The following is a 72,089-nucleotide window of genomic DNA, read 5'->3' on the forward strand; positions in this document are numbered from 1 at the left end:
AGGAGCCCTCAGGGGATGTCCGACTGACAGGTTAGGCCTGCTCCTTATCACTGTGTTCACCAGCCATGAGCCTGGCTCAAGGCTTCTTCTGGCTGAGTGGCACTCCCCTTGTGGAAGCACACTGACCACTAGGGGACAGCTCCTGCATTGAGCATCTGCTCCCTGGTAGTCAGCATGCAATATAGTGACCAGTTGTTCCATTGTTTGGTCGATTTGCATAGAGGATTCTTCTAGACACCAGTGCTACAGAAATAATAAAATAGTTCTCATGGGTTTGCATTCTAGCATAGAAAACATAAAATAAAAAATGATTATAGAGTTAGTAATGTGGTGTTGGCAGGAGTACAGAGTACCAAGATGATGTAACACTAGAGAACCTTACCCAATTGGCTGGGCGGTGGGGGGAGAAAGGGGATTGGAGGAACTGTTGAAGAAGACTTATTTGAGAAAGTGAGGTTTAAGTTGAGACCTATAAGTAGAAGAAACACCTTTCAGTAAAATGGATAGCCATTTGGATGAAAATGAAATGGAATTCCTGCTTTACATCTTATTATACAAAAATAACTTTCATGTGAATCAACAATGTTGATAGAAATAGTTTAAAGGAAAAGCCTAAATGATGAATTTTTATAATCTTAGGGTATAGAGAACTTTTAAAGTTTGATTATGAAATCCAGAAATCACAATGGATTGCAAGATAATTTGCTTACATGAAGATTAGAAGTGTCAATTAAACATCATTAAACAAGTTTGGAAGATAAGTTAGAAACTGAGGTATGAAAGCAATCCATGAGACAGAGGCTTACTCCTATTTACATACTGAACTCATAAAATGATAGGAAGACCTTCACAGAAAACCTTGTTCAGCCTTATCAATTAAAAAAAATGCAAGTTTAGATATATTTTCTTCAAACAGATGGACCAAGATGTTAATCTAGGATTGTTTATATATGGAACAATTGAATGTCCCTCAGTGTAAGGTTGCTTAAATAAATTATACATACTTACTAATTTGAGTACTGAAGCTACCTGTGTAGAACTATTCCCTTATAACTTTCTCAGTGCCTTTAATATTATCTAACAGTCTCAACGAATTAGAGCTGAAAATCATGACTGGATATTTGCAGTGTAAAATGTGCTTGCACTTGTGACTAATGATAGCAACCTACTATTTATTCCTTCATTCAACACGAAAGGCACTATTCTAAGTGTTAGGAACATATCTATACTAATAAAAGGGTAATATGCTAATTAGACCAGATAGAACAGACATCTTCCAGATGTCCTTCCTTACAAAGCCAGAGCCCAGGCCAGCCCAGGCAGTGCTGCCTGGGTCCTGGGTGCCAGCAGCCGGCCAAAGGAAGGGAAGCCTGGGTTCAGGTTGCCTGCAGCTGGCCAGAGGAGGGAAGCCTAGGTCTCAGGTGTGAGGGCCAAGGCAGAATCATCAAGCAGGAATGTGAGCAGTTAGGAGTGATCAGGCAGGCAGGAGAGTGGTCAGGGGCGATCAGGCAGGTAGGTGAGTGGTTAGGGGTGATTAGGCAGGCAGAGGGATTAGGAGTAATCAGGTAGGCAGGCAGGTGAGCGGTTAGGAACCAGCAGTTCTAGATTACAAAAGGAGTGTCAGAATGACAGTTTAGGCCCGATGCGGGATTGGGCCTAAACTGGAGTCAGACATCCCCCGAGGGGTCCCAGATTATAAGAGAGTGTAGGCTGGGCTGTGGGACACACTGTGCCCCCCCCCCCCCCACCTCCCGGGCATAAATTTGTCTCCCGAGCTTCTAGTTGGAGAATAAAGGTATAAATGCCTGTGTCAGAAAATATACAGGTTAGCTGAGCAGATAAGTAAAATGCCATTTTAGAAAGAATGGTAAGCCTTTGCCAGTATGGCTCAGTTGCTTGAGTGTTGACCTATGCACCTTAGAGGTCACAAGTTCCATTCTCCATTATGGCTCATGTCCAGGTTATAGGCTCAATCCCCACCAGAGGTTCTTCAGGAGGCAGGTGATTGATGTTACTCTCTCTCCTTCATCTCTTCCCCTTCTCTAAAATCAATAAAAACATATATTTTTTAAAATGAATGATAAGAACTTTAATAGGGAATGATACTGTAGAGACAGGTTGGAGAGACACCTATCCTCTTTTTGGATTGGGGAAGACTTCACACAGAAATTGACATTTGAACTAAGCCCTATAGGGGTGGTAGTTTAGAAAGGGGGCTACACTCAGCACTACACCACCAATGCTGTTGGTGGTTTGGAAAATGTCACAATACAGAAGTCAAAGGAAGACACTATACTCCCAAGAGAATAGCAAACAGTACTCAAAGCTTTAGTGAAAATAATTGAAAATTGTAATTCACACCAAGTTTACTGATGATTTGGGATGTTATTTTTAGTAGTGTGATAATAGTGTGATAAGATGTAAAACATAGTGCATTTACTTGAAGGTGGGAATATTAGTGGAGGCAGTAAATATAAACAAGTAACTCTTTCAAAGAAAGATTGGCTAAGTGGCAGGACAAGAAAGCATACAGAACAGCATGAATTGAAAGAAAGTTAGAGTTATGGAAACTACCAAGCATTTTGAAAAATATAATAATGATGAAAACTAGGACTTATTTTCTCATAGCTTTTAGACTACTGAAGAAGGATAATTTTAACCTCTTCAGTTTTGGAACAAAATGTCACCTGCGATTCTTCATGGGACCTTTATTAATTAGACTAAAGGCCCTGTGCATAAATTTATGAATGGGTGTGGTCTCACTGCTTGGCCTGTGGGTATTGGGCCGAAACTAGGTAATGCTGCCTACAGCTCCTGCCTGCCACTCCTCAATATCCAGGCCCTGCTGCTCCTGCCACAAGCTTGTGCCCAGTCAGTCCTGACCAGGAGAGCCTTGTGCCACCATGATGGCACTCATCAGTCATGATCCCTGTGTCTGGTGCCCATCCTGAGGAGGGTGGGGAGTCAGGATACGATTGGCTCTCTGGACAAGTGGGGGGACACCGTTGCTGGCCCAGGATCCAGATCCATCCCACTGACATTCTCACCAGTTGTTGGGAGCCACCTAGCAGCTGTGGAGCATCTAGGAAGGAGAAGCAGCCATGGTGTTTGAGGCTGACTTTTAGGCTGGCGGTGCTGTCAGGATCATGCCAGTGGTACATTGAACAGATGTCCCCTAGTGGTTAGTGCATCACAGCAGCCAATCATTCAGTCTTTTGGTCATTCAGTTGTTTAGTCATTTGGTTGCTTAGACTTTTATATATATAGATGGGTGATTTCTTTATTTGTATTCCTATGTTTCTATTTCGACTTCTCTCTTCAAGCATTGATACCTGTGCTTTGTTAATGTATATCTACAATACCTTTATCCTTCTAGAAAGCTACTTTAGCTTTACACAATGCCACATGAAGACAGGTTTTGTTACTAAATGCTCTGATACCTTGGTTTGTATAACACTTTGGAGTTAACTATCCTGGGGAGTAGTTATCTGACACTTTGGATCTCTTTTTTTAGTTAATAGATCTCCCCTGCTCGGTGGCAACTTTATAATGATGTTATTTTAAATCAAATCAATATCCAGCTCTACTAATAGGTTGGGCTACATTATCTGATTTTTATAAAATAAATAATTCGTATTTTTTAAGAATAAAATTTGTTAACTAGGTAAAGGAAAAGGTGAAGATGGTTAGGGTAGTCTACTCTGCATCACCAACTGAGCACCTCTGAATCTTTCTTCTCCAAGGTACATTGAACACATGCAACCTAAGTCCAACCCTACCTTCCTTTCAACTTATTGAAATTTACAGAAAAAGGAAATGATATTCTGATTATTTCCTCAGTTTTTATACATAATATAGCTTAAAATTGAAAGATTATATGGACAACTTCTGATGGAGAAAGACAATTTTAAATGTTCTTAGTTCTGTTTGTAAAATGGTGGAGATAAGTGAAACCTTTAAGAGTGAGTATTGTTCTTTCAGTTCTTTTTTCTTGAGGACCATTACTTTTGTTATAGATCAGTGGTTAGAGTGTTGACCTGCACACTGAAGAGTTGTGGTTTTGATTCCCAGTGGTCAAGGGCATGTACATGAGTTGCAGGTTCTATCCCCAGCCCTGTCAGCAGGGCACATGTGGGAGGCAACCAATCAATGTGTTTCTCTCACATCAATGTTTCTCTATTTCTTTCTCTCTCCCTTCCTCGACTGAGGATTAACCAATAGAGAAAAACCATTTTTAAAATGGGCAAAATAGGTAAAGAGTGTGCACAGAAAAAAAAAATGTAATCTTAAAATCTCTTTTCAAATTTTTAAACTTCACTCATAATTAAAGAAATTAAAATCAGAACTAATGAAGTTGATTCATTTTAACCTGCTCCATTGGCAGAGATTAAGGAGTTAGATATATACTATGTAGACATGGGTATAAGAGCCAAGCTGTCTTGAACATTATCAATTTTTGCAACCTCTTTGAACAAAGTTTGAGAAGAATGTATTAAATTTTAAACATATACTTATTATATTTCATTTATAACAAACTTTCCTAATATACAATTAGATAGTCACAAACATGCACATAAGTTAATGCAGTAGCATAATAGGCAAAAAATAGTCTGAATATCCATTAAATCTATTATATAATGGCAATTTTTTAAAACTAAAAAACAGAGTGTGTGGTACTCTTACCTGTATGCATTAGAATATCTCTAGAAGATGATGTAAGATATTGGAAATATGATTATTTCTATAAATAGAGGGGAGGACAAAGATGGAGATAAGGGAGACTTATTTTTCAATATAAACTCACACTTTAAATAATTGTTTTTAATTATGAGCCTATATTACTTATTCATTTAAAAATAATTTATGATTCTGAAAATGGCAACTGGCAGGAATGGAGGGAGGGAGACACTGTGAGAAAGTAAGGGAGCAATAGAGGAGTATGTGGTGTGAGTGTGTGTGTGTGTGTGTGTGTGTGTGTGTGTATATGTGACCTAGGGACAGTTAGGTCCTACAGGTCTTCCAAGGGGCTTCCAAACTAGGCTGTATTACATGGTAGAGCCCCGCTGCCACCCAGACATTCTGGGGGCAGCCAGCGTGGGCACAGAGATCATGCCACCTTGAAAAAAAGAACTGCTTGAGACTAGAATCCTCGCCTCAGCACCACCCAGTCTGGTCTCAGGCACAAACCAGGATCCTGCAGCCATTGGGGACAGAGACCTGCAGCCATAGCTGCAGACCCACAGAACCAAGAATCCAGACATCCCAGCTGCATATTTCTGTGAGTCACAGAACCCATCCCCCTCCTGCAGGTTCAAAGCAGTGCCATAGGAACTGCTAAACCTGCCTCTTACAGAGGGCCTCAGTGATGCTACAGGAATTTGTTGGGAGCCATCAGAGTTGAGACAAGCAACTCCATCTTAAGAAAATACAACTCCATCTTAGAATTAAGTTCCTTCTAGCAGAAGTTATGCGGTGCCCTGCGGGTTTGGCCAGAAGCTAAAGATTAACCTGCCACTTAGTACATCTTGCTCCGGAAGATCTCTGCAACATCCCCTTCCTGATCCTCCCCCATAGCTAGCCCAGCCTTGGAATGTAACACCTTGGAATGTTACACCGCCCTGGCAGTTAGCCAATCCTGTGTTGCCAGATACCTTACCACCTTGTCACTCAGTGCCTAAACCAATTATACACTGTCAAAGACCCCGCTGCACAGGCAACCCTGCCCCGCTTTGTTTCTGCTGTATATATACTGCCATTCTAAAAATAAAGTTTGAGGCTTGATCAGAACTTTGTCTTGCCTCCATTTCTCCGTGTCCCTGTCCCTTCTTTTCATCCTCCACAGGTCCTCCCTCTCCCCACGTTGCTGTGCCCCGCGGGTCGGGGCAGGAATTTGAGCCTGGGAGCATGCAGACACTGGGAATCTGTTTCCCACAATGCAATCAGGCAACCAAAACCCACGCTCAACCAGGGTGGCAGTGCCACCTGACTATGATTCTGGGCAAGCAAACACAAAAGTCTATTTTCTGCAGCTCAGAAATGGACCTCATGCAGACACAGTGCTACTGAGCAACCCAGTTCCCCAAGTAGACTGGGACCCTGATACTCCAAGTAAAAGACAGCATTGAGCAACAGTGATTTGACTCTGTTTCTCATCACGTGCACCTGGGTTCCCTGATTCCCAGTGCATTCACACTAAGAGCCAGTTACTCCAATTCTTGGTTCATGCACACACAGAGACCCTGATTCTTGGTGCAAAGCCGTACCAAGCAACAGAGACTGATACTAGACTCTTGGTGTGGGGCACAGGGGAACTCTGACTACTGGCACATGCTAGGGGACTATGATATTCACACACACCAGTGGGGTCTCTATTTCAGCACGGTGCAGGCAGGGTCCCTGATTCTTGGCACACACACGAGGCCACACTGAGTGCTATGACTCTGATCCTGGGCGAGCATGGCTCCCACCAACCCATGGCAGCCACATGTGCTGGTGACAGAGCTATTCAGTAACACTCAGATGATAGCAAACTCCCACTGCACACAGCACAGGCCCACGCAACTCTATGTTTGAACCTTCTGATGATAGTTAGAATGGGGAGGCAACGACACAATCCCCAGAGGAAAGAAAACAAGGAGTCACCAAGAAAGGAAATTAGTAAAACAGAAGCATGCAACATGACAGAAAAAAGAATTCAGAGTAATGGTTGTACAGTTCATACACCAGATGGATGATAAAATCAACCTATGCAAAAATCAGGAAGATTTGGCTCAGTGGATAGAGTGTTGGTCTGCGGACTGAAAGGTCTTGGGTTCAATTCTGGTCAAGGGCATGTACCTTGGTCGAAGGCACACCCCCAGTGGGGGGTGTGCAGGAGGAAGTTGATCGATGTTTCTCTCTCATCGATGTTTCTATCTCTCTATCTCCTTCCCTTCCTCTCTATAAAAAAAATCAATAAAAATATAAAAATTAAAAAAAAAAACAGAAAGAAAGTGATATAGCTAAAATCAAAAACATCATGGAAGATTTTAACAGTAGACTAGAAGAAGCAGAGGTCTGAATTAGTGAGTTAGAAGGTAAGATAGAGAAACAAGCTCAATCTGAACAACAACTGGAGAAAAAAAATAAAAAGCAGGAGGAGAGCCTAAGGGAGGTTTGGGACAACATGAAACAAAGTAACATATGTATAATAGGGATGCCAAAAGGACAAGAAGAGCTGCAAAGATTAGAAAATGTATTTGAAGAATAATTATGGAAATCTTCCCAGATATGGGGTAGAAAATGTTACACAAGTACAGAGAATCCCAAGCAAGATGAATCCCAGAAGACCCACACCAAGACATATCATAATTACATGGCAAATGTTAAAGACAAAGAGACAATCTTAAAGGCTGAGAGTTACCTACAAAGGATCCCCTATCAGATTATCAAATGATTTTTCAACAGAAACACATCAAGCTAGAAGGGAGTGGAAGGTGGTAGACAAAGTGATGCAAAGCAAAGGACTGAATCCAAGAATACTCTATCCAGGAAACTATCAATCAAAATTGAAAGGGAAATCAGGAGCTTTGCATACACACACACACACACACACAAAAAAGACTAAGGGAGTTTATCACTACCAAGCCAACAATAGAAGAAATGCTAAAGGAAATGCTGTGAAAAGAAGAAATATAAAGGAAAGAAGGAACACAGGCATAAAGTACAGAAATGGCTACAAACAAGTACTTATCAATAATAACATTAAACATAAATGGATTAAATGCTCCAATCAAAAGATATCTAGTGAGTGAATGGGTAAGAAAACATGACCCATATATATGCTGTTTGCAGGATACCCACCTGAGAACGAGGGACTCGCACAGACTGACAGTGAAGGGATGGAAAATTATCTATCAGGCAAAAGGAAATGAAAAAAAAAAAAAAAGCTGGTTAGCAATACTTATATCTGACCAAATAGACCTTAAAGACCATAATGAGAGACAAGAAAGGCCACATCATAAGTCTAAAGAAATTGCTACAATAAGATATAACTCAGGTAAACATTTATGCACCCAATGCAGGAACAGCCAAATACATAAAAAAAATAATAACTTCTGGAAGATGTCAGGGACATAATCATAGTTGGGTATTTTAATACTCCATTAACAACACTGGATAAATCCTCTAGTCAAAATATTGGCAAAGAAACATCAATCTGAAATAACTAGATAGATTTAATTGACATCTTTAGAACATCCCATCCCAAAACTACAGAGTATACATTCTTCTCAAGCACAAATGGGACATTTTCAAGAGAGACCACATATTTGGACACAGGCAAAGTCTCTCCAAATTCAATAGGACTGAAATAATATCAAGCACCTTCTCAGATCACAATGGCATAAAATTAGAAATCAATTACAGTGAAAACAATCACAAAAATCCAAACAATTAAACAATGAGTGGGTTACCAAAGAGATCAAAGAAGAAATAAAACACATCTGGAAAACAAATGACAATGAAAATGAAAAGAAACAAAATCTTTGGGACACAGAGAAAGTATTCCTGAGAGGGAAGTTCATAGTGTTACATGCCTACTCAAAAAAAAAAAAAAAAAACCCACAAGAAAAACTGGAAATAAACTATCTAACTCTGCAACTTGAAGAATTAGAAAGAGAGCAACAAGAAAAGCCCAGTGTGATCATAAGAAAAGAAATAATAAAAATCAGAGTGGAAATAAATGACAATAGACAAGGAAAAAAAAAAAGCAAAAGATCAATGAAACAAAGAGCTGATTCTCTGAAAGAATAAACAAGATTGATGAACCCCTAACCAGACTCATCAAGAGGCAAAGAGAATATAAGTACAACCAATGGACACAAAACTCTGGGGAGGGAGGGTATGTATAGGGGGGGGGGGGCAATGTTAAAATATGTATACAGATAATAATTTAATTAAAAAAAACTGAAAAAAAATATATACCTTTCAAAAAAAAAAAAAAAAAGAGGCAAAGAGAGAGGACCCAAATAAACAAAATCAGAAACAAAAGAGGTGAAATAACAACAGACACCTCAGAAATATGAATAATCATAAAATCAATGAATTAATCAATCAATAAATAATACTATGAGCAACACTACTCCAACAAAATTATCAACTTAGAAGAAATGGACATATTCCTAAACACATAGGACCTTCCAAAACTCAGCCAGGAGAAATTAAAAAAAAAATCTGAATAGGCCAATAGCTATGGAGGAAATTGAAGCAGTAATCAAAAATCTTCCAATAGACAAAAGCTCTGGACTAAATGCTTCAAAGGGGAGTTTTATAAAACATTCAAACATGAAATAAAACCTATCTTCCTCAGACTATTCCAAAATATTCAAGAGGAAGGCAAACTTCCAAGTTCTTCCTATGAAGCCAGCATTACCCTAATCCCAAAACCAGATAAAGACTATACAAAGAAAGATAATTACAGGCCAATATCCTTCATGAACATAGACATCAAAAATCCTCAACAAAATTTTAGCAGATTGATTCCAGCAATACATTAAAAAGATCATACACTATGACCAAGTGGGATTTATCCCGATGATGGAAGGATGGTACAATATCTGCAAATCAATAAATGTGATATACCATATAAACAAACTGAGAGATAAAACCATATGATTATATCAATTGATGCAGAAAAAGCATTTGACAAAATTCAACACTCTTTGTTGATAAAAGCCCTCATCAAGGTGGGAATAGAAGGATCATACCTCAACATAATAAAAGCCATATATGACAAACCCACAGCCAACATCATACTCAATGGGCAAAAACTAAAACCATTTCCACTAAGAATAGGAACAAGACAAGGATGCCCACTCTCACCACTCCTGTTCGACATAGTACTGGAAGTACTAGCCATTGAGATCAACCTACAAGAAGAAGAAATAAAAGGTATCCAAATTGGAAAAGAAGAAATTAAACTGTCCTTATTTGCAGATGACATGATAGAAGTTTTTGTGTGGACATGTTTTCATTTCTTATGGATGTATACTGGAATTTCTGGATCATATGGCAACTCTGTTCAATTTGAGAAATGGCTTGAGTGTTTTCCAAAGTTCCTACACTATTTTACACTCCCACTGCAGTGTATGAGGGTTCTAATTTCTGTACATGCTTGTCAACACTTGTTATCTGTGTTGTTGTTTTATAATAGCTGTCCTAGTAGATAGGAAGTGGTATCTCATTGTGGTTTTGATTTATATTTCCCTGTGGCTAAGGATATTGAGCATCTTGTTGGTATATGACGTGTTCTTAAATTTAAGACAAACTTATCTTTCTTTATTAAAAATTATAATTATTGTAGAAACACTTATCATTAATTTAGGTTTTGTGTTCAATGTATTTGTATGTCTAGATTCACCACTAGAAGTTCATTTTAGGATCCAATATAATCTTGTCAAAATGGACATTTTAGCCAGTATGAGAAATGTGTTCCAATAGAGACTTATTAAGTCACTAACATACTTTTCTGATAACATCTTTCAAAAGTCTATGTATTACTTTTGTTGCAATATTTCACTAGCTTAGAACATGGACATAAGTTTTATATGCTGGAACAAATATTTAACTACCAAGATAATGGAGGAAGGTAACTATGCCATTTTCTAAATTTTATTTTTTGTTGGGTTTTCTTAAGTGTTTATACTCTTATACAAATATAAACAAGTGAAGCATTCTAGATTATGATTTGCATGATAAACTTTTTCTACATTAAAATAACTAAAAGATAATTGAGACTTTTTTCTACTTACAATGTGACATCCCCATTAAAGGTCAAGTTCTGGTAACATTTTCTCAGCACTACTGCCCTTTGGGTATATCAAGCTAAACTTGTTGACCAGTTTTGTCACATCTCTTTCCTTTGCTTTTCAAGTTTTATATTGGAAAATCATTTCAGGTTAGCAGTTTCAGGGACACTACAGTGATAAGCCTATTCATGCACATGCATTTCCTTTGGTAGGAAAGGAGCAATTAAGATTTATAAATGCTGAGGTATCCTCAGAACCTAGCAATGTGCGTGGCTATGGGAAGTATTCAAGGTCTATTTGTTGAATGAAAGCAGTTTAAATTTTAATCTTTTTAGGACTATTTAGTGTCCTGCTCATGGTTGTGATATCTTAATGGAGGACAATACAGTGCTCTGTCCTTAGGGCAAAAAAGCATTTTAGTATTTCCAATTTAGGGCAGTTTTATAATCATAGCATTGAAATTTTATTTTATATATGTGGAAAATACTCTTGGCTGAAACTTCCTAGTAAACTATTTTAATTCTTGTTTTTAGGTGTCTGATCACAGATGCCAATGTTAAATTAAAGTATCAACATTTAATAACAATAGCTTTGTAGAGGTAAGTGATTTTTCTTAAGTTTTCATTTTTTTAAAAATCAATTCTGTTTATTAATAGAAATATTAAAGTTTTATATAAAAATATTCTGGACAATAAGAGACATTTTTACCATAACATGGGTTGTGATACCTATTTTGATATGAATAACAGCTTCAAACACCTGGGCTATCTGCTCCCACCTGGTGCTATTCACCAGAGTTCCCCAGACTTCACACCCTGCTCAGGTGCATCTGGGATGTATGGGTCTGCAAGAGGTCAAACTCTGTGCTCATTACTGCAAGATGGGAGGAGGCAGTTCTGCTCTCCCGTTAACTTTAGACACTATTGGAATGTTACAAAAAGCAATATTTTAGGTCCAAAAATGTTATTTTGGTAAAATAGTTCTTTGGGGTGTTAGTTACACATTGCTCTCCCTCCCAAGGACCTATAGGTGCTCTCAGTGGTTAGATAACAATCACCATCCTACACTCCTTATGCTACTTCCTTTCAATCAATGCCAAAGGCCTCTTTGCCAGGCCTGCCTTGTTCTGGCAGGCTTGTAGCTTTAGGATGAGATCTCCCTTTGTGCACAGATCTCTGTTGGGGCATTCATCCATTCCCCTACATGGAGGTCCTTAAATTCGGTAGTGACACGGGTTAAATAATTTTCCAGGCATCTCTTCAACCCTCAAAAAAATAGGCTTCCTATGGTAAAGCTCAAGCTTTAAGAAAATCCACTTGATATAAGCCAAATCTCAGGTAAACCTGTAGAGAAGTAGTTGGCCAAAAGTAGGAGGAAAGAAAAATATAAAGAGGATGAGGCTGCACTGCCTAGGCTGCGTGTGGGACCTCCTCTTCAACCCACACCGCCCTTTCCCTCTGCTCTTCCCACTTGCCACCCCCTCTCAAAACCAGGCCTAGTGGAGGCGACAGATGGAAGGAAGAGAAGTTTTCAGAGAGTTGAGGACAGACAAGAGGGGTTCCCAGTCAAGAATTTAAAAGGGTAGAGGAAAAAGATAGTTTTCGACTTCCTGGAAGATGGTGGCCAGGTAAACACTTGTATGGGCTGCCTCCCACAACCATATCAGTGCTGCAAAGGGGGATCTTACCTGAGACCTGAAAGGACCACAACTGTGGGGCCCCGACCTGCGCAAACACGCAGATTCCACAGAAAGGTTGGATTTTGCAGGGGATAACGTGGAGTGTCTGTGTCCCAACAGTGAAAGCGAAAACAGCAACTGCGGCTGCCCCAGAAGCAGCGGCCGCTGGGGCCACAGAGAAAAAAGCGCGCGCTGGGACCCCAGAAATCTGTGTCCACAGAAGCCCCCCACTGTTGGGTCTGGCGTGATTCGAGAGAGTGGACAGGGGTCCCCAAGTTTGCTACTAGTGGGGTTCTCTAGGGAGCAACCCATTCTGATCTGACACGGAGGGAGAACATAGGAGTTGGAAAGCAGTCTGTTTGTAAGTGCGCGCAGACTCGCCCATCGCGCACCTGGGCTGGTTCCCCTGCAACACTTTGCTTCTGATTACAAAGGAGAGATCACCCAGATTGGCTGACCCTAAGAGACAGCAGGGGGAAACTGCTTTTCTGGAAACTGAGAAGCAGAGCAGGGAGAAATCATCCAGGATTCAGCTCCAAGGCAAAAAAAAAAAAAAAAAAAAACGGACATAAATCCACATACACTGCCACCTGCCACCTGGGGTCTGGAGTACAAACTGACTGTGTTTATTATTAGTTTTATTTGATCAAAAACCAAGAAACTAAGAAATCCCCACTGAGGTGCAGCAGAACACAGGGAACTGCAATACGGTCTGGACTGAGAAACAGGCATGTCAAATAGAATAACAGAAGTGAATGGCCTTCACAACTGCACACTTTTTTTGCTAAATTTATTTTTTATTTATTTATTTTTTTAATTTTCATTTTTTGCATCTTTTACTTAAGAAACAATTTTTTCCTTTTTTTCCTCACTAGATTTTAACTTTTTAATTATTACATTTTAAGGTTCAATAAGCATTTTTACTACTGCTATTTTAATTTTTTTAAGTGCCATTTTATTTTCTCTTTATTTTACATTGAAATTGGTGTTCTTCATTTTATTTTCATTTCTCCTTTAACATTGTTTAACCCTATCTCAACATGACCTTTACACCATCATTCTCTTTCTACCCTTCCTTCTTTTGCTATCCTGTTTATCTTAACCCTTTCATGCTTTAGATTTCTTTACTCTTTCTGTATCCCCCCTGCTAAAATTTCTACCCTACGCATATATCGAATTTCCAATCCCCTGTGCCAAGTGCATACACACCCCTCTCTGAGCTGTATTAACTAAAAAAAAAAAATTGTTTTCCTCACTGTTCTTTTGATGCTGTTTGGGGGAATGATGATTATATTGTATTTTTATGCTTTTTAGTGAGAGTATTTTGCTTATTCTTTTGTTGTTGCTGTTGCTCGGTATTTTCTTCTTTGATTGGTTTTTGTTCATTGTTATTTTATTACTTCTGTTTTCCCTTCCTGTGCTGGAAATTAGGGGATGTTGTAGATTGTATTATTCTCCAGGTACTGCTGACAGCATTTATTAGGGTTAGTGGTTTTTCAATTGAAATTCTCTCCCCATATATATAGTTTATTCCCCTTTTATCTATTACTCTCTCTTTCTCTCTCTTTCTCTCTCTCTCTCTCTCTCTCTCTCTCTCTCTCTCTCTCTCTCTCTCTCTCTCTCTCTCTTTTCTTCCCCCTGTTTCCCAAATTCATTTTGACACTCTTTTTCCTATCTTTTTCTTTTGCTCCCTCCCTCTCCTCTTTTTACTCTTCCTCTTTCTCTCCTATTCCCTAATTTGCGTTTCCCTAGTGGTTACCTTTATTGGAGGTTATTAATATTGCAAATACATTTCTGTTCAGTGCCCTGTGTGTTGTACCTGGTTGTGTTGTATTTTGTGCCTTTAAATCAACGCAGGAGAGAGAAATCAACCCAGGAGAGGGACATCCTGAAAAGAAAGACAATGGGGAGACAAAGAAACAACCCACAAATGAAAGAAAAGCAGGCATCACCAGAAAAGGAAGTAAACAAGTTAGAGGCAAGCAACCTACGAGAGCAAGAATTCAGAGTAATGATCAAAAGATGGCTAAAAAGAATGGAAGACAAATTTGACAATATGAGTAAGACCCAAGAGGAAATGAAGAAAAACCAAGAGGAAATGAAGATGACTCAAGAAGAAATGAAAAATGACATCGCTACTATGAAGAACTCAATAGAAAGCATCAAGAGCAGACTAGAAGAAGCAGAGGAGGCATCAGTGAGCTAGAAGACAAGATGGAAATAAATACCCAATTAGAGCAGCTTCTAGAAAAAAAAATTAAAAAGCAGGAGGAGAGCCTACGGGATCTTTGGGACAATGCAAAATAAAACAATATTCAAATAATAGGGGTTCCAAAAGGAAAGGAAACTGAGGAAGACATGGAAAACGTATTTCAAGAAATAATGACAGAAAACTTTCCTGAGATAGAGAAGAAAAAACCACACAAATCCAAGATGCTCGCAGAGTCCCAAGCAAAATGAATCCCAAAAGACCGACACCAAGGGACATTATAATTAAATTGACAAACACCAACGACAAAGTAAGAATCTTAAAAGCAGCCAGAGAGAGACAGAAAGTTACATATAAAGGAACCGCCAGACTAACAACTGATTTCTCAGCAGAAACTGATCAGGCCAGAAGGGAATGGGATGAAATATACAAAATCATGCAAAGGAAGGGTCTGAATCCAAGAATACTGTACCCAGCAAGGCTATCACTCAAAATTGAAGGGGAAATCAGGAGTTTCACAGACAAAAAAAGACTGAAGGAATTTATCTCCACCAAACCATCAATGTAAGAAATGCTAAAGGGTCTACTGTAAAAATAAAGAAATAGGAAGCAAAGAAGGAACACAGGGGTATAGAATAAAAATGGCATCAAATGAGTACCTATCATTAATAACTTTAAATATAAATGGTTTAAATGCTCCAATCAAAACACATAGGGTAACAGATTGGATAAGAAAACAAGACCCCTACAACTGTTGTCTACCAGAAACCCACCTCAGAAAAAAAGATGCACACAGACTGAGGGTGAAGGGATGGAAAAAGGTTTTCAAGGCAAATTGAAATGGAAAAAAAGCTGTGGTAGCAATACTTATATCTGACAAATTAGATCTCAGAGTGAAGGACATAACAAGAGATAATTGCTCCCATAATACTAAAGGGAGCAATCCAACGAGAAGAAATAACCCTGGTAAATATATATGCACCCAATACAGGAGCACCAAAATACATAAAAAAAAAAAAACTGCTGGAGGACATTAAGGGAGAGATTAATAGCAATACAATCATAGTAGGAGATTTTAATACCCCACTGTCACCCTTTGACAAATCATCTAAACAAAAAATCGGCAAAGAAATATCAATCCTAAATGACTCACTAGACCAGATGGAATTAATTGACATCTTCAGAACACTCCACCCCAAAGCCACAGAATATAATACATTCTTTTCAAGTGCACATGGGGCATTCTCAAAGATAGACCACATTTTGGGACATAGGCAAAGTCTCTTCAAATTCAAGAAGATAGAAATCATATCAAGCATCTTCTCAGATCATAATGGCATAAAACTGAAAATTAACTACAATTTAAAAAATCCAAAGAAATCAAACACATGGAGACTAAACAGCATGCTATTAAACAAAGACTGGGTTACCAGAGAAATGAAGGAAGAAATTTAAAACATCCTGGAAACCAATGACAATGAAAACACGACAATCCAAAATCTATGGGACACAGCAAAAGCAGTTTTGAGAGGGAAGTTCATATCCCTACAAGCCTATTGCAAAAAAAATAGAAAAAATGGTAACAAATGATCTAACTCTACAACTCAAAGAGTTAGAAAAAAAGCAACAAAAAAAGCCCAGTGTAAGCAGAAGGAAGGAAATAACAAAAATTAGAGCAGAGATAAATGACATAGAAACCAAAGAAACAATACATAAGATCAACAAAACCAAGAGCTGGTTCTTTGAAAGAATAAACAAGATAGATGAACCTCTAGCCAGGCTAACCAAGAAACAAAGAGAGAGGACCCAAATAAACAAAATCAGAAACAAAATAGGTGAAATAACAACAGGTCCCACCGAAATACAAAGGATTATTACAAAATACTACGAACAACTCTATTCCAACAAACTGAACAACCTGGAGGAAATGGACATATTCCTAGAGAAATACAATCTTCCAAAACTCAATCAGGAAGAATCCATAAATCTCAATAGAACAGTAACTTGGGGAGAAATTGAAACAGTCATCAAAAAGCTTCCAGCAAACAAAAGCCCAGGGCCAGATGGCTTCACAGGAGAGTTTTACCAAACATTCAAGGAAGAACTAAAACCTGTCCTCCTCAGACTATTCCAAAAAATCCAAGAGGAAGGAACACTTCCAAACTCTTTCTATGAAGTCAGCATCACCCTAATACCAAAACCAGATAAAGACAACTCAATGAAAGAGAATTACAGGCCAATATTCCTCATAAACATAGATGCCAAAATCCTCAACAAAATTCTAGCAAATTGGCTCCAGCAGAGCATCACAAAGATCAGACACCACGACCAAGTAGGATTTATTCCAGGAATGCAAGGATGGTACAATATCTGCAAATCAATAAACGTGATACATCACATAAACAAACTGAAAGATAAAAACCATATAGTCATATCAATTGATGCAGAAAAAGCATTTGATAAAATCCAACACCCTTTCCTGATAAAAACTCTCAGCAAGGTGGGAGTACAAGGATCATACCTCAACATAATAAAAACTATATATGATAAACCCACAGCCAACATCATACTCAATGGGGAAAAACTAAAACCTTTCCCTCTAAGAACAGGAACAAGACAGGGATGCCCACTCTCCCCACTCCTGTTTGACATAATACTGGAAGTACTAGCCATTGCAATTAGAGAAGAAGAGGGTATAAAAGGCATCCAAATTGGAAAAGAATAAGTAAAGTTATCCTTATTTGCAGATGACATGATATTGTACATAAAAAACCCAAAAGACTCCATTAAAAAACTAATTGACTTAATAAATGAATATGGCAATGTAGCAGGATACAAAATTAACGCCAAGAAATCTATGACATTTCTATACACCAATAGTGAACTTGCAGAAACAGAGACTAAAAAGGCAATCCCATTTACCATCGCACCATAAAAATTAAGATACCTTGGAATAAATTTAACTAAGGAGGCAAAAGACCTATACATGGAAAACTACAAGACACTGAAAAAAGAAATAGAGGAAGATGTAAACAGATGGAAGAACATACCATGTTCATGGATTGGTAGAATCAACATCATCAAAATGTCCATACTTCCCAAAGCAATCTATAGGTTCAATGCACTCCCAATTAAAATACCAACGGCATATTTCACTGACCTAGAAAAAACTCTTCAAAAGTTCATTTGGGAACAAAAAAAGACCCTGAATAGCCACAGCAATCCTGAGAAAGAAGAGTAAAGTAGGAGGGATCTCAATACCAGTTTTCAAACTGTATTACAAAGCCACTGTTCTCAAAACAGCCTGGTACTGGCACAAGAACAGACATATAGATAAATGGAATAGAATTGATAACCCAGATATCAACCCAAATCACTATGCTCAGTTAATATTTGACAAAGGAGGCATGAACATACAATGGAATCAAGACAGTCTCTTCAATAAATGGTGTTGGGAAAATTGGACAGATACTTGCAAAAGAATGAAACTGGATTTCCCATCACCATTTATTAAAGAGACTCTCTTGACTCCATTGTGTACATTTACTTCCTTTGTCAAATATTAATTGAGCATAATGACTTGTGCCAATCTCTGGGTTCTCTGTTCCATTCCATTGATCTATATGTCTGTCTGTTCTTGTGCCAGTATAGGACAGTTTTGAGAACCATGGCTTTGTAGCATAGCTTGATATCTGGTATTGTGATCCCTCCATTTTGTTCTTCTTTCTCAGGACTGCTGTGGCTATTTGAGTCTATTTTTATTCCAGGTGAATTTTTGGAGAGTTTGTTCTAGGTCTGTGAAATATGCTGTTGGTATTTTAATGGGGATTGCATTAAATTTATAAGTTGCTTTGGGTAGTATGGACATTTTAATTATTTTGATTCTACCAGTGTATGAACATGGTATGTTCTTCCATTTGTTTATTTCTTCCTTTATCTTTTTTTTCATAGCAGCACAACTTATAATAGCTAAGATTTGGTAACAGCCTAAGTGTCCATCAGCAGATGAGTGGATTAAAAAACTGTGGTACATCTACACAATGGAATATTATGCTGCTATATAAAAGAAGGAACTTTTACCATTTGCAACAGCATGGATGGACTTGGAGAGCATTATGCCAAGTGAAATAAGCCAGCCAGAGAAAGATAAATATCATATGATCTCACTCATATGTGGGATATAATGAACAACATAAACTAATGAACAAAAATAGATCCAGAGACAAAGAAACACTGAACAGATGGTCCAAACTCTGAGAGAAGATGGGGGGGGGGGGGTTATAGGAGATCAACCAAAGGACTTGTATGCATTCATATTAGCATAACCAATGGACATGGCCAATGGACATGGCCCCTGGGGTGGTGGGGGCTTGTTCTGGGAGGTGGGAATGGCAGAGGAAGTCAATTGGGGGGGGGGGGGAAGGAGACATATGTAATTCTTTAAACAATAACAAATAAAAATAAAACAAAAATATTATAGTATTACCTTATGTGAAAAACTAAAAAAAAACGCACACCTTATTATCTATAGTTATTAAAATGTTATTATCAGATACTATTCAGCATCACTCAATATGCTTTCATTTCATATCATTATTTGTATTAGTTAAAGCTATTTAAAAGTGAAATCCCATTTCAATTTATTTTTATTTTTAAATTTTTGGTCTAATCTAAAAATAAAAAAGCCTAATCCCCTTACAAATGAAAATTGCCTTCCTGTGTTCTGAACTAATTTAATCTAAATTGTTAGCTCTGTCGAAAGTACATTTAGAAGAGAGAAATCTCATCCCAAGAGCTATAGGGGTAACAGGTTTGTCTTACTTGTGCCCTAATTATGAAGACTATGAAACTCTAGACTTGACCACTCATAGCAGCAAGTCCCTTTGTTTGGACAAATACAGACTAAGTGCCAGAGCTAAAAGAAACCTTTAGGAATGAGAAAGGAGCAGCTGTTCAATATCATATCATGCAAGTGCCTGGAGTTAAAGTCTGAGAGGCAGGAGGAAAGGGATGTGCACTGAATAGATAGCACTTTCACTTTGCTAGCTTGTGAAGGGAAAGACAGCTTCCATTGTAAACTGATCCTACTCCTCAGTGTGAGTCTGCTAGTCCTACATACAAATGGCTGAAATATATTTACCAGTAGTTATAGGTTTTAGACTCACATCAAAATAATAAACACAGCCAAGACTGTGTTTATCAGTGGATAGAGTGTCGGCTTGCAGACTGGGGGGTCCCGGGCTTGATTCCGGTCTGGGGCAGGTGCATGGGTTGTGGGCACATCCCCAGTGGGGGGTATGCAGGAGGCAGCTGAGTCGATGTTTCTCTCTCATCGATGTTTCTAACTATCTATCCCTCTCCCTTCCTCTCTGTGAAAAATCAACAAAGTATATTTAAAAAGTAATAATAATAAACACATAGCCATTAAAGTTCTATGTTTAGAGTAAAATACAGTAAAACCTCCATGTAACCGATCAATTCGGGAAAAGGATGTCCAATAAAGCTGAAAGTCCATTATATAGTAAAGTAGGCTTTCCTAATGCATATGTTAAAAACTTAACATATTGGTGTTGGATTACACTGGCTCAGCCTGCCCCAGAGTGACATCCATGCACGCCCAGCGCAAGCTTTGATTCCAAACAAGATTTACTCCATCTGGGCCAGAGTAACTGGGTGCTCCTGGCCTCTCTCCCCTCATGCCACAAGACTAGTCTCAGAGCTCCATGTCTAGCATCTTTCAGTGCCAACTCATTGACTATGGCAGAAATAGAAAAGTTAATGAAACTCAATGTAATGAGTGCACCAAGCCAACTGTAGTTCTTGACAGAAAATGAATTATAAAATCTCTTTATGTTATCGGAGAGAGAGAACTACATAACCAGACACCTGAAGAAGAGACACCATGGGGAGACAAAGAAACTGCCTGCATACTGAAAAAAAAAAGAAAAGAAAAAAAAAAGCAAGCATCATCAGAAAAGAAAGTAAACAAAATGGAGGCAATCAAGCTGTCAAAGAAAGAATTCAGAGAAATGGTGAGAAGGTGGCTGAAAAGAATGGAAGAAAAATTGGACAACATGAGTAAGAACCAAGAGGAAATGAAGAACCAAGAAGAAATGAAAAATGATATCACTGCTGTAAGGAACTCAATAGAAACCATCAAAAGTAGACTAGAAGAACCAGAGGATTACATCATTGAGCTAGAATACAAGGTAGGAAAAAATACCCACGTAGAGCAGCTTTGAGAAAAAAAATTAAAATGCAGGAGGAGATCTGAAGAGAACTTTGGGACAACATCCACATAATAGGGTTTCCATAAGGAGAGGAAACTGGGCAAAAAAATAGAAAACCTATTTGAAGAAATAATCACAGAAAACTTCCCTGATATAGGAAAGAAAAAAACCCACACAACATCAAGAAGCTCACAGAGTCCCAAGCAAAATGAACCCCAAAAGACCAACACCAAGGCACATTATAATTAAATTGGCAAACACCACCACCAAAGTTACAATCTTAAAAGCAGCCAGAGAGAAACATAAAGTTACATACAAAGGAAAGACATCAGACTACAACTGATTTCTCAACAGAAACTCATCAGGCCAGAAGTGAATGGAATGAAATATACAAAGTCATGCAAAGAAATGGTCTGAATCCAAGAGTATTATATCCAGTAAGGCTATCAATTAAAATTGAAGGTGAAATCAGGAACTTCACAGACAAAAAAAAGGACTAAGGGAATTTGTTACCACCAAACCAGCCATGCAAGAAATGCTAAAGGGTCTTCTGTAAAAAAAAAAAAAGAAAAAAGGAAAAAAAAAGAAAGAAAGAAAAGAAAAAGAAAAAGGAAAAATAGGAAGTGAAGAAAGAGTACAGGGATAAAAAAAAAAAAAGGCAACAAATAAGTATCTATCAATAATAACTTTAAATGTAAATGGATTAAATGCCCCAATCAAAAGGCAGAGTAATGGATTGGATTAAAAAAAAAAAAACAAGACCCATATTTCTGCTGTCTATAAGAAATACACCTCGGAAAAAAAGATGCACACAGAATAAGGGTGAATGGATAGAAAAAGGCTTTCCAGGCGAATGGAAATGATAAAAAGCTGGAGAAGCAATACTTATATCTGACAAATTAGATCTCAAAGTGAAGGACATAACAAGAGATAAGGAAGGCCATGTCATAATACTAAAGGGAGCAATCCCACAAGAAGAAATAACTCTGGTAAACATATATGCACCCAATATAGAAGCATCCAAACACATAATAAATAAATAAATAAATAAATAAATAAATAAATAAATCCTTCTGGAGGATATCAAGGGAGAGATTGACAGCAATACATCCATAATAGGAGACTTTGATACTCCAATATCTAAACAAAAAATCAGCAAAGAAGCATCAATCCTAAGTGACTCACTAGACCAAATAGAATTAATTGACATCTTCAGAACATTTCACCCAAAATCCACAGAATATACATTCTTCTCAAGTGCATCTGGGTCATTTTCAAAGATAGACCATGTGTTGGGACATAGGCAAAGTCTCTTAAAATTCAAGAAGATAGAAACCATATCAAACATATTCTCAAATCACAGTGGCATAAAACTAAAAATCAACTATAATAGAAACAATGCAAAAAAATCAAACACATGGAGACTAAAGAGCATGCAATGACTGGGTTACCAGAGAGATTAAGGAATAAAAAAACATCATGGCAACAAATGATAATGAAAACACAACAATCCAAAATCTATGGGGCACAGTGAAAGCAGTCTTGAGAGGGAAGTTCATACCTCTATAAGCCTACTGCAAAAAAACAAGAAACAATGGTAATAAATTACCTAACATGACAACTCAAAAAGTAATGAAGAGAGCAACAATAAAAGCCCAGTGTAAGCAGAATGAAGGAAATAATAAAGATCAGAGAGGAGATAAATGACATAGAGACCAAAGAAACAATACAAAAGATCAACAAAACGAAGAGCTGGTTTTTGAAAGGATAAATAAGATTGATGAACCTCTATCCAAGCTGACCAATAAGCAAAAACAGAGGCCCCAGACAAACAAAATCAGAAATGAAAGAGGTGAAATAACAATAGACCCCACTGAAATACAAAGAATTGTTAAAAAACACTATGACCAACTCCATTCCAAGAAACACAACAATCTGAATGAAATGGACTTATTCCTAAAAATAATACAACCTTCCAAAATTCAATCAGGAAGAATATAAACAGCTCAATAGGCCAGTAACTATGGAAGAAATTGAAGCAGTCATCAAAAAGCTTCTAGTAAACAAAAGCCCGAGGCAAGATGGCTTCACAGGAGAGTTTTACCAAGCATTCAAGGAAGAAATAAAACCTTTCCTTCTTAGACTATTCCAAAAAGTTTAAGAGGAAGGAACACTTCCAAGCTCCTTCTATGAAGCCAGCATCACCCTAATACCAAAATCAGATAAAGACAACACAATGAAAGAGTATTAAAGGCCAATATCCCTCATGAACATAGATGCCAAAATCCTCAACAAAATTCTAACAAATCGGCTCCAGCAGTACATCAGCAAGATCATACACCATTACCAAGTAGGATTTGTCCCAGGAATGCAAGGATGATACAATATCCACAAATCAATAAATGTGATACATCACATAAACAAATTGAGAGATAAAAACCACATAGTCATATCAATTGATGTAGAAAAAGCATTTGACACAATGCAACACCCATTTTTGATAAAAACTCTCAGCACGGTGGGAATTGAAGGAAAATACTTCAACATAATAAAAGCTATATATGATAAATCCACAACTAACATCATACTCAATGGGCAAAAACTAAAACCATTTCCCCTAAGAACAGGAACAAGACAGGGATGCCTACTCTCATGATTCCTGTTTGACATAGTACTGAAAGTATTAGCCATTGCAATTAGACAAGAAGAAATAAAAGGTATCCAAATGAGAAAAGAAGAAGTAAAACACTTCTTATTTGCAGATGACATAATATTGTACATAAAAACCCCAAAAGATTCCATCCAAAAACTAATAGACTTAATAAATGAATTCAGAAATGTAGCAGGATACAAAATTAACACCAAGAAATCTATGGCCTTTCTATACACCATAGTGAACTTACAGAAACAGACTCTAAAAATCAATTACATTTATCATTGCACCAAAAAAATTAAGATACCTAGGAATAAACTTAACTAAGGAGGTAAAAGACCTATAGGCATAAAACTACAGGATACTGAAAAAAGAGATATAAGAAGATGTAAACAGATGTTCATGGGTTGGTATAATCAACATCATTAAAATGTCCATACTACCCAAAGCAATTTATAGGTTCAATGTACTCCCATTAAAATATCAGCGGCATATTTCTGAGACATAGAAAGAACTTTCCAAACATTCATCTGGAACAAAAAAAGACTCCGAATCTACACAGCAATCCTGATTTAAAAAAAAGAATAAAGTAGGAGGGATCTCAATACCAGATTTCTAGCTGTAATACAAAGCCACTGTTCTCAAAACAGCCTGGTACTGGCACAATAACAGACATATAGATAAATGGAATAGAATAGAGAATCCAGATATCAACCTAAACCACTATACTCAATTAATATTTGACAAAGGAGGCAGGAACATATAATGGAGTTGAGACAGTCTCTTCGATAAATGGTGTTGACATAATTGGACAGATACATGAAAAAAAAAAAGAAACTATATCACCAACTTACACCATACACAAAAATAAACTCAAAATGGACACAAGACTTACACATAAGTCAGGAAACCATAAAAATACTAGAGGCATCCACAGGCAGCAAAATCTCAGACATATGCCAAAAGAACTTCTTCATTGATACTGCCCCTAGGGCAATGGAAGCTAAAGAGAAAATAAACAAATGGGACTACATCAAAATAAAAGGCTTTTTTACAGCAAAAGAAACCATCAACAAAACAACAAGAAAGCCCACTGTATGGCAGAATATATTTTCAAATGTTATCACTGATAAAGGTTTAATCTCCAACATCTACAGACAGCTTATATAACTAAATAAAAGGAAGATGAATGATCCAATAAAAAAAATGACAACGGACCTGAATAAAATCTTTTCAAACAAAGAGAGAAGGAAGGCCAAGAGACACGTGAAAACATGCTGAAAGTCACTAATTATCCTAGAGATGCAAATCAAAAGGACAATGCAGTACCATCTCACACCTGTCAGGATGGCTATCATCAACAAATCAACAAATGACAGGTGTTGGTGAGGATGGGGAAAAAAGGAGCACTCGTGCACTGCTGGTGGAAATGCAGACTGGTGCAGCCACTGTGGAGAACAGTATGGAGTTTCCACAAAAAACTGAAAATGGAACTCCCATTTGACCCAGTAATCCCTCTCCTAGGAATATATCCTAAGAAACTGGAAACACCAATCAGAAAGAATATATGCACCCCTATGTTCATAGCAGCACAATTTACTATTTGGAAACAACATAGGTGCCCATCAGCAGATGACTGGATCAGAAAACTATGGTACATCTACACAATGGAATACTATGCTGCCATAAAAAAGAAGGAATTCTTACCATTTGCAGCAACCTGGGTGGAACTGGAGAACATTATGCTAACTGAAATAAGCCAGTCAATGAAAGAAAAATACCACATGATCTCACTCATTTGTGGATAATAAAGAACATTATAAAATGATAAACACAAAGATAGATACAGGGGCAGTAAAGCATCAAACAGACTGTCAAATTACAGCAGGAAGGTGAGGGAGAGGTGGGGGAGATAAGAGATCAACTGAAGGACTTGTATGCATGCATATAAGCATACCCAATGGACGCAAAAAGATGGGGGATGAGGGCATGGGGTGGGAGAGTAATGGTAAAAATATATACACACATAATACCTTAATAAAGAAATGAGAAAAAAATAAATATATGAAAGCCTTAAAAAATAATTAGAAAGAGATCAACCAGAAAAAGAATACAAAAGATCAATGAAAACAAGAGATGGTTCTTTGAAAGGATAAACAAGATTAATGAATCTCTAGCCAGGCTCACCAAGAAGCAAAGAGAGATGACCCAAATAAACAAAATCACCAATTTTATAACAGGGGTAACTTATTTCATTGACTTTAATGTAAAAGTATTATTTTATTTTCCTTTATAAAACAGGAGTGCCCCCCTCCTTCACTATGAGAGGGTACTTCTTCAGATTTGTTTCTCCCATTGTTATGGGGGAAAATAGAACATTGGGGACTAGTTGTTGTTTTGGGAAATATTAATGTGTTAACCACGATTGGCCTTTCTGTTCAAAAAGAGTGTATTAACCTGGCTGGGAGTCATATGCCCCCAGGGACCTGGGAGTCAACCTTGGATTTCGGTCCTTTCTGACTCAAGAATTGCACATTTATTATGAAAACATTAACCCTGTTGCCCAACCCAACCTGCATAGCTTTCTTCCCCTGCCTTTAATCCCTACTTCCCCATGTAATCTTTGTCCCTATATTCATAAACAAGGGAAGAGTAAACCAACATTGCTAAAAAGTAGAAAGCCAAAATTGTATTGCAGATATACAGACAGAAATCCCACTAGCTGTTATCTGGTGGCTGAAGTCCTGAGAGGAAGAGCAAGAAGAGCCCCCAAGGTGAAGAATTCTTGGCAGCTGCTGGGACATTCCTGCAATCTCTCACACTTTCAACCTCACCACACATAACTAGGCTTCCCCAAAGCAGAACTTGCCTCCACTTTAAACAAATTAAACAAAGAGACCCAAAACATTAGCACTCATATAGGCATGCACAACACACTAAATTTTACACCACAGAATGTCGAGTATTAAAAACCACCAAAGCAATGTAGTTTGTACCTGGTTAGGGAACTGCCCCTCTCTAGAACCTCAGCATTCTCCTAATGCACTATTTTTTTAAAAAATGGGCTGGGTACTTTTCTAGTTGACTCTACCTCTCTTTGTCTAGGGGAATTTTCCTATCACATGTGCCATCAGCAATGTGTACCATTCATACACTCTTTCCTCACCCCCATATCCTCTTTGCTCTGGGGAAATTCAGTAATGGCCTGGACATCTACTGTTACTTTTCTATGGAGATAAATCAGAGGCATGCTTCCTACAGGGAGGAAAATAGGGTGTAGGCATTTATTAACTTCAGAATAGTTTTGAGACAGCCTTTAAATTTTTTATTAATTTCCATTTTTTGAAGAATTTGTTTCTATGCTTTTCCTTAGAAGCTTCAAATTTCCAAATCAAGATATGCTTCCCATACAGTCATTTAGTTTAATTTCAGAGCTGGCATTTTTCTAATTTCTGCATGCAAAATATTAATGTGGGTACTGAAAAACAACTGCATTTTGGGTATTTCTCAGTTAATACTTTCTAGTTAAATCTTCCCATTTCTGTGAAGTACTTGCAAGTAAAAGCTTTCTATCAGGGGTATTAGATGAGGGCTGAGGTTTGGGAGCTTCTGGAGGCATAATTTCCCATGTAATTTTTTTTATATCTGTAGTCTGAGCAAATTTTCTAGACATGTTATGTACCAAGTCTTATGGTTAGTTAATTACTGTTGAGTTGGGACTCCGTATGGGGCTCTTGCACCTCTGACACCTCCACGAAGATTCTTAGTCACCTAAGAACAGCCCAGAATCTGACTGATGGAGGATGCACCCCTTTATCTTTGGAGCTGAATGAGTTCAGCTCATTTATCAGTGAAGGTTTTTTGCTCAGGCTCTCAGCAATTCCAACTGAAAAGCCAAAATCAAAACCAACCACCCATTTTTCCCCCTCAAGTCTCACATTAGCCTGGGTTCTATCAACTCTGAATCCAACTTGAGGATTTTAAAACACAGCTCAAATAAAGTCAGACCCTCTACCAAAGAAATGGAAAGTCCTGGATCAAGAGACAACTCATCAAGTTCATCCAATGGGCAGAGAACTAGTGGACTCAATAGGTCCTTTGCTGGTTCCTACCACCGAGTCCAAGTCCAAGGGATGGGTGAGCTTCTTTGGAATCCTGCCACGACTATACCAAGTAATGTTAATGTAAAAACCACTGAAACTTGTAAAGAATTGTTGTAAGTTAATTTGAACCAAACTGTCAACATATGCCGGGAAGCAGAACCTCAATGAATTGAGATAATGCTCCAGAGAATGGCAGGTGACATCTATCTATAGATGGGTACTAAGCTAATTAGATCAGAAGACCTTCCAGTCGTCCTTCTGGTGGGTGGGGGGGAATCATGGTAGTGGGGCTGAGGCAGAGGCAGTTAGGGGAGAGCAGGCCAGCAAGGGGGGGGGGGACAGTTGGGGGCAAGCAGGCTGGCAGGGGGAACAGTTGGGGGTGAAAAGGCCAGTGGAGGGAAGTTGGGGGCCATCAGGCCACCAGGGGGTGGGGGGACAGTTGGAATCAAGCAGGCTGCCAATGGGGGCAGCTGGGAGTGAGCAAGCTGGCAAGGCGGGGGGGGGGGGGCAGTTGAGAGGAATCAGGCCGGCGACGGGGACAGGAGGGGTTTATTAACCTGGCTGGGAGTCATACACCCCCAGGGACCTGGGAGTCAACCTTGGATTGTGGTCCATTCTTACTCAAGAATTGCACATTTATTATGAAAACATTGACACCATGTGTGTTTTTCATGGGTGTCTTGCTGTTAGCATTACAAATAAAAATTAATTTTGTAAAGTTAAAATTTTTTAGATGTAATTTACTTATAGGATATTTTTCCTTACATGATATTATCCTACTATCTCCCCTTTTTTGATTAATGGAGGCTTTTATAAATTTTATAATGCAGTCTTGATTACTTTGAATTTTAATTTTTTGCACAAAAATATGATTGCTTTAGGTTTATTGCATGTTCAGGAATTTTACCATGAGATGAACTACCAATAGAAATTTTAGTTACTACTTTAGTAACAGCTTTTTGTCCAGTACAATTAAATTTTCTTGAATATTCACTTATTTCAATTAGCCTATTTAAATTAATCTGAAAACTTGATTACTATTTTACTGTAAATTTAATACTCTATCAACAATCTTCGTTTAGGAGGGACCAGTTTGGCTCAGTGGATAGAGCATCGGCCTGCGGACTGAAAGGTCCAGGGTTCAATTCTGGTCAAGGGCATGTACCTTGGTTGCGGGCACATCCCCAGTGGGGGGTGTGAAGGAGGCAGCTGGTCGGTGTTTCTCTCTCATCGACGTTTCTAACTCTCTGTCCCTCTCAATTCCTCTCTGTGTAAAATCAATAAAATATATTAAAAAAAAAAAACAATCTTAGTTTACCCTGTAAATATTAGTGGAAAGGATTATTTGCTCTCTTGAGTAGGCCCTGAGCATTCCTGGTGCTAGGCTGGATTTAGATGTAGGGCAGCTGCTGTTGGCCGAGTCCCAATCTGAGGTAGGCCAAGTCTCTGTCACCTGTGTCCTTATATGAGCTGGGCATGGGAAGCAAAGCAGCCATGGGGGCAGGAGACCTCCCTCTGAGGGAGGTGAGGGTTTAGGCCCCTGCAAGGTTGGGGGGTGAGGGTCTGTGCCCCCTCTCTGTTGACCCCCAAGTTCTCTCCTGATGGCCCCTCTGCAACTGTGCCTGTCTTATGTTGTTCCTTCCCTGAGGAATCTTACCCATTTCTGGCTAGCCAGTCATCCTCCAGGGCCAAGCTGCGTGATGTGAGGTTCAGTTCTGTCTCCTTGGTAGCTTATGCCTCCGTGGCTTCCACACCCAGCACCTGCCTTGGGATCCCCTCACCTGCTGGCAGGGCCCCAGCACTGATCACATATCTCAGAGAACTCAGGTTTCTTCTCCAGGGAGGGCCCAGCTCACCCCACTGGGCGAGAGACAGATCCAAAATACCAGCCATCATGAGGCTTCAACCTCAGCATGAACAGAAAGCTCAGGCAACAGCTGAGGGCAGTTGTATTGTGAGAAAAAAGTTCCCCTTGGCAAAAAAGGCAAGAGGGGCCAATATAGAATGCTCAAGTGCCTTCCCAGTGCCTTCATTCCTTCTGAAAGGGATTAAATAGTTTCATGCCCATTTTTAAATTGCTGCCAAACATCCAGAGAATTAGTTTGTAAATTTGTTTGGGATAATTATCTTTTAAAAATACGATATTTTGCAAAACACTGTGTAATATGAAGTGAAATTAAACAAAGCTGGCAAATGTAACGTGTTTCCCTTCTCTCATGTTTGTATTCTTTGCAAACTTTAGTAGGATATTTTTTTTTATATAAAGTTTCTGCAATTGAAACACTACTGTAATAGTTGTCTTGGTATATGTGATGCCCCAATTCGATACAGCCAAAGTAGTGACAGAATAGAATCATTCAATTTTTTTTCCTTCACCTGTGTAAATTTCCATATTGTAAATATACCCAGCCTTGCTCTCACATGCCATTCTTACAAGTAAACCATATTTAATAATTTTAGATAGGCAGTAAATTCGAAGTAGAAGATGTCCCCTCCAGGGAATCATGCTCCATCTAATGATAATTCTTGCATAGGTTCATATATTGTTTGAAATTTAATAGTAAAGTGGTCAAGTACAGATTGAATTTTAAATAGCCTGGATAAAGATTTAGTTATGTTTGCATTGTCATTAAAATTCTAATAACTCCAGATTTGTTCAAAATGATTTCAACTCACTGTCTGAGGAAATATTGTAACAGCTAGAAGGAAATTTGTAGATTATTCTTTTCAAGTATTCTTTCTAGTATATCCCATTAGCACTGTAAATCCTAACATTTTTTTCTTATCTGATAGAGACCACTTTATTGCTTTCAAAGTTTTGTGCTTTCCCAAATTTTGGTTGTAATATACGTTTAATTAATGACAAAATAGTTTAAGCAGATTGTTGTAAAAAAATCAAGTTGGTGACATCAATTATGTTCTTAAAATCAGACAGTATAACTGTAACCCCAGAATTACATTCGAATTTTTCTAAATTAGGTTGAAAGTCTACTTTTGACCAATCATTATCTCAACAACTAAGAAACAATTTACACTCTATCAGGGGTCTGCAAACTACGGCCCGCGGGCCACATGCGGCCCGCAGAGGAGTCTGATCCGGCCCGCCAGGTTTTTTGGGCAGTGAGCGCAGCCGAGGTGTTACAGTAGGAATTAGTAGTTCATATAGTCCGGCCCTCCAGCTCTCTGAGGGACCGTGATCTGGCCCCCACTTTAAAAAGTTTGAGGATCCCTGCTCTAAATCATGTGTGAAATTGTTCAAATTTTCAGGTTTTAAATCACTTGAAATTACTTTTTTTTTTTTTTTTTTTTGCCTTTTTGGAGGAATAATTATACCACTGCCACTGTCAAAGCTTTTATCACTTTCACTTGCAATATCTGATAAATTGTCAAAAATATATCAAGAATTTTATCGTGTTCTTTGTCACTATCCATGGTTACTGAGCAAGTTAAAAATATCAAATTGATATAAAAAACAGTTATTTTTATTACTAATTACAAGAGACTAATCACTAATTTTTGTAATTTTTTTTTTTTTAAAATATATTTTATTGATTTTTTACAGAGAGGAAGGGAGAGAGATAGAGAGTCAGAAACATCGATGAGAGAGAATCATCGACCAGCTGCCTCTTGCACACCCCCTACCGGGGATGTGCCCGCAACCAAGGTACATGCCCTTGACCGGAATCGAACCCGGGACCTTTCAGTCCCCAAGCTGACGCTCTATCCATTGAGCCAAACCGGTTTCGGCTATTTTTGTAATTTTTAACTACAGCAAATGTGTTTTCCGTTACACTGTTTCTCTCTAAATGACAATGAAAGATAAGAATTCTTGTGATTGGCCACAAGCCTTAGAACAGAAATAATGAGCATTCTTGGTATCTGTACTCAATGTGTTACAAAACTAAAAATTTCTTTTCATTATTTTATTTTTTGATTTATTATTTTTATTATCATTTTTTAATCTTTCATTTTTTATTTTTTTGGATTAGTGTTCTACTTTTATTTTTATTATTTATCATTATTTTACTCTATCTCATTTTTTTATACCAACCCTTTCCTTTTTATGTCTTCTTTTTTCATCCTGTTTCTCTTCTCATATTCCTGCTTTAGCTTTTCTCTCTTCTTTCTTTTTACTCCTTGTTAAAAACTGATCTTTATCTGCTTTATTAAAGCATTACTATTATAGTAGTATCTGTTAGCTTACTCATATATGTAATTTCCTATCCCCTGCTTGAAGTCCATGTACCCTTCTCTTTTCTCTTTCTTCGCTAGTCAATTTATTTTTCTTTCTCATTGTTGCTTTTTATTTGATTGTTTTGTTTTTTTAAAACAAACTTTTGTTTTTTCTCTCCTTGCTTGTTCTCTTTTTCTACTAATATATTAGTTTCACTTACTAAACCAGGTTTATCTGCTTTCTACTCTATTGTCCTTTTTCAAAAATAGATTAATATATAGATAAATAGATAGATTAAAGACATGGGGAATTTATATATATATATATATATATATATATATATATATATATATATATATTTAGTATATATATATTTAGTATATATATATTTAGTATATATATTTACATATTTTTAAGATACAAATTTTAATTATAATTATATTATTATTATTATTATTATTATTACCAGTAGTCCTGCACACAAATACGTGTGCTAGTAGCTCTCTGGGAGCCCTGACCACTCTGTGCCCATTGCCCTGAGACTTTCCACAGTCCAGAGGCCCATCCACAACCAATCATGGAACACTTGCCTTGTTGCCAGGGTGATGACGCAAGCATTCCCCCACCCATAGGCTACTCTGGGCCCACCACCGAAAGGCCCTTTGCAGCCAGAGTGGAATACTTGCCTTGTCACCATGGAGACGAAGCAAGCATTCGGCAGTCAGCTCATGCTGCCAGTTCTCAACAGCTGCCCCCTACCCGGGACTGGGGAAATCCAGCAGGGCTGAGAGGACTGGATGCTGGTATCTTGTGGCTATGGGCACAATCATCTTTGTGAGAAAGTGAAGGTTAAATTGCATATTACCCTTCTATTAGATAGGATTAATTGAGTATTTTGTTTTTTACTTTTCTTCTTATACACTCATTCTCTTTCTACCTCTTCTATGCTGAATTTTGGGCATTCTCTTATTAATTCAATTCCTTTACCTTATCTTCTGGAAATAAGGTCTGCCTATTCAGATTCAGCTCCCTCTTTTTTTTTTTTTTTCTCCTTGTTACTTACATGTTTTTAATTAATTGTTTGTTTTCTGGAGTTTTATCCCCATATAAATATTTTCCCCTTCTTTTTTTTCTTTTTCTTTTCTCTCTTACCTTGTTTATTTTTCTCAATATCATTTTTGCCCTCTTTTCTAAACCATAATTCTCTTTTCTGTGATAGCCACCTTTATTTGGGGTTATTGGTGTTATGATACATTCTTGTTCCCTCTATGTTGTGTATGTCAAGTTTATTTTTGCCTTTTGGTCAATATGGTAGAGAGTGAACCACATAACCAGACACCCTGAGAGGAGCCAAAATGTGGAGACAAAGAAACAGCCCCAATAGGAAAGAAAAGGAGGAACCACCAGAAAAGGAAGTAAATGAAATGGAGGCAATCAATTTGTCAGAAAAAAATTCAGAGCAATGGTCATAAGAAAGTTGGAAAGGATGGAAGACAAATTAAACAATTGTAAGAATCAAGTGAAAAATGAAGAAGAACCAAGCAGAAATGAAGAATGGCATAGCTTCAATAAAAAACACAATAGTAGACAAGAACAACAACTGTAGACAAGAACAGCCTTAGGACCACCTCAGTGAGCTAGGAGGCAAAGTAGGAGAAAACACCCAAGCAGTGTATCAACTAGGAAAAAAAAATCTTAAAAATCAAGAGGAGAGCCTAAGGGAGCTTGGGAGCACCATAAAATGAAACAACATCTGCATAATAGGGATGCCAGAAGAATAGGGAATTGAGCAAAGAATAGGAAACCTGTTTGGAGAAATAATGACAGAAAACTTCCCTGATATTGAGAAGAAAAACTCGCACAAGTCCAAGAATCTCACAGAGTCCCAAATAAGATGAACCCAAAAAGAGTGACACCAAGACATATTATTATTAAATTGGCAAACACTAAGAACCAAGATGGCAGCCTAGGTACGCACCTAAACTACCGCCTCACACAACAGTTTCAAAATAACAACTAAAAGACAGAACAGACATCATTCAAAACCACAAAAAAGCTGGCTGAGCAGGAAATCTACAGCTAGAGAGAAGGAGAGAGGCTCAGGGATCGGATTGGGAACCGCAAAGCCCTGAGGTAGGGAGACGCTCTCACAGAGAGGAAGGGCAGCCAAGTGCTGGGCTGGTGGGAGGGGAAAAGAAGCCCAGACTGCATTGAACCCCAGTTCCAACTGCACTGAACACCAGCCCCAGCCGAGACCCCGTGGACCCAGGCTCATATAGGTGGAATCTGGACTTTAGAGAAGGCACCTGGAGACTCAAAGACTGGGAGACGCGGGTGAGCCTGGAGCCATAGTGCATGAGTGAGTGCATGCAGAGAGATCTAACCAGACTAGGAGACCAGGAGATCTGGAGCCACAGTGAGCGAGTGAGTGCATGCAGAGGTCTGACCAGACTGGGGGACCAGGGAAGCACTGAGCCGCAGCGTATGAGTGCACGCAGAGAGGTCTGACCAGACTGGGAGATGCGAGAGAGCCAGGAATTGCAGCACGTGAGTGAGTATACACAGAGAGGTCTGAACATGGAGGTTGCTGAGGCCTCTCCATAGCGGAAGGAGTCCAAAGTTCCTAATTGCACTGAATCCCCAGTTCTGACTGCACTGAGCACTGAAACCTAGCTCAGGGTGACCCCCCGGAACACCCATGCTCTTGCAAGGGGAATCTGGACTGTGAGGCGGAAACTCGGGATCCGTGGAAGGCAGAGGTCTGAGGTGTGAGCACAAGGGCAGGATTAACAGGAAGCCAAGACAGGTGGCTCAGCCCTGAGACTCGCCCCATCCAAGCTGAGCTCAGGGGCTTTTGCAAATTTGCAAGTCTGATCCTATAAGACTGTCTCCAATACAGAAGGTATCCTGGTGTAAACATAGCTGATACTCACATCCAGTAGGCCTGGAGGTCAATTCCTCCCAGTGATACCAACAACAATCAAGACTTAACTACAACAAGGCTGTATATGCAGTGCACAAAGGGGAGCACCAAGAGTGTATACCTCAGGTAACTGGGGAGGCTGATCCACCAGACCATATAGGACACCAAGCACACAAAGCCACCCTACAATCTCAGGGAAGCAGAGAAAATGCTAAGACAAGGAAAGAGATCTCAAACAAAAAAAATGGAGGAAAACAAAAGACTGGATATAGAGTTCAAAACCATGATTATAAGGTTTTTCAAGAATTTCCTAGAAAAGACTGATAAATTTAATGAGACTCCCAAGGATATGAAAAAGGACCAACTAGAAATTAAACATACACTGACTGAAATAAAAAATATTATATAGAGACCCAACAGCAGAGTAGAGGAACACAAGAATCAAGTCAAAGATTTGGAATACAAAGAGGTAAAGGACACTTCTCTGGAGAAGCAAGAAGAGAAGAGAATCCAGAATGTTGAAGATAGTGTAAGAAGCCTCTGGGACAACTTCAAACGTACCAACATCAGAATTATGGGGGTGCCAGAAGAAGAGAGCAAGATACTGAAAACCTATTTGAAGAAATAATGTCAGAAAACTTCTCCCACCTGGTGAAAGAAATAGACTTACAAGTCCAGGAAGCACACAGAACCCCAAACAAAAGAAATACAAAGAGGACCAAACCAAGACATATTATACTTAAAATGCCAAGAGCAAAAGGCAAAGAGAATCTTACAAGCAGCAAGAGAAAAACAGTTATCTATAAAACAGATAGCACCCATATGACTACCAGCTGATTTTCCAACAGATGGGAGTGGCAAGAAATATTCAAAGTGATGACTAGCAAGAACCTACAACCAAGATTACTCTACCCAGCAAAGTTATTCAGAATTGAAGGGCAGATAAAGAGCTTCACAGATAAGAAAAAGCTAAAGGAGTTCATCACCACCAAACCAGTATTATATGAAATGCTGAAAGGTATTCTTTAAGAAGAGGAAGAAGAAGAAAAAGGTAAAGATAAAAATTTTGATCAGCAAATACATATATATCAACAAGTGAATCTAAAAATCAAGTGAATTAAAACTCTGAGGAACAGAATAAACTGGTGAATATAATAGAATCAGGGGCAAAGAAAGGGAGTGGATGGATAATTATCAGGGGGGAAAGGGTGTGGATATGCAAGAAGATACTGGACTAAAATCATACACTTATGGATGAGGACAATTGGTGGGGGGGATAAGGGCAGAGGGTAAGGTGGAAACCGGGTGGAAGGAAGATATAGTGTGTGTGGGGGGGGAGAAATAATTGTAATAATCTGAGCAATAAAGATTTATTTTAAAAATGAATGAATAAATAAATTGGCAAACACCAATGAGAAAATAGAATCTTAAAGGCAGCGAAAGAGAGACAGAAAGTTACCTATAAGGGGTTTCCCATTAGACAATTAACTGATTTCTCATCAGAAACACAATACAACAGAAAGGAATGGAATGAAATAGACAAAGAGATGCAAAGGAAAGGACTGAATCCAAAAATACTATACCCAGCAAGGCTATCATTCAAAAATGAAGGTGAAATCAGGAATCTCACAGACAAAAAGGGGCTAAGGTAAATTGTTACCACCAAGCCAGCAATGCAAGAAATGCTAAAGCAACTGCTGTAAAAAGAGGAGATGGGAAGGGAAAAGGGAAAACAGGCATAAAGAATAAAAATAATTATGAACAAGTACTTATCAATAATAACCCTGAAGGTAAATTAATTAAATTCTCCAGTAAAAAGGCATAGGGTAGCTGAGTGGATAAGAAAACCTGAACCATATATTTGCTGTCTGAAAGAGATCCACCTCAGAACAAAGGAATCACACAGACTGATAGTGAAGGGATAGAAAAAAATTTTAGGCAAATTAAAATGGGAGGAAAAAAGTGGAGTAGCAATACTTATATCAGACAAATTAGACCTCAAAGTAGGGGCCACAGCAAGAGATAAGGAAGGCCACTTTATAAAACTAAAGGGGGCAATTCAACAAGAAGGTATAAACCTGGTAAACATATATACACCCAATACAGGAACATGCAAACACATGAAAAAGACTTCAGGAAAATATCAAGGGAGAGATAAACAGCAATACAGTCATAGTAGGGGACTTTAATACCCCCACTAACACCACTAGAGACATCCTGTAAACAAAAAATCAGCAGAAAAATCAATTCTAAATGACTCACTAGATCAGATGAAATTAATTGACAACTTCAGAACATTTCACCTTAAAGCTTCAGAATATACATTCTTCTCATATGCTCACAGGACATTTTCAAAGATAGACTACATATTTGGACACAGACAAAGTATGTTCAAATTCAAGAGGATAGAAATCATATGAAGCATCTTCTCAGATCACACAGGGATATAATGATAAATTAACTACAATACAAACAATGAAAGAAATAAAAAACTTGGAGACTAAATAGCATGATATTAAACAATTATTGTGTTACCAAAGAGACTAAAGAAGAAATAAAAAGCATCCTGGTAACAAGCAACAATGAAAACACAACAATCCAAAGTCTGAGGGACACAGAGAAAGTAGTCTTGAGAAGGAAGTTCATAGTTCTACAGGCCTATCTCAAAAAAATGGTAATAAATTATCTAACCTGACAAGGTAAAAAATTAGACAGAGAACAAGAATAGCCCAGAGTAAGCAGAAGAAAGGAAATAATAAAGATCAGAGCAGAAATAAATGACATAGAGACAAAAAACAAAATAAAAATAAAAAAAACTATACATAAGATCAATACACCAAGAGCTGGTTCTTTGAAAGGATAAACAAGATTGATGAACCACTAGCCAGGATCACCAAGAAGCAGAGATAGGACCCAAATTGGCAAAATCAGAAATGAAAGAGGTGAAGTTAAACAGACCCCACAAAAATACAAAAGATTATTAAAAAATACTATGCATAACTCTATTACAATAAACTTGACAACCAAGACAAAATGGTCATATTCTTAGAAAAATACAAGCTTCCTTAACTCAATCAGGAAGAATTAAAAAAAAAAAATGAATAGGCCAATGAGTGCCGAAGAAATTGAAGCAGTAATAAAAAAAAAAAATCTTTCAGCAAACAAAAAACTGGGTCCAGATGGGTTTATAGGGAAGTTCTACCAAATATTCAAATAAGACCTAAAACCTATCATCCTCAGACTATTCCAAAAAATTCAAGAGGAAGGCACACTTCCAAGCTCTTTTTATGAAGCCAGCATTACCCTATTCCCAAAACCAGATAAAGACAACATAATGAAAGAGAATTACAAGCTAATATCCTTGATGAACATAGATGCTAAAATCCTCAACAAAATTCTAGCAAATCAGATCCAGTGTTATATTGGAAAAATCATACACCATAACCAAGTGCAATTTATTCTGGGGATGAAAGGATGGTACAATATCCATAAAACAATAAATGTGATACATCACATAAACCATTTGAGAGACAAAAATTACATAATCATATCAAATGATGCAGAAAAAGCATTTGACTAAATCTAACACCCTTTCTTGATAAAAACTCTCAGAAAAGTGGATGTAGAAGGATTATTCCTCAACCTAATAAAAGCCTCATATGAAAAACTTACAGTCACAATGGGCAAAAACTAAAAGCATTTCCCCTAAGAACAGGAACAAGACAGGAATGCCCACTTTCACCACTCCTGTTCAACATAGTACTGGAAGTGCTGGCCATAGATCAGACAAGAAGAAGAAATAAAAGGCATCCAAATTGGAAAAGATAAGTAAAACTATTCTTATTCATAGACAACATGATATTGTATGTAGAAAACCCTAAAGACTCCATCAAAACCTACTAGACTTAATAAATGAATCTGGTAACATAGCAGAATACAACATTAACCCCCATAATTTTTTATATGCCAATAATGAACTCACAGAAACTACCCTGTTTCCCCAAATATAAGACAGTGTCTTATATTAATTTTTGCTCCCAAAGATGCGCTAGGTCTTATTTTCAGGGAATGTCTTATTTTTCCATGAAGAAGAAAATGGTACACATTTATTGTTAAATGAAAATAAAGGAAATTTGTTACCTGTATAAGGTATGGTAGTACGGTAGTTGTCAACACAAACCAGACAAACTGTGAATCCTACAGTATCAAGAATTTACTCATTTATTCAATGACAATCATGTCATCATCTTCTGGAACATCATCATAACAATCCAATACCTGAATTTCCTGGTGAATTTCTTGTGACTCCATTTCTTTCAAAATCAGTGGACCAAATATCTCATGTTTAGCCAGGGAGGGGGGGGGGATTATTTTCGGGGGGATGGCTTATATTTCACTCAGAAGGAAACCTGTAAGTAGGTCTTATTTTCGGAGGATGTCTTATTTTCTGGGAAACATGGTAAAAGAAAAAATATACCCTTATATTGGCACCAAAAAATTATAATACCTAGGAATAAACTTAGCTAAGGAGGTAAAAGATCTGTACACATAAAACTACAGGACATTGAAAAAAGAGATAGAGAAAGACAAAAACAAATGGAAGTACATACTGTGTTCATGTATTGGCAGAATCAACATCATTAAAATGACCATACTACCCAAAGCAATTTATAGATTCAATGCAATCCCCATTAAAATACAAAGACAAAATGATGGCATAGTAGACTTGTCCCAAGCCTTGTCATGGAGCCGATAAAATGAGCAGCTGAAACAAATAACACCCACCCTGAATTGGTGGAGGAAATTCAGCTGGTGAGACAATTTGCAGCTGGGAAGGGCAGAGGACCCCTGAAGAAAGGTAAAATCAAGAATCTGGGCAAGAGAAAACTGCCAGACCTCTGAGCCCAGAAGGTCAGAGGGAAATTGCATTGTACCGAGCTGTGGCCCTGGGGCACAACATCTGACTGTGGAAAGGAGGTCTGCAGAACTTCTGGTGGGAGGGGATTCTAGATATGGGTCCACAGAAACGAAAGATTAAGCCCAGAGATGGCTGCTTGAAGGGCTGACCAGAACACGGAGTGCTGGCAGGAGAGGAGCACAAGAGGCGCAGTCTTTCCCCTCTCTGTGGCCTGTGCTTTTCTTCACTGAACCTAGTTCACAGGACCTTTCAGATATGGACACTCACCCATGGCTGAGGTGCAGGAGAAGGTGCGGACTTGTGGAGTTTGGAGAGAGGCTGGGGAGAGAAAAGAGTCCAGAAGTGGCAGTGAGTCTGGCTCTGGATCATACCTGAACCCGGAACCTGGGCAGCCATTTTGTTCTGAAGAGATAGCCCCAAGCTCCAGTCTCAAGGTAACCAATACAGTCACACCAAGATTACACCCTGAATGGTACAAATGATTTTTAAAAATATGAATATTCCCTGAGAGTCCACAGTGACTGGCCTAAAGAGGGACCTTCAGTCCTAGCAACAGGAAACTGAAAAACAGTACAGTATAGAAGACTGGGATCTTAAGCCAGCCAAAGGAATCACACTTCACTTTTTCTTTTTTCTTTTTTATTATTATTTTGTTATCTCTCTCTTTTTTTATTTTTTTGTTTGTTGCTTTATTTTCTATTTCTTTTTGAATTATTCACTACATTTTATTTTTATTTGTTATTTGTATACCATTTTAAAATTAATTTTTTATAAATTTATCATTATTTTCTTCTTGTTCTCTTTCTTCTTATCCACTCATTACCTTTCTACTTTGTATATACTGAATTAAGGTCCTCCCCATGCCGGGACCGGTTTGGCTCAATGGATAGAGCGTCGGCTTGGGGACTGAAGGGCCCCGGGTTCGATTCCGGTCAAGGGCATGTACCTTGGTTGCGGGCATATCCCCAGTAGGGAGTGTGCAAGAGGCAGCTGATCGATGACTCTCTCTCATCGATGTTTCTAACTCTCTATCTCTCTCCCTTCCTCTCTGTACAAAAATCAATAAAATATATTAGAAAAAAAAAAAAAAAAAGCTGAAAATATGCAGACCCTTAAAAAAAAAAAAAAAAAGGTCCTCCCCATGTTCATCCAATTCTTTTTTTTAAATAAATCTTTATTGTTCATATTATTACAAATGTTCCTCATTTTACCCCCCTCCTTTGCTCCCCTCCATAAGGTTGCCACCCCACCCTCTGCCCTTTCCCCACCCCCCATTATCCTCATCCATAGATGCACATTTATGTTCAGTCTCTTCCCGCACCCCCTCCCACTTCCCTTTTCCCCAAGAATTGTCAGTTCACTCCCCTTCTATACCTCTGATTCTATTAGATTCACCAGTTAATATTGTTCATCAGATTTTTTAATTCCCTTGGATTTTAGATTCACTTTTTGATAGTTATGTATTTGTTGTTCATAATTTTTATCTTTATTTTCTTCCTCTTCCTAAAAAAATCCCTTCAGCATTTCATATAATTCTGGTTTGACACTGATGAACTTTAGCTTTTTTTTTTATTAGTGAAGCTCTTTATCTGGCCTTCGATTCTGAGTGATAGCTTTGCTGGGTAGATTATTTTTGGCTGTAGGTTCTTGCTATTCATCACCTTGAATATTTCTTGCCATTCCCATTTGGTTTCTGTTGAGAAATCAGGTGACAATCTTATGGGTGCTCCTTTATAGGTAACTACCTGCTTTTTTCTTGCTGCTTTTAATATTCTCTCTTTGTCTTTTGCTCTTGAAATTTTAATTATGATTTGTCTTGGTGTGGTCCTTTTTGGATTCCTTTTGTTTGGGGTACTGTGCGCTTCCTGGACTTGTAAGTCTAATTCTTTCACCAGCTGGGGGAAGTTTTCTGTCACTATTTCTTCCAGTGTGTTTTCGATATTTTATTCTCTCTCTTCTTCTGGGAATCCCATAATTCTGATGTTGGTTCACTTGAAGTTGTCCCAGAGGTTTCTTACATTATCTTCAACTTTCTGGATTCTCTTGTCTTCTTGCTTCTGGCTCTTTATGTTCCAAATCTTTGACTTGATTCTTGTGATCTTCCATTCTGTTTTTAGGACTCTGCATAATATTTTTTATTTAAGATAATCTATTCTTTATTTCTAGTTGTTCCCTTTTTATTTCTAGTTCATCTCTTATCATATTCTTATAGGTCTCATTTATTTTATCAGCCCTTTCTAGGAAATTATTGAAGAACCTTATAAGCGTGGTTTTGAACTCTATATCCAGTTGCTTGTTGTCCTCCATTTCTTTAGTTTGTGATCTGTTTCCTTATCTCAGCATTCTCATTGCTTCCCTGAGTTGGTAGGGTGGCTTTGTGTGCTAAGGTGTCCTATATGGTTCAGTGGGTCAGTCTCCCAGTTACCTGAGGTAGACACACTTGGTGCCCCCTTTTGTGGACTGTGTGTACAGCCTTGTTGTAGTTAAATCTTGATTATTGTTGGTATCACAGGGAGGAACTGACCTCCAGGCCAATTGGCTGTGAGGATCAGCTGTGTCTATGCCAGGAGACAACCTTATTTGACTAGACTTGGAAAATTGTAAAAGCCTCTGTGCTGAGCTTGGATGGGGCAGAGTTTCAGGGTGGAGCCTACAGCCTTGGCTTCTAGTCAGCCCCACCCTATGAGGTTCCTGAGTCTCAGTGTTCCTCAGGGTTCTTCGGTACTCGCTGCAACCACCTCTGAGAGAAAGGTGCCCTCAAGTTTTGCCGCTACCAAACAGTTTAGGTTCTCCCCAATAAGCCCAGAACTGGGGTTCAGTGCAGTTGGAAGTGGGGCTCAGAGTAGTCTGGAGCTTTGTTCTCCTTCCCGCTAGGGCAATCTAGCAGCAGAGTCAACAGTCTGTCCTCTGCGTGAAATGTGCGCACCTCCGGGACTGCCTTTCGCCGCTCCCCTGAGTTTCTACCTTACAGCCCAGACTCCCTCCGTATGAGCCTGGGTCCCCAGTGTCTCGTCCAGAACTTGGGTTCAGTGCTGTCAGAGTTGGGGTTCAGCACAGTCTGGAGCTTTTATCTCCTTCCCGCTAGGGAATGCCAGCCAGGCACTCAGCCTCCCCCTCCTCTCCAGCTCCGTCCTCTCCTCATGCAAACCGTGCCTCTGTACTTTAGGCTTTCACAGGTCCTCTGATTTTCCTTCTGATTTTCTCTTTCCTTCTAGTTGTACAATTTCCAGTCAGTCAACTTTCCTGTAGTTCTGGATAATGTCCAATTTGTATTTTAGTTGTGTTTTTTGAAATTGTTGTCTGAGGCTGCAGTTAGGCATTTACCTATGCCGCCATCTTGGTTTCTCTCCTTGTTCATCGAATTCTTTTTTCTTTTTTAATATATTTTATTGATTTTTCACAGAGAGGAAGAGAGAGGGATAGAGAGTTATAAACATCGATGAGAGAGAATCATCGATCAGCTGCCTCTTGCACAACCCCTACTGGGGATGTGCCAGCAACCAAGGTACATGCCCTTGACTGGAATCGAACCCGGGACCTTTTAGTCCGCAGGCCGACGCTTTATCCACTGAGCCAAACCGGTCCCTGTTCATCGAATTCTTAACCTTATTTTATGTGTATAAGCTCAGCCCTTATACAGAATCTTCAGATTCTGCCCCCACCCTCTCTGCTGGGTGTTTGGTGCTTGAATTTTTTTGTTTGTTTATCTATTTGTTCTGTAGTGTTTTCTCCAAATGAGAGAGGACACCAATAAACAAAATCATAAATGAAAGAGGTGAAATAACAAACCCCAAAGAAATACAAAGGATTTTTTTTTTAAATACTATTCCAACAAACACGACAACCTGAAGAAATGGAAATATTCCTAAAAATAATACAACCTTGCAAAACTCAATCAGGAAGAATATAAACACCTCAATAAAACCATATCCTTGGAAGAAATTAAAGCAGTCATCAAAAAGCTTCCTGTAAACAAAAGCCCAAGCCAAATGGCTTCACAGGGGAGTTTTATCAAACATTGAAGGAAAAATTAAAACCTATCCTCCTCAGACTATTCCATAAAATTCAAGAGGAAGGAATACTTCCAAGCTCCTTCTACGAAGCCAGCATCACTCTAATACCAAAACCAGATAAGGACAACACAATGAAAAAGAACTACAGGCCAACACCTCTCATGAACATAGACGCCAAAATCCTCAACAAAATTCTAGCAAAGCAGCTCCAGCAGGACATCAGAAAGATCGTACTCCATGACCAAGTAGGAATTATCCCAGGAATGCAAGGATGGTACAATATCTGCAAATCAATAAATGTGATACATTACATAAACAAATTGATAGGATTAAACCACATAGTCATATCAATTGATGTAGAAAAAGCATTTGACAAAATTCAACACCCATTTTTTATAAAAACTTTCAGCAAGGTGGGAATTGAAGAATCATACCTCACCATAATAAAAGTCATATATGACAAAACCACAGCCAACATAATACTCAACAGGCAAAAACTAAAACTGTTTCCCCTAAGAACATGAACAAGACAGGGATTCAATACACGCCCCATTAAAACACCAATGACATATTTCCAGACTTAGAAAGAACTCTCCAAAAATTCACCTGGAATAAAAAAATGACCACAGGAGCACACTTTCCAGAGAAGACTGTCTTTCTCTGTTGGGCTAAGACAAGCAATATGTTCCAGTAAGAGGCAACTAGGGATTTAAAAGGTTATCATGAGCTAGGAAGAAAAATTGTGACAGAATAGACAGATAGGTCCTGAGTCTTGTCCTGGAGCAGAAAGAAAGAACAGCTGAGAATCTCACGGGAAATATTTATTGGCGAGATAAGGGACAGCTATACTCCAGGAGAAGGTGGGGATTGCTGGACAGGGTTTCTGGACACAGCAGCCCCCTCTGCAGCTAGGTCCCCTCCCAGAGCTGTGGACTCTGATGCTAGACCACCCCATCTTGAAGGGGAAAGTGAAGATTATTGGAAGCCTGAAAATCTACAACTGCGTCAACCACCAAACAGCTGCAAATCTCAGAACACCGGTCCCCAATTGGCTCAAACACACATTCAGAGAAGCTCTACACTCCAGCACAGAAAGTTCATATTTTGCCTGGGATAAAGTGAGGTATTTGGTCCTGGCAGGAGAGAGAAACATGTGCACTGCATGAGCTGAAGGACCTTTAGGTTCGGAAACCTGTGCTTAAAAAAATCTGTGGCTGTTGGAGCTGGCATGATCCGTGAATGCAGAGGGGTCCACAGACCTGCTAACAGAAGGGATATCTAAAAAGCAACCCATTTTTTATGTGATGCAAAGGGATAGCTTAAAAAATTTTAAAAGTCTGATGGCTGTAAGACTCAATGGGGGGAAAGGGACTGCGCAGACTTACATGCAGCCCTGTTGTTCACAAAAAAAAAAAAAAAAAAAAAAAAAAAAGGGCTCTTTCCTCTTCAAATCATTGCTTGTGATTACTAAGCCAAATACATAAGATCACCCAGTTGGGGACACCCTGGGAGATTGCATGGGGAAGTTGTTTTTCTGGAACCTGGGGATTGGAGCAGGCAGTGACCATCGGAGAGCCAGCTCCAGGGCAGCCCACTCCCACAAACCAGTATTTGTGCCACATGGGAAAGGAGGATCTAAGAACAGTATAGAGAGGCCGTATAGATCCAGAAGTCAATCCAGAAACACTGCCACCCAATGGCTGAATCATAAATTGACTTGTGTAATCAAAAATAAAGGAATACAAGAAAATAAGATACCACCTGCTTAAAAAATAAGGATTGGATTACAACACCGAGGAGCAGTGAAACATGGGGAACTGCAATACTGTCCAAACTGGGAAACAGGTGTGCCAAACAGAACAATAGAGGAAGTGAATAACCTTCACTACTGCACATTTTATTTTTCTATTTTTTATTGTTTTTTTTTTTTCATTTTTGTCATCTTTTACTTGGGAAATTATTTTTTTTTCTTTTTTCCTCACTTGATTTTTACCTTTTTAATTATTACATTTTTTTTTCAATCAGAATTTGTGCTGTTACTATTTTACTTTTTTTTAAGTGTCATTTTATTTTCTCATTATTTTACTTTTGGATAAGTGTTGTACATTTTATTTTCATCTTTCCTTTAGCATCGTTTTACTCTTTCTCAACTCTACCTTTATGCCATCACTCTCTTCCTAACTTTTCCCCTTTTGGTGTCCTGTTACTCTTACCCTTTTCCTGCTTTAAATTTTCCCTAATCTTTCTGTTTACCCCCTGTTAAAATTTCACAGTACTTATATATCTAATTTCCAATTCCCAGATCCAAGTCCATACACACCTCACTCTTCTCCATCTTAAATATCCAAAAAATTGCTTTTCCTCTCTGTCCTTTTGTTGTTGTTTGTTTGAATGTTGATTATATCGATTTTAATGCCTTTTTGTGAGATTGTTTTGCTTATTCTTTTTCTTTGTTTCTTTTTGTTTGTTTGTTTTGTTTTTGTTTGTTTGTTTGTTTATTTCCTTCTGTTTTCCCTCACCTCACTTCATATTAGTTGGTGCTTGTAGTTTGTATTAATCTCCAGGTATTTGTTGCCAGCATTTCCTGGGTATAGAGGCTGTACTATTGGAGTTTTCTCTGCATATATATATATATATATATATATATATATATATATAGTTTGTTCACCTTTTCTTTTTAAGTCTCTTTCTTTTATCTCTTACTTTTTTCCCCCAATTTCATTTGACACCCCTTTATTTTTCATTTTTCCTCTTCTTATTTCTCTCCTATCCCCTAATTTGCCTTTCTCTAGTGGTCACCTTTATTGGGCATTATTAATATCATGAATACATTTCAGTTCAGTACCTTGTGTGTTGTACCTGGTTGTGTTGTATTTTGTGCCTTTAAATCAATGCAGAAGAGAGAGAACTACATAACCAGGCATCCAAAGAAAAGAGACCATGGGGAGACAAAGAAACTGGCCATATATGAAAGAAAAACAGGCATCATCAGGAAAGAAAGTAGATGAAATAGAGGCAAGCAACCTGTCAGAGACAGAATTCAGAGAAATGGAAATAAGGTGGCTGAAAACAATGGAACACAAATTTGACAATTTGAGCAAGAACCAAGAGGAAATTAAGAACCAAGAAGAAATAAAAATGACATCGCTTCTGTAAAGAACTCAATAGAAAGCATCAAGACTAGACAAGAAGAACCAGAGGACCACATCAGTTAGCTAGAACACAAGATGGAAAAAATACCCAAGTAGAGCAGCTTCTAGAAAAAAATATTAAAAAGCAGGAGGAGAACCTAAGAGAACTTTGAAACAACAAAAAACAAAACAGTATCTGCATAATAGGGGTTCCAGAAGGTAAAGAAACTGAGGAAATAATAGAAAACCTGTTTGAAGAAACGATGACAGAAAACTTTCTTAATATAGTGAAGAAAAAACCCACACAAATCTAAGAAGCTCACAGAGTCCCAACCAAAATGAACCCCAAAAGACAGATGCCAAGGTACATTATAATTAAATTGAAAAACACCAACAATAAAGTAAGAATCATAAAAGCTGCCAGAGAGAGACAGAAAGTTACCTACTAAGGATTCCCCATCAGACTAGCAACTGATTTCTCAACAGAAACTCATCAGTCCACAAGATAATGGAATGAAATATATAAATTCATGCAAATGTTGGGTCTGAATCCAAGAATACTGTACCTGGCAAGGCTATCAATCAAAATTGAAGATGAAATCAGGAGCTTCACAGACAAAATAGGACTAAGGGGATTTATTACCACCAAAACAGCAATGCAAGAAATGCTAAAGAGTCTGCTGTGAAAAAAAGAAATAGGAAGTGAAGAAGGAACACAGGGGTAAAGAATAAAAATGGTGACAAATAAGTACCTATCAATAATAACTTTAAATTTAAATGGATTAAATGCCCCAATTAAAAGACATAGTGTAACAGATTGGATAAGAAAAAAAAGACCCATATATCTCCTGTCTACAAGAAAACCACCTCAGAAAAAAAGATGTAGAGAATGAGGGTGAAAGGATAGGAAAAGGTATTCCAGACAAGTGGAAATGGAACAAAAGCTGGGGTAACAATACTTATATCTGACCAATTAGATCTCAAAGTTAAGGACATAACAAGAGATAAGGAAGGTCATGTCATAATACTAACAGGAGCAATCCAACAAGAAGAAATAACTCTAGTAAACATATACACACCCAATACAGGAACACTTAAATACATACAAAAAACTCCTGGAGGATATCAAGGGAGAGATCGACAGCAATACAATCATGGTAGGAGACTTTAACACTCCACTATCACCATTGGACAAATCCTCTAAACAAAAAATCAGCAAAGAAACATCAATCCTAAATGACTCACAAGACCAGATGGAATTAATTGAAATCTTCAGAACATTTCACCCCAAACCCACAGAATATACATTCTTCTCAAGTGCACATGGGTCATTTTCAAAGATATACCATATGTTGGGACATAGGCAAAGTATCTTCAAATTCAGTAAGATAGAAATCATACCAAGTATCTTCTCAAATCACAGTGGCATAAAACCGGAAATCAACTACAATAAAAACAATCCAAAAAAATCAAACAAATGGAAACTAAATAGCATGCTATCAATCAATGACTAGGTTACCAGAGAGATCAAGAAGAAATAGAAAATATCATGGCAACAAATGACAATGAAAACACAACAATCCCAAATCTGTGGGACACAGCGAAAGCAGTCTTTAGAGGGAAGTTTATAGCTCTACAAGCCTACTGTAAAAAACAAGAAACAATGACAATCAATTACCTAACCTTACAACTAAAAGAGTTAGAAAGAGAGAAACAAGAAAAGTCTAGTATAAGCAGAAGGGAGGAGATAATAAAGATCAGAGCGGATATAAACAACATATAGGTGGAGACCCAAGAGGGCAGCATAGGTAAACACACCTAAACTGCTGCCGTGTACAACAATTTCAAAACTACAACTAAAAGACAAAACATCTATCATCCAGAACCATGGGAAAGCTGGCTGAGTGGAACCTCTACAAATAGACTGAAAGAGAAAGGAGCATTCAAGGCACAAGCACTGAAAAACTGAGGTACAGGGGCATGAGCGCGATATGGGCTGGCAGTGGATCCCGGCTGGTGGAGCACATTGCTTTCTTCAACCTGAAAAGAGACAAGCTCCCAATCTCTCTGAAATCCAGTTTCTGGAAAGAAGCTGGACTGTCTTCCATCTGGTCAAAAAGTGAGAGTGGCTTGCTTGCAAAGGTGCACACAAGAATAATTATTTGGCCGAAAACGGTTTGGCTCAGTGGTAGAGCGTTGGTCTGCGGACTGAAAGGTCCCAAGTTCGATTCCGGTCAAGGGCATGTACCTTGGTTGTGGGCACATCCCTGGTAAGGGGTGTGCAAGAGGCAGCTGGTCGGTTTCTCTCTCATCGACATTTCTAGCTCTCTATCTCTCTCCCTTCCTCTCTGTAAAAAAATCAATAAAAATATATTTTAAAAATAAATAAATAAAAAATAAAGTGCTAAAAGCTGAGTATTGGCCTTAAAAAAAAAGAATAATTGTTTGCTGTGCTGGGACACGAGAAGTGGGGACGTGGTCAGAGAAGCAGAGAAGGCTGACTGGAAGCCATTGCTGTTTGCCATGCCTTAGCCTAGAGATGCCCTGATACTCTGCCCTGCACTATCTACAAACACACCCAAGCTCCAAGAAGCAGCTTTTGCATATGAATAGCCTTCTCTATTGCAGTTTAACCTAGCAAATTTACAACCTGGTGCAGACAACTCCAAAGCCTCCAAGCTACAAGTAGGAAGGAGAGGACTGTGGTTCTCACTGTAGCTCCTACAGCGTGGCCTCAGACAGTAGCTAATCTGCACCCCATTAGAGATCCAAAAGCCAGTGTATCTAATGGTCAGTGTGAGACATGAGACTTCAACTCCTCGCATCCATAAGTGACACATTCGGGACGTGGACTCAGTGAGTACCAAAGCCCCACTGAAACAGGCCTGAACCATAAGCTTGTCTTCAGTCCAGCAATTCTTCCATTATAAACACATTGGGTCCTCACAGCCAATTGTCCTGGAGGTCAATTTCTCCCAGTGTACAAACAGCAATCAAGGTTTAACTACACAAAGACTGTGCACTCGGCCCACAAAGGGGTGTACCAAGAGGAACCACCTCGGGTGATTGGGGAAGCTGAGCTACTGGCACCTATAGGTCAACTACCACAAAGAGCCACTCCATCAACACAGGGAGGCAACCAGAATGCAGAGACACAGAAGCGTGTCACCATTTGGAGAGATGGAGGAGTGTAAACTAATGGATGACACAGAGTTCAGAATGATATTTATATGTGTTTTTTTCTTTTCATTTTTTATTAGGTATTATGTGTGTACATATAATACAATTGCCCCCCCACTCCCATACATGCCCTAACTCCCCAGAGATTTGCATCCATTGGTTATGCTTATATGCATGCATATAAGACCTTCAGTTGATTTCTTATCTCCCCCATATCTCCCTACCCTCCCAGCTATAATTTAACAGTATGTTTGTTGCTTTACTGTCTCCGTATCTATCTTTTTGTTCATCAGTTTATAATGTTCTTTATTATCCATAAATGAGTGAGATCATGTGGTGTTTTTCTTTCATTGACTGGCTTATTTCACTCAGCATGATGTTCTCCAATTCCATCCAGGTTATTATAAATGGTAAGGATTCCTTCTTTTTTATGGCAGCATAGAATTACATTGTGTAGATGTACCATAGCTTTTTGATCCAATCATCTGCTGATTGACACCTAGATGTTTTCAAATCTTAGATATTGTAAATTGTGGGGCTATGAACATAGGTGTGCATATATGCTTTTTTATTAGTATTTCTAGTTTCTTAGGATATATTCCTAGGAGTGAGATTATTGGGTCAAATGGGAGTTTCATTTTCAGTATTTTGAGGAAAATCCATACTGTTCTCCACAGTGGTTGCAACAGTCTGCATTCCCACCAGCAGTGCATAAGGGTTCCTTTTCTCCACATCCTTGCCAACACTTATCCTTTGTTGATTTGTTGATGATAGCCATTCTGACATGTGTGAGATGGTATCACATTGTCCTTTTGATTTGCATCTCTTGGATGATTAGTGATTTTGACATGTTTTCACGTGTCTCTTGGCCTTCATTCTCTCTTCTTTTGAAAAGATTCTATTTAGGTCCATTGCCCATTTTTTAATTAGATGGTTTATCTTCCTTTTATTTAGTTGTATAAGCTGCCTGTAGATGTTGGAGATTAAACCTTTATCAGTGATAACATTTGAAAATATGTTCTGCCATACAGTAGGCTTTCTTGTTGTTTTGTTGATAGTTTCTTTTGCTGTAAAAAAGCTTTTTATTTTGATGTAGTCCCATTTATTTATTTTCTCTTTAGCTTTCATTGTGCTAGAAGCAGTATCAGTGAAGATCTTTTTGCATATGTCTGAGATTTTGCTGCCTGTGGATGCCTCTAGTATTTTTATGGTTTCCAGTCTTATGTTTAAGTCTTGTGTCCATTTTGAGTTTATTTTTGTGTATGGTATAAGTTGGTGATCTAGTTTCATTTTTTTTTTTTTTTGCATGTATCTGTCTAATTTTCCCAACACCATTTATTAAAGAGATTGTCTTAACACCATTGTATGTTCATGCCTCCTTTGTCAAATATTAACTGAATATAGAGGTTTGGGTTGATATCCGGATTCTCTATTCTATGATATACCATTGATCTATATGTCTGTTCTTGTGCCAATGCCAGGCTGTTTTGAGAACAATGGCTTTGTAATACAGTTTGAAATCTGGTATTGAGATCCTTCCTACTTTATTCTTTCTCAGGATTGCTGTGACTACTCATGTTTTTTTTTGTTTGTTTGTTTGTTTGTTTGTTTTGTTTTTTCCAGATGAATTTTTGGAGAGTTCTTTCCAGGTCTCAGAAATATGCCATTGGTATTTTAATGGGGAGTTCATTGAACCTATAAATTGCTTTGGGAAGTACGGACATTTTAATGATGTTAATTCTACCAATCCATGACTATGGTATGTTCTTACATCTGTTTACATATTCCTCTACCTATTTTTTCAATGTCCTGTAGTTTTCTGCCTAGAGGTCTTTTACCTCCTTAGTTAAGTTTATTCCTAGGTATCTTAATTTTTTTTGTGCAAGAATAAATGTAATTGATTTTTTAGAGTCCGTTTCTGTAAGTTCACGATTGGTGTATAGAAAGGCCATAGATTTCTTGGTGTTAATTTTGTATCCTGCTACATTGCTAAATTCATTTATTAAGTCTATTAGTTTTTTGATGGAGTCTTTTGGGTATTTTATGTACAATATCATGTCATCTGCAAATATGGACAGCTTTACTGCTTTTTTTCCAATTTGGATGCCTTTTATTTCTTCTTCTTATCAAATTGCAATGGCTAATACTTCCAGTACTATGTCAAACAGGAATGGTGAGAGTGGGCATCCCTGTCTTGTTCATGTTCTTAGAGGGAATTGTTTTCATTTTTGCCCACTGAGTATGATGTGGGCTGTGGGTTTGTCATATATGGCTTTTATTTTGTTGAGGTATGATCCTTCTTTTCCCACCTTGTTGAGAGTTTTTATCAAGAAAGTGTGTTGGATTTTGTGAAATGATTTTTCTGCATCAAATGATATGATTATATGATTTTTTAATCTCTCAATGTGTTTATGTATCACATTTATTGATTTGTGGATATTGTACCATCTTTGCATTCCTGGGATAAATCCTATTTGATCGTGGTGTATGATCTTTCTGATGTACTGCTGTAGCTGATTTGCTAGAATTTTGTTGATGATTTTGGCATCTATGTTCATGAGGGGTGTTGGCCTGTAATTCTCTTTCATTGTGTTGTGTTTATCTGGTTTTGGTATTAGGATGATGCTGGCTTCATATAAGGAGCTTGGAAGTATTCCTTCCTCTTGAATTTTATGTAATAGTCTGAGGAGGATAGGTTTTAGTTTTTCTTTAAATGTTTGGGCCTTGGGTTTTTGTTTGCAGGAAGCTTTTTGATGACTGCTTCAATTTCTTTCATAGTTATTGGCCTATGGAGCTGTTTAGATTCTTCCTAACCGAGTTTTGGAAGGTTATATTGTTCTAGGAATATATCCATTTCCTCCAAGTTGTCCAGTTTGTTGCAATAGAGTTGTTAATAGTATTTTGTAACAATCCTTAGTATTTTGGTGAGGTCTATTGTTATTTCACCTCTTTCATTACTTATTTTGTTTATTTGGTTCCCCTCTCTTTGTTTCTTCGTGAGCCTGGCTAGAGATTCATCAATTTTGTTTATCCTTTCAAAGAACCAGCTCTTTTGTTTTGTTGATCTTTGGTGTGTTTTTTGTTTGTTTGTGTTTTGTGTTGTTTTGTTTGTTTGTTTCTAAGTTGTTTATCTCCATTCTGATATTTATTATTTCCTTCCTTATGCTTACTCTGGGCTTTCCTCATTGTTCTCTTTCTAACTATTTGAGTTGTATAGTTAGGTAATTTATTACCATTGTTTCTTCTTTTTGCAGTAGGCTTGTAATGCTATGAACTTCCCTCTCAAGACTGCTTTCACTGTGTCCCACAGATTTGGATTGTTGTATTTTCATTATCATTTGTTGCCATGGTGTCTTTTATTTCTTTTGTTTGTTTGTTTGTTTTTTATCTCTCTGGTAACCCAGTCATTGTTTAATAGCATGTTATTTAGTCTCCTGTGTTTCATTTTTATGGATTGTTTTTATTGTAGTTGATTTCCAGTTTTATGCCATTGTGATCTGAGAAGATGCTTGATATGATTTCTGTCTTCTTGACTTTGAAGCGACTTTGCCTGTAACCCAATATATGATCTATCTTTGAAAAATGACCCATGTGTACTTGAGAAGAATGTATATTCTGTGGCTTTGGGGTGAAATGTTCTGGAGATGTCAATTAATTCCATATGGTCTAGTGAGTCATTTAGGATTGATGATTCTATGATTCTTTGCTAATTTTGTTGTTGTTGTTGTTTAAAGGATTGGCAATAGTAGGGTATTAAAGTCCGCTTTATTATTGAATTACTTTCTATCTCTCCTTTGATATCCCACAGGAGTTGTTGTTGTTTTTTTTATGTATTTGGGTGTGTATATGTTTACCAGAGTTATTTCTTCTTGTTGGATTGCTCCCTTTAGTATTATGTAGTGGCCTTACTTATCTCTTGTTATGTCCTTCATTTTTTTTCCAATTTAATTTGCCTTCAAAACATTTTTCCATCCCTGCACCATTAGTCTGTGTGCATCTTTTTTCTGAGATAGGTTTCCAGTATATAGCAGATATATGGATCATGTTTTCTTATCCAATCTGTTACCCTATGTCTTTTTATTGGGACATTTAATACATTTACATTTAAAGATGTTATTGCTAGGTACTTGTTGGTTGCCATTTTTATTCTATACCCCTGAATTCCTTCTTTGCTTCCTATTTCTTTCTTCCTTTCTTCCTTTCTTTCTTTCTTTCTTTTTTTTTTTTTTTATAGCAGACCCTTTAGAATTTCTTGCTAGTTTGGTGGTAATAAACTCCCTTAGTCCTTTTTTGTCTATGAAGCTCCTGATTTCACCTTAAATTTTTAATGATAGCCTTGCTGGTTATAGTATTCTTGGATTCATTCCCTTGCTCTGCTCACTTCGTATGTTTCATTCCATTCCCTTCTGGCCTGGTGTGTTTCTTTTGAGAAATCAGTTAATAGTCTTATAGAAGTTCCCCTGTAACTAACTTTCTGTCTCTCTCTGGCATCCTTTAAGATTCTTACTTTGTTCTTAGTGTTTGCCAATTTAATTATGATGTATCTTGGTATTGGTCTTTTGGGGTTCAACTTGTTTGAGATTCTATGTACTTCTTGGACTTGCATAGTTTTTGTTTTTTTTTTTCTTGCCATTATCAGGGAAGTTTTATGTCATTATTTCTTCAAACAAATTTTCTATTCACTGCTTCTCTCCTTCTGGTACCCCTTTTATGCAAATGTTGTTTCATTTATGTTGTCCCAAAGCTCCCTTAGGGTCTCCTCTTGCTTCTTTACAGTTGCTGCTGTGTTTTGTTTTGTTTTGTTCCCTACCTTGTCCTCTAATTCGCTGATGCAGTCCTAAGCCTCTTGTAATCTACTGTTTAAACCTTCCATTGTGTCCTTTATTGCAGCTATGTCATTCTTCATCTCCTCTTGGTTTCTTTTCACGTTGGTGACATTCTCATTCAGCTCCTTATAATTCTCTTATGTGTGTATTTGTCATTTAGTTGTGTGTATTTGTCATCCAGCTATTTAAACATACTTATAACCATTACTCTCAATTCTTTCTTTGATATGCTACTAGCCTCAATTTAACATAACTCCTTTCTAGTGATTCCTCTTTTTCTTTCCTTTAGGGATTGCTTTTTTTGTCTTCCCGTGTTTTGTTGTAAAGTTTTAATTGTAGAATCCATTGGTTTGAAACTCAGGTTCTCTGGGGGATGGTGCTACTGGTGTGATTTCTCAGGTCTCCTAGGCTTGGTAATCTAGTTTAGCTCCCTACTTGAGCTATTTGGATTCTCTTGATGTAGGCCTGTGAGCTGGAAAGGTACATCTGAAGTGTCTAGCAGTCAGCAGCCATGGAGAGGGGTATACCAATTTTTTCTGTCTTACACCTTGATTGAATCTTGCATGCCCAGCGTGGACTCACAGTGGCACCCAGGAACCATCCGTTGGGGTGATGGGTCTCAGGAGTACTGCGCTCTGTGGTGTGTTTGTAGTGTTCAGAGTTCTGTAGTTGTGGCGTGGGCAGACTCAGCTTTTGCTGCTGCACCTTTGGTCAATATGTACACACTCCCCGTGTAGGCTCACAGGGGCACCCACAGTGCACTTGCCAGTGAGGGTCACTGAAGCTCTCTGAAGGGCCTGGACTTGAAACCGCCTAATTGAGGCATCTGTGGCAGGTACCCAGGATGAGTGAATTCAGAATTTCTACTGCCAGGGGGAGTGCATCCCTGTTTGTTCAAGATCACACCCAGCAAGGACTCATAGCAGCTCCCACAAGCACCCTGTGGATAGATTTGCTCAGGGTACCTGCCCATTGGAAATGTGTACGCGGACTGTGGCTGGCAGTGCATTTGCCTGTGCAGAGCTCTGACACACTTTGAGGATCCCTGGTGATGAAATTAAGCAGCTGGGGTGTATGGGCATTTATTCGGGAAGAGGGAATTTAGAATTTCTATTGTGGGGCAGCCTGTCCTTGTCTGTAAAGAATCATACCCAGCAGGGGCTCAAAGAAGCTCCCCAGAGGACCATGTGGATATATAGGCTCAGGGTGCCTGCCCTTTGGAAATGTGCATGTCTGTGGTGGTGTGTTTGCTGGCATAGAGCTCTGAATCACTTTGAGGGGCCCTGGCACTGAAGTTACACAGTTAGGGTGTCTATGGGCATTTATTCAGGCAGTGGAAATTCAGAATTTTTACTTCGGGGCAGCACACCCTTGTCTGTACAGAATCACATCAGCAGGGGCTCCCAGTGGCTCCCAGGCACTGCCTATGGAGTAGTTTGCCCTGGATGTCTGCTCTGCTGGAGACATGCAAATGTGGTGTCTGGAGTTCTGTCTTTTGGGAGGGGAAAGTTGCACTTACTGCCATGGGAACAGTGAACCTTTTGAGGTGGAGGTCCCAGGGTTTGCAGGTCTATGGTGGAGTAGCAGGATTTTGTCTGGAGTGGCTATTGGGTCACAGGCAGTGTCAAAGTCCTGACTGGGTCATGGTGCTGATGTCCCCTTCAAGATGGCGTAGGTTCTGTGCCCATGTCCTGTAGTCCAGGGGGTGCCCACAGTAGTAGTAGTCTCTCCTTGTCCAAGAGCCCCTGCTGCTCCTGAGAGATTTAACTGTCCCTTGCACACAGACATCACACACTCTCCTTTCATACCCTCACTCATACATTTCCTTTCCCTCACCTCTGTCTTGGCATCCACCATCTTTTCACCCCTCAAACTCCAAAGTTTTAAGTTGGAAAACTATGTTTAGGCATATATAATGAAAGAGCTTTATATACCCTTCGTTTTAGTTTTATTTATTTTGGCAAGATAACTTTGAAATTTTAAAACCAATTATTATTACCAAAGGCATTTTGTTGGCAAATTTTGTAACAGATATATCACTGACCTTCAGTGGCTTTAATGTTAAAGTACTATTTTTTTTTTTTACAAACATGGGAGTGGTCTCCACACTGCTATTTCTGCAGCCTGTTGGAGGGCACCTTTACAGGTCTAATTCTTCAAGTCCCAATGTGAAACCTTAGCTGGAAAACAATTCCCTTGAACTTGGAAATCCCAAGCAGGCTCCAGTAACTTACTTGCACAGTTATTTTTGTTTCCTTCCTCTTCCTTTTCGAGGTTTCTACTGCATCTCATTGTGTTCCTTGGTCCTCACACAATGGCACCACCAGCCAAGGTGTTTTCCTGAGGTTATGACTTGCAATGCCAAGGAATGAGCTATGTGGACCAGAAGATTAAGCAAAAATGTGGAAAATTTATTATAAGCAGATTCAGACTCCCCACAAGGGGAAGGGGACCCAAGAATGGGCTTCCCGTTAAAGCCTTGTAGTCCAGGGGTATATATTTGCTACAAGCAGGCTCTATGTCTACTTGTGTCATCATCTGATTGATTCCAGCAATGGACTTGAACTTTCCGTTTCTATATGATGTTTCTTAGTTCCTATGGTGAACTTTTTTTTGTTTCTATGCCTTCATATATCTTGTTTACTGCTCCTTCTTTAGTTTCCCATACCTCCTGTTTTGAGGACAGAAATATTTTATTATTTCTGCTTGCTTGGTTCTGTCATTAGGCTGGGTCTAACTGCCATGTCTGGCCCTGCCTATGTTTCACCTGCCTTTGTTTTCCACTGGACCCCTGCCCTATCTGACTGTGTTTCAGGTTAGCTCTTTCATTGGGGCTGACCAAAAGCCCCTGAATGACTGAGGAGCAGATTACTCAGATGCAGTTTGACTGTGAAAGAGAGGGCTAAGGCCCCTAGCTTTAGTAGCCAGAGAAGCATCTATTGCTTGCCTCCTTAGGCCTTTATTTGAATTTTTATCTTTAGATTCAATCAGTAGGGTGAGTAATCTTAGGAAGACACATGTTTACATTATTCTCTAGACAAGGGCATCCAGGGATTAAGCATAAGGATTCCAATAAACACACATGGGTCTGCATATGTACAGACTTGTTTGAAAAGGTCAAAGAATAATTTGGGGCCATGCCTTCGATGACACTCCCTTAAGTCTCCCCTAAGTTGGAATTCTGATAAACAGGGCAGGTGGCCTTCCACACACTTCCCTTTTATCACAATATCCTCCTTACAATTTTCCAACCATGTCTCGTGTATTCCCCAACAGTAATGTGTTGTAAATTTATTTTCTATATAAATAAATATTATCTCATTGCCAGCCATCTCCAATAGAATCTAGCAGACTATGAAATTGACTTTGCAAGATCAAGCAAAGCACTTGCTCCCACCCCTCTCCCCCCCCAAAAAAAAAAACAACAACATTGTTTTGACTTCTAGCTTAAGAACTCCTAGAGAAATAAAATTTTACAGGACAGTTTGGAGAAAACACACTATATAATCCTTTTCAGTGAAAGGCAGTCCTTAAAAGGAAAGCAGATTACTTATAAGGGTGAAAAATAAATGTTTTTAATTTTACTTCTTTGTCTAACTTTCTAACATTTGCAGTTTTTTTATAATACATATTTAAAAGAATATATTTTCTGTAATGCAAAACAATCCAAGAAGAAAGCATCCTGAATTTTCAGTCTACTGAATTAAACTCTTAATAAGTAATCAAACGACTTATTCCCAGTGTTTTACACACATCATTTTCAAGGATAATGTCAGTAAAATTTAAGAGGGAGTCAATGGCCACATCCTAGATTCCATTATGTAATGTAGCTAAAATATCAATTAATCTAGTATTATATTCCATTAATTAGAAAAATTATATTCCAATAATATCACATAAAAGCACACAGTTTATTATGTTTATAGGCATTCATTTAAATAATTATTTACATTGGGAGAGGAAAAAATGGTGGTAGAATAGACATCAATCCTAAATGACTCACTAGACAAGATGGAGTTAATTGACATCCTCAGAACATTTCACCCCAAACCCACAGAATATACATTCTTCTCAAATGCACTTGGATCATTTTCAAAGATATACCATATGTTGGGACATAGGCACAGTCTCTTCATATTCAAGAAGATAGAGATCATATCAAGCATCTTCTTAGATGACAATGGTATAAAACTGGAAATCAACTACAATAAAAACAATCCAAAAAAATCAAACACATGGAGAGTAAACAGCATGCTATTAAACAATGACTGGGTTACCAGAGAGATTGAAGAAGAAATAGAAAACATCATGGCAACAAATGACAATGAAACACAATAATCCAAAATCTATGGGACACAGAGAAAGCGGTCTTGAGTGGGAAGTTTATAGCTCTACAAACCTATAGCAAAAAACAAAAACAAAAACAAAAACAAAAAAAAACAATAGTAATTAATTTCCTAACACTACAACTCAAAGAGTTAGAAAGAGAGCAATAAGAAAAGCCCAGTGAAAGCAGAAGGAAGAAATTAATAAAGATCAGAGAGGAGATAAATGACATAGAGACCAAAGAAACAATACAAAAAATCAACAAAATGAAGAGCTGGTTCTTTGAAAGGATTAATAAGATTGATGAACATCTATCCAGGCTCACCAAGAAGCAAAAACAGAGGATCCAGATAAACAAAATCAGAAATGAAAGAGGTGAAATAACAACAGACCCCACTGAAATACAAAGGATTGTTAAAAAATACTATGAACAACTTTATTCCAAACAAACACAACAACCTGAAAGGAAATGGAAATATTTCTAAAGAAAATACAACCTTCCAAAACTCAATCAGGAAGAATCTAAACAGCTCAATAGGCCAATAACTATGGAATAAATTGGATCAGTCATCAAAAAGCTTCTGACAAACAAAATCCCAGGGCCAGACAGCGTCACAGAAGAGTTTTACCAAACATTCAAGGAAGAAATAAAACCTAACTACTCAGACTATTCCAAAAAATCTAAGAGGAAGGAACACTTCCAACTTCCTTCTATGAAGCCAGAATAACCCTAATACCAAAACCAGATAAACACAACACAATGAAAGAGAATTACAGGCCAATATTCCTCATGAACACAGATGCCAAAATCATCAACAAAACACTAGCAAATAGGCTCCAGCAGTACATTAGCAAGATCATACACCATGACCAAGTAGTATTTATCCCAGAAATGCAAGGATGGTACAATATCCACAAATCAATAAATGTTATATACCACAAACAAATTGAGAGATAAAAATCACATAGTCATATCAATTGATGCAGAAAAAGCATTTCACAAAATCCAACACCCATTTCTCGTAAAAACTCTCAACAAGGTGGATATAGAAGGGTCATACCTCAACATAATAAAAGCTATATATGATAAATGCACAGCAAACATCATACTCAATGGCCAAAATCATTTCCCCTACGAACAGGAACAAGAAAAGGATACCCACTCTCACCACTCCTGTTTGACAAAGTACTGGAAGTATTAGCCATTGCAATTAGATAAGAAGAAGAAATAAAAGGCATCCAAATTGGAAAAAAAGCAGTAAAGCTATCCTTATTTGCAGATGACATGATATTGTACATAAAAAACCCAAAAGACTCCATCAAAAAACTAATAGACTTAATAAATGAATTCAGCAATGTAGCAGGATAAAAATTAACACCAAGAAATCCATGGCCTTTCTATACACCAATAGTGAACTTATAGAAACAGAGACAAATAAAGCATTCCCATTTATCATTGAACCAAAAAAATTAAGATACCTAGGAATAAATTTAACAAAGGTGGTAAAAGACCTATAGGCAGAAAACTACAGGACACTGAAAAAAGAAGTAGAGGAAGATGTAAACAGATGTAAGAACATACCATAGTCATGGATTAGTAGAATCAACATCATTAAAATATCCATACTACCCAAAGCAATTTATAGATTCAAGTACTCCCCATTAAAATACCAATGACATATTTCTGATACCTCACAAGAACTCTCCAAAAATTCATCTGAAAAAAAAAAAGACCCTGAGTAGCCACAGCAATCCTGAGAAAGAAGGATAAAGTAGGAGGGATCTCAATATCATATTTCAAGCTGTATTATAAAGCCACTGTTCTCAATACAGCATGGTACTGGAAAAAAAATAGACATATAAAGATCAATGGTAAAGAATAGAGAATCCAGATATCAACCCAAACCACTATGCTCAATTAATATTTGACAAATGAGAAATGAACATACAAAGGAGACAAGACAGTCTCTTCAATAAATGGTGTTGGGAAAATTGGACAGTCACTTGCAAAAAAAAAAAAAATGAAACTAGATCACCAACTTACACCATACACAAAAATAAACTCAAAATGGATACAGGACTTAAACATAAGACTGGAAACCATAAAAATACTAGAGGCATCTACAGGCAGCAAAATCTCAGACTTATGCTGAAAGAACTTCTTCAATGATACTGCTTCTAGGACAATGGAAGCTAAAGAGAAAATAAACAAATGGGAATACATCAAAATAAAAAGTTGTGTTTTTTTTTACAGCAAAAAAAAACTATCAACAAAACAACAAGAAAGACTATTGTATTAAAGAACATGTTTGCAAATGTTATCACTGATAAAGGTTTAATCTCCAACATCTACAGACAACTTATACAATTTAATAAAAGTAAGGTAAATGATCCAATAAAAAAAATGGGCAACAGATCTAAATAGACTATTTTCAAAAGAAGAGAATGAAGGCCAAGAGACACGTGAAAACATGCTCAAAATCACTAATAATCCAAGAGATGCAAATCAAAAGGACAATGCAGTACCATCTCACATCTGTCAGAATAGCCAACATCAACAAATCAACAAACAACAAGTGTTGGGGAGAATGGGGAGATAAAGGAACCCTTGTGCACTGCTGGTGGGAATGCAGACTGGTCCAGCCACTGTGGAGAACAGTATGGAGTTTCCACAAAAAAACTGAAAATGGAACTCCCATTTGACCCAGTAATCCCACTCCTAGGAATATATCCCAAGAAGCTAGAAACACCAATCAAAAAGCATATATGCACCACTATCTTCATAGCAACATAATTTACAATAGCTAACATTTGGAAACAGCCTATATGCCTGTCAGCAGATGACTGGATCAGAAAACTATGGTACATCTACATAATGGAATACTATAGTGCCATAAAAAAGAAGGAATTCTTACCATTTGCAGCAACCTGGATGGAACTAGAGAACATTATGCTAAGTAAAATAAGCCAGTCAATGAAAGAAAAACACCACATGATTTCACTCATTTGTGGATAATAAAGAACATTATAAACTGATGAACACATAGATAGATACAGAGACAGTTAAACATTAAACATACTGTCAAATTACAGTGGGAAGGTTTGGGAGAGGTGCAGGAGATAAGAAATTAACTAAAGGACTTGTATGCATACATATAAGCATAACCAATGGATGCAAAACACTGTGTGGTGAGGGCATGTATGGGAGTGGAGTGGGGGGCCAATGGTAAGATATGTACACATATAATACCTTAATAAATAAATGAGGGAAAATGTGTGGGGAAATGACCCTGAATAGCCATAGCAATTCTGAGAAAGAAGAACAAAGTAGGTGGGATCTCAATTCCAGATTTCAAGCTATATTACAAAGCCACTGTTCTCAAAATAGCCAGGTACTGGCACAAGAACAGGCACATTATAAGCTCACCTGTTAGAATGGCTATCATCAGTAGGTAAGGGTGGGTGGGAGTAAGGAGAAGAGATCAACCAAAGGACTTGTATCTATGCATATAAGCCTAACAAATAGACACAGGCAACAGGGGGGTGAGGACATGAAGGGGGGATTGGGTGAATAAGGACTCATATTTAACATTGTAATCAATAAACAAAATTTTAAAAATAAATAAAAGAAAGGAAAAAAATCAACAAATGACAAGTGCTGGCAAGGATGCGGAGAAAAAGGAGCCCTCGTGCACTGCTGGTGGGAATGCAGACTGGTCCAGCCACTGTGGAGAAAAGTATGAAGTTTCTTCAAAAAACTAACAATGGAATTCCCATTTGACCCAGTAACCCCACTCCTAGGAATATATCCTAAGAAACTGGAAACACCAATCAAAAAGAATATATGCACCCCTATTTCATAGCAGCATAATTTACAATAGCTAAGATTTGTAAACAGCCTATGTGCCTGTCAGCAGATGACTGGATCAGAAAACTATGGTATATCTACATAATGGAATACTATGCTGCCATTAAAAAGAACAAGCTCTTACCATTTATAGCAACCTGGATGGAACTGGAGAACATTATGCTAAGTGAAATAAGCCAGTCAATGAAATAAAAATTCCACATGATCTCACTCATTTATGGATAATAAAGAACATTATAAACTGTTGAATAAAAAGATAGATGCATAGATAGTAAAGCATCAAACAAAATGTCAAATTACAGCAGGATGGTTAGGAAGAGGTGGGAGAGAGAAGAGTTAAGCCAAAGGACTTGTATGCATGCATATAAACATAACCAAAGGATGCAAAGCTCTGGGTGGTGAGGGCATGTAAGGGAGTGGGGTTGGGAGTGCAATGGTAAGATATGTACACATATAATACCTTAATAAAAAATGAAAAAATAAATGATAAAAATATCAAAATTAAATTAAAAAGGAAAAAAAATAAATATTTACATTGTATAAATTTTAGAAGCTATCATAAAGTGCATGAGTCCAGAGTTTAATATTTAAGTACACTTCCAAAGAATCATTAAAGAGTTACATTTCCCCCCAGAATTTAAAGTGAATGTGAAAGGTGACAACACAAACTTTTGTAGCACAAGTCTATTGCCATGTTTAGGAATGGCAAGCATTCAGGAACCTGAACAGCAGGAAGTGCAAAAGATGTGCCTTGAGAGGCACAGCAAAGCACACAATTGTCCAAGGGAAGAGACAGTGTGAGGGCCCTGGATGTTTACAGCAAATCTAGATCTGCAGCATGAATGAAACATGGTAATGTTTTTATTTAACAGGAAACAAAATTTTAAAAGAACTGACTTACAGTTGAGAAAAAAAATAATTCATTAAATCATGCAGTCTAATACAGTGTTTCTATTGCTTATGATAAAAATTTGATTTGGGGTGGCCATATATCAAAATAGGTTATTTTTACATCTCCAATGGATGTCTAAAATTATTTCTATTATTAACTGACATAGAAATCTCTATTTCCAAAAAAGTAATCAGTCTTAAAATTCAACTACCCAGTAGTGCTACGGTATCTCGAGGTGCCTAGGATGTACCAGAGATCAACCTAGTCATAGCAGAGAGTTTATTCTGAGGACATTTCAAAGATAATTTTTGTAAATAATATTAAACCAATGATAAAAGACCCTGAACAATAGTCAAATCCAATTAGGTTAAAACTTCAAGCATTGTAATTACTATGAGTTCTCAAGCCAAAGAAAGGCCCAATGAAAGCAATGTTTTTAGATAGATTAATCTGGCAAAAGTGTGTCCTGAGCCTTGAACTGGAGATAAATAAAATCTGAGAAATAAGTGAATGTCTATGACAGCAAGGCAGTTGAGGGATATAGCGGTGAAACTATGAATAATGGGACATTATAAAGGAAGATTAGACAGCACCCTATGGTGGAGAGGGAATAGTCAACGATGACTCATGATGTATCCCTTAGTGTATGGGAAAAAGATCTGAAACCCACTGTAAAGAGGGGTGGAAAGATGGAAGGAAGATCCAGATGAGAGAGATGCTTAATGTGAGATATCTGAATTTGAACTAATAGTAGGTGTGTATGTGAAAATGTCTTATTGGCATCTAGAAAGAGGCAGCTGGAACTAGAGTATGCAGTGAAACATGGCAATAAAGTAATATAAAAAGTTTCATGAGCAGCTAATTTGTAGAATTCAGTATCTTATCTTTATAGAATTTACTGTGAAGGCCAATAGCTACAGTGGTCACTAAAAGAAAGGTAAAAATAATCCACTTATTTACTCAAAAATGTTTTTTTATCATGCATTTATTCTAGCTCAATTATATCTAATTCCACTCCCGTTAAGAAAGTTTACAAGTAAAATTTAAATTATGTAATAAAGTCAACCCAAGATATCTAGAGCATGTGTTCTGTCTTCCTTTATGTTAGAAATTACTTATATATTGAAAAATAAACACAGGCTGCTTTTATATCATTGAAAATATCAGTGTAATTGGATAACACATTTTATATCTCCAAAAATTTGATAACACATTCCATCCTTTAAAAATACCTGTTCAAGACCTAGCCAGTTTTGCTCAGTGGATAAAGCATCAGCCTGTGAATGGAAGAGACTTGGGCTCAATTGAAGTCAAGAGCATGTACCTCACTTTCAGACTCCTCCCAAGTCCAGGTCTGGTCAGGGTGTGTGCCAGGAGGCAACAAATCAATGTGTTTCTTTTACATTGATATTTCTCTCTGTCTTTCCCTCTCCCTTCCACTCTCTCTAAAAATCAATGTGAAAATGTCCTCAGATGAGAATAAAAATAAATAAAAAAAAATACCTGTTCCAGCCCTAGCTGGTAGTTCAGTGGTTACAGCATTGGACCACACACTAAAGGGTGGTGGGTTCAATTTCCAGTCAAAGGAATATACCTGGTTTGTGGTTCCCTCCCTTCCCTGTTTGGGACATGTGTAGGAGGCAACCAGTTGATGTCTCTCTCACATCCATGTTTTTCCCCCTCTCTCTTCCTCTACCCTCTCCCTTCCAATAAAACAAACAAACAAACAAACAAACAACCTGGTATAACCTCCCAAATGTCAGAATAGCTATCATAAACAAATCAACAAGCGCTGGCAAGGATGTGGAGAAAAGGGAACCCTAGTACACTCACTGCTACTGGGAATGCAGACTAGTACAACCATTGTGGAAAACAATACGATGTTTCCTCAAAAAAATAAAAATGGAACTGCCATTTGACCTAGTGATCCCACTTCTAGGAATATAACTTAAGAAACTGTAAACACCAATCAAAAATAATATAAGCACCCCTATGTTCATAGCAGTGTTATTTACAATAGTTAACATCAGGAAACAGCTGAAGTGCCCATCAGTAGATGAGTGGATAAAAAAAGCTGTAGTACATATACACCAAAGAATATTATGTAGCTGTAAAAAAAAAAAAAAAAGGATCTCTTACCCTTTGAGACAGCATGGAGGGACCTAATTGGAAAAAGCCAGGCAGAGAGGAACCAAGATGGGCAGCATAGATAAACACCTGAACTTGCTGTCTCACACAACCACATCAAAACTACAACTAAAAGAAATAATGGATATCATCCATAACCACAAGAAGGCTGGCTGAGTGTAAGTTCTACAACAAGAAGGAAAGAGAAAAGTCATTCTAGACCAGTAGGAGGTGCAGAGGTGCGAAAGAGCAAAAAAATAAGGAGGTTCGGGCAGAAATGGGCTGGCAACTGGGTACCCTGTGGACTTTTTCAATTGGGAGGGAGATACAAACTCCCAACTGCTCTGAATTCAAGTATCATTCGAGACTCTGGGGATCCAGACCCATTCGGGGAGAAAATGGACTGTCTGGCATCAGGCCGGAACACGAGGGTGGCTTTCTCTCAGAGGTGCTGGCAGCATTAATTGTTCCTGCACAGGGCTGCCAGTCACAGAGACCCAGGGACCTATCCAAGGCAGGGTCAATGGGCAACCATTGCTGTTTGCACCACCTATGATTCCCTGAGACCACGCCCCACAAAATTTACAACCCCACCCAAGCTGTGTGCAAATGAATTTGCATATGAATGGCCTGGCTTTTTGCAACCTAACCTAACAAACTGCAGCTGGGTCAAAGAACTCCAGAGCTTCCAAAAGAAGGCCTAAGCTCATCAGCAGCCTGTATTGCTGCAAAGCTGTGCCTCATCTGCCACCTCCAAACCCCAAACAAAGAGGAACAATCTGAAGATCTCTCCGTAGCTCCTGCTGGTGGCTTCAGGTAATGGTTGACTTTGCACCTCCTTGGAGATCCAAAAGCCAGTGTACCCAGTGGTCAAAGTGAGATTACAACTTTTCAGATCCATAAGAGACACACTCAGGGGCAGACTCAGTGAACACCAAAGTCTCACTGAAGCAAGTCCTGCCCCATAAGGGTATTTCCAGCACTGAAGTTCTCCTATTGTAGACCCAGCTGGTCCTCAAAGCCAATTGGTCTAGAGGTCAATTGCACCCAGTGATACCAACAACAATCAAAGCTTAACTACAATAACTCTATGCACACAACCCACAAAGGGGTACACTAAGAGTATCCATCTCAGGTAATGTATCATGTATCTGAAATTTTTCTGCCTATGGATTCATCTAGTATTTTTATGTTTTTCTGTCTTATGTTTAAGTCCTATATCCATTTTGAGTTTATTATTGTGTATGGTGTAAGTTGGTGTCTAGTTTCATTTTTTTGCATATGGCTGACCAAATCTCCCAGAACCATTTATTGAAGAGACTGTCTTGACCCATTGTATGTTCTTGCCTACTTTGTGAAATATTAATTGAGCAAACTGGTTTGGGACAATTTCTGGGTTCTCTATTCTATTTCATATATCTATATTCTTGAGGCAATACCAGGCAGTTTTGAAAAGAGTGGCTTTGTAATACAGCTTGATATCTGGCGTTGAGATCTCTCCTACTTTGTTGTTCTTTCTCAGGAACACTCTAGCTATTCAGGGTTTTTTCATTTGTTTTTAATTCCAGATGAATTTTTGGAGAGTTATTTCTAGACCTATGAAATATGCTGTTAGTATTTTAATGGGGAGTGCATTGAATCTAGATGTCCATACTACCCAAAGATTGTTTTGGGTGGTATGGACATTTTAATGATGTTGATTCAACCAATCCATGAACACGGTATGTTCTTCCATCTGTTTATGTCTTCCTCTATCTCTTTTTTCAGTGTGCTGTTGTTTTCCTCATATAGGTCTTTTACCTCCTTAGTTAAGTTTATTCCTAGGTATCTTATTTATTTTGGTGTGATGGTAAATGGGATTGCTTTTTAAATTTCTCTTTCTGTAAGTTTACTACTGGTGTATAAAATGCCAAAGATTTATTGGCATTAATTTTGTATTCTGCTACATTGCCAAATGCATTTATTAAGTGTAATAAATTTTTGAGGGAGTCTTTAGGGTTTTCTATGTACAGTATCATGACACTTTCACTTCTTTTTTCATTTGAATGCCTTTTATTACTTCTGCTTATATGATCACTTTGGCTAGCACTTCCAGTACTATGATGAACAGGAGTGGTGAAAGTGGGAATCCCTGTGTTGTTCCTTCTCTTAAGAAAGTGGTTTTAGTTTTTGCCCATTGAGTATGATGTTGGCTGTAGGTTTGTCTATAAGGTTTTTATTATGTTGAGGTATGATCCTTCTATTCCTACTTTGCTGAGCATTTTTATCAGAAAAGTGTTTTGGACTTGTCAAATGCTTTTTCTGCATTAATTGATAAGATTATGTGATTTTTGACTCTCAATTTGTTTATGTGATGTATCACATTTATTGATTTGTGGATATTGTACCATCCTTACATCCATGGAATAAATCCCACTTGATCATGGTGTATGATCATTTTAATGTAATGCTGGACCCAGTTTGCTAGAATTTTATTGAGGATTTTAGAATCTATGTTCATCAGGGATATTGTTCTGTAATTCTCTTTCTTTGTGGTGTCTTTATATGGTTTTGGGATTGGGGTAATGCTGGATTCATAGAGAGCTTGGAAGTGTGCTTTCCACTGAAATTTTTTTGAATAGTCTGAGAAATATTGGTTTTATTTCTTCTTTGACTGTCTGGTAAAACTCCATGTGAAGCCATCTGGTCTAGAGCTTTTGTTTTCTGGAAGCTTTTTTTTTTTTTTTTTTAATATATTTTATTGATTTTACACAGAGAGGAATTTAGAGGGACAGAGAGTTAGAAACATCGATGAGAAAGAATCATAGATCAGCTGCCTCTTGCACACCCCCCACTGGGGATGTGCCCGCAACAAAGGTACATGCCCTTGACCGGAATCTAACCCGGGACCTTTCAGTCCGCAGGCCAACGCTCTATCCACAGAACCAAACCGGTCCCTGCAGTTTTCTGGAAGCTTTTTGATTACTGTTTCAATTTTATCCGTAATTATCAGCCTATTGAGGTTTCATTATTATTATTATTATTATTATTATTATTATTCCTGCTTGAGTTTTGAAAGTTTGTATTTTTCTAGGAATGTATCAATTTTGTCAAGGTTGTCCGGTTTGTTGGTATAGAGTTCTTCGTAGTATTTCAGTGTGGTCAGTTGTTACTTTATATATCAGTGGGGTCAGTTGTTCCTTCACCTCCCTCATTTCTCATTTTATTTATTTGGGTCCTCTCTCTTTTGTTTCTTGTGAGCCTGGCTACAGATTCATCAATCTTATTTATCCTTTCAAAGAACCAGCTCTTAGTATCATTAATCTTTTTTATTGCTTTGTTTGTTTGTTTTTGTTTCTGTTTCTATGTCTCTTTTTTCTGCTCTGATCTCTATTATTTCCTTCCTTCCGCTCACTCTGGGATTTTCTTATTACTCTCTTTCTAATTCTTCAAGTTGCAAATTTAGATGGTTTATTACCAGTTTTTCTTGGGTTTTTGTTTTGTTTTGTTTTGTTTTGTTTGAGTTAGGCCTGTAGAGCTATGGGCTCCCTCTCAGGACTGCTTTCATTGTGTCCCATAGATTTTGGATTGTTTTCATTTTCATTTGTTTCCAGGATGTTTTTTATTTCTATTTTTATCTCTTTCATAACCCAATCATTGTTTAATAGCATGCTATTTAGCCTCCAAGTGTTTGATTTTTTTCATTGTTTTTATTGTAGTCCATTTTTAGTTTTATGCCATTGTGATCTAAGAGGATGCTTGTTATAATTTCTATCCTCTTTAATTTGAAGAGACTTTGCCTGAGTCCTAATATATGGGCTATCTTTGACAATATCCCATGTGCAGTGGAGAATAATGTATATTCTGTGGCTTTGTGGTGAAATATTCTGAAGATGTGAATTAAGTCAACCTTATGTAGTGACTCATTTAGGATTACTGTTTCCTTGATGATTCTTTTAGAGGCTTTATCCACTGATGTCAGTGATGTATTAGAACTCCCTACAATTACTTTATTGCTATAGATCTCTACCTTGATATCTTGCAGAAGTTGTTTTATGAATTTGGGTGCTCCTATATTGGGTGCATATATTATATGTTTACCAGCATTACATCTTTTTATTGAATTGCTCTCTTTAGTATTATGTAGTGGCCTTCCTTATCTTTTGTTATAGCCTTTATTTTGAGGTCTATTTTGTCAGATATAAGTATCGCAACTCCAGTTTTTTTCTCATTTCCATTTGCCTGAAAAAAAATGTTTCCATCCCTTCAATCCCAGTCTGTGTGAATAACCTTGTTCTGAGGTGGGTTTCTTGCAGACAGAAAATATATAGGCCATGTTCTCTATCCATCCAGCTACCCTATGTCTATTATTTGGAGCATTTAATCCATTTATGTTTAATGTTATTATTAATATGTACTTTTTTCATCATTTTTTTCCTTTACATTTGTGTTTCTTCTTGCCTTTCTGTTTCATCTTTTTACAGCAGTCCCTTTAGCTTTTCTTGCATTGTTGGCTTGGTAGTAATAAACTCTCTTAGCCCTTTTTTTCCTATGTGGCTCCTAATTCCATGTTCAATTTTGAATAATAGCCTTGCTGAGTATAGTATTCTTGGATCCTGTCCCTTGCTTTGCATCACTTTGTATATTTCATTCCATTTCCTTCTAGCCTGTTGTGTTTCTGTTGAGAAATCAGTTAATATTCTAATAGAGGTTTCCTTATAAGTAACTTTCTGTCTTTCTATGGCAGCGTTTAAGATTTTTACTTTGTCGTTGGTGTTTGCCAATTTAATTATGATGTGTCTTGGTGATGGTCTTTTGGAGTTCAACTTGTTTTGGACTCTATGTGCTTCTTGGACTTGCGTAGTTTTTATCTTGCCAATATCAGGGAAGTTTTATGTCATTATTTCTTCAAACGGGTTTTCTATTCCTTGCTTCTCTTCCTTTCCTTCTGGAACCCCTTTTATGCAAATATTGTTTAATTTTGTGTTGTCCCAAAACTTCCTTAGGCTCTCCTCTTGCTTTTTAAATTTCCTTTCCAGTTGCTGCTGTGTTTGTGTGTCTTTTTCTACTTTATCTTCTAAGTCACCAATGTGATCCTCAGCCTCTTCTAGTCTACTGTTTAAGCCTTCCATTGTGTCTTATTGCAGCTATGTCATTCTTCATCTCCTCTTGGTTCCTTTTCATGTTGGTGACATTCTCATTCAGCTCCTTATAATTCTCATTGAGTTGTATTTGTCATTGAGTTATGTGTATTTGTCATCCAGCTGTTTGTGCATCCTTATAACCATTACTCTGAATTCTTTCTCTGATATGCTGCTAGTCTCAATTTAACTTAACTCCCTTTCTGGTGATTCCTTTTTCTATTTCCTTTAGGGATTGCTTTTTTGTCTTCCCATGTTTTGCTGTAACATTTAATGGTATATCCTATTGCTTTGCTACCCATGTTCTTTTGGGGATGTTGCTACTGGTGTGATTTCTCAGGTCTCATGGGCTTGGTAGTCTATCATAGCTCCCTACTTGAGCTATTTAGGTTCTCTTGATGTAGGACTCTGAGCTAAAAAAACACAACTGCAGTGTCTAGAAGTCAGCAGCCATGGAGCAAAAACCAGTTCCAATTTTTGCTGTCATGCGCCCTTGGTTGAAATTGCATGTGTCCAGTGGGGACTCACAGTGGCACCCAGGATCTGTCTGTTGGGGTGGTGGGGCTCAGGAGTCCTGTGATCTGGAAAGGCATAACTGTGGTGTCCAGAGTTCTGTTGTTGTGGGGAGGGCAACCCCTATGGTTGGATACACGCGCCCCCACTGGTGGCTCACAGGGCACCTACAGTGCATTTGCCAGCAGGGTATACTAACACACTCTGAAGTGCTCTGGCACTGAAGCCACACAATCATGGTGTCTATGGGCAGGTATCCCAGAAGAGGGAATTCAGAGTTTCTACAGCCCAGCAGTGCATCCCTGTTTGTATAAGTGCACACCCAGCAGGGGCTCACAGTAGCGTCCAAGGGCTGCCTATGGAGTGGTGGGCTTGGGAGGCCTGAGCACTGGAAAAGCATGTGACTATAGGGTCAAGA

Source organism: Pipistrellus hanaki, assembly GCF_964339955.1.
Source record: "Pipistrellus hanaki genome assembly, chromosome: 2".
Taxonomy (NCBI): Eukaryota; Metazoa; Chordata; class Mammalia; order Chiroptera; family Vespertilionidae; genus Pipistrellus; species Pipistrellus hanaki.